The following is a 72,089-nucleotide window of genomic DNA, read 5'->3' as shown; positions in this document are numbered from 1 at the left end:
TTGTAAGAATTTGCATAAGCGCAAAATTCACCTAGGAACTAAGAACTCAAACACAAGCACAACTGTAGGCCAAAAAGAGAGAGTATGATCGGAATAACAATGTATTCAATAACTTGATTCACCCTAGAGTACACTAGGAGTGCCTGAATATAAAGGCCTTACGAGAGCTTCTAGAATGCATAAAAGTTAGCATCATGATGTGTCATACAACCAAGCACATGTCCACCAGATATAGATTATCCTTCATTAAGCACGGAAGTAAGTGCAGTGATGAGAGGATAAGCCTACAAGGGTGGGACACGCAAAATAGTGTTGTAGACACCATGTGCTCAAATAGAGTTGCGTACTCTTGTGTTGTCAACATGACAACTCACAAGGTGTGCAAACTCCTAAGTGTCTCATAAATAAAAATAATAAAATAATGCAAAATAATTAAATAATGCATTAACCTAAGTAAACTTAAGTAAGTGTAAATAGTAAAGAACGTATTTACACCAACACCCCCCCTTAAGTGCAACTTAGGGGAATGCCCTTAAGCTTAGGAAACTAGGATGGAGATGCATAATGGGTCCCAGTTACTAGGCCATGTAAGGTACCCATGTACATAATGAAATGCAATCTCCCATAAAGCAGGGAAAGAGGGAAAACCTCATGGGAAAAACCCTCCCCCAAAAAGAGAGATAAGTAAGGATGTATCGATGGATGGAGTAATCAAGACCCCCCCATTACGACATACATCCAGTATATACAAAAGAGAATAAGAGAAGGAAGAGAGACAAAATAGGCTCCCCCCCAAAGGAAGAATGCCAACAAGTGAAAGCTGCTCTGAGGAAGAAGCTAGTCCAAGAATGCAAAATAGTGTTCCTCCCCTTAGGAAGAAACAAAGGAAAAGGTACACTCCTAAAGATGTGTGCTAGCCCTGAAACCTACTCAAGTATCCATGTACTGATGTTGAAGTTCACCCCTTTCACCTGTGCTGAAAAGAATGAATGCAGATCTGACAAGGATGTCTGCTGAACCTGTTCCACTGAACCATCTGTCTCCTCAACTGACAAAGAGCCCTCCACTAATTGTTGTTCATAAGGATCCACAATCATGCCAACCTGGGCAGATTGATCATGCAAAGAATGGACATGAGGGTCGGAGTGAGCCCTCGCAACAACTATAGAAGTATCATCATCAATGAGAAGATGTAAGTCCTCAAGTCTGTCTCCCAAGTCAAGTGAAGTTGGAGCTGGAAGACGAGATGCACCATGCTGTGTTGGACCTTTCACTATGGCAATATAAGCACGTGGACTGGACTGATGTGACCTTTCACTACAACTGTCGATAGAATTACCCCACGTGTCTAAACCTATTGAAGCACTATCACTAGTGTCACTATTAGTTTCCACTATGTAAGATGTGCGGAGAGGATTAGAGGATAAGCTCGAAGAACTTTCCTCAAAGTGTACATCCTTCTCCAAAAAAGTCTCATGTGTCTCTGGATCCATAAGTCTGTAAGCCTTCACATTGTCTTCATAATCGATAAAGGTACAAGGCCTAGGTGTCGGTGCCTTGCAACTCCTGGAAGATCTGTTTGCCCGTGCAGGACAACCGAAGACTCTAAGGTGACTCACAACTAGTTTTCTGCCGCACCATGCCTCAAAAGGAGTCTTTCCATCTAAGGCTGGATGAGGAGACCTATTAAGAATGTGAGTAGCACTGCTAATGGCTTCAACTTCTAATGTAGGATCAAGAGACTTAGCCTTTATCATGCAACTTGCCATGGTCTTGAGAGTCCTAATCCTCATAGCTGCAACATCTGTCTTGTGCGGACTGAATGCTGGTGAGTTCTGAAGATCAATCCCCTCAATTTTGCAAAAGTTCTTAAGTCTTCTGTCAACATATCTGTTCTCATTGTCCACTCTTAATACCTTGATGGCTTTCCTTGACTTGTGTCAACATGAGTCTTGAAGGCTTGAAGCTTGTGAACTACTTCATTCTTGTGATGAAGGAAAAAGACCCAAGTGAATCTTGAATAGTCATCAACAAATGTGAGTATGTAACGGCCTTGGTTGACTGAAGTCACTACAAATGGTCCTACTAATACCATGTGAACTAGCTGAAGAACAACTGGAGCTTGAGAAGAATTCCCTTTATCATACTTCTCCTTGAGATGCATATCCACTGAACAAGATGAACACTCCCCCTTAGAAAAGTTGATGTTAGGTAGACCTTTGACCATGTGGTTTGAGAAAAGTTGCTAAAGAGAGCGAAATTCAAGGTGACCAAAACGCTCATGCCATAAGTTGTTTGGAGTAGAGTGAGTTAACAATGCTTGAGAAGGACTCTTAGGCACAAAGTGGGAGAAGGAATAAAGCCTCCTGTCATCATTGACTTTCCTAACTGCTACCAATGAATCATCTTTTAGACTGTGCACCATCACTGAATCGGGAAGGAACTCAACCTTATGACCATCTCCAAGGTGAGTGATTTGGTAAACTGATAGGAGATTAGAGCTTAGATTTGGAACATAGAGAACATCTTTGAATTCCCCATCTTCCATCTCTACATGTCCTTTCCCTTCAACTTCTATTTTTGCATCATCTCCCACGAAGATGTGTGGTACCTTTGACTGCTTCAATGAAGAAAAGTCTTCCCTTGAAGAACCCATATGGTAAGAGGCACCTGAGTCAAGTATCCATTCCGAAGAAGAACTTGTGTTGGCCATAAGTTCTTGACCTTTACCCTTTGAAGACTTAGGAGTAGAATCCTTGGAAGTACCTGGCACTTGAATCTTGTTCTTCTTGAGTAGATTTTCTAACACATTGATTCTTTTTGTCTTGCAATGATGCTCGTCATGATTTGGATTTTTACAGTATGCACAAAAGAGTTTGTCCTTCTTGTCATTACTTCCCTTCTTGTTTGAAGAAGAACCGCCTTGTTGAGAGGAGTCATGTTGTGTCTCAGATTGTGTTTTCTGCTTCCACTGCTTCTTCTTGTTGTTGTTTTTTCCCCCTTGACTAGATGTATGATCATCACGAGCTACTAAGGCTTTGGTCTTAAATGACTTGAGAAGTCCAAAATCCACCAAGTGAGATTGTTCAACAATCAACATGTCTGCAAATCCATCAAAGGAAGGTTTCTGGTAAGCAGATCCCATGGTCAACTTGTGAGTATGAAAACTCGAAACAAAGTTAGCATACTCAGAAGGTAGCTTCTTCAGGATGTGATGTATCAACCTTTCATCCTTCATGGGATTTCCACAATCTTTAAGAAGTGTCCTATACTCATTGACTTTGATGATATAATCCTGAATTGTGTCATAATTCTTAGGATCTAAGAGAAGTAGATCATCTTCAATCTGAAATCCCTTTTCTTCATCCACTTTACCATACAACTGTTCAAGTTTATCCCAAACTTCCTTAGATTCTGAACATTTTTTAATGTGAAAGAGAAGATGCCCATGTACACAACTCCTAATTACACCTAAAGCCTATCGGTCTTGATTTGTCCGATCAATGAGTTCTTTAGCATCAGTAGGTTTGGTAATTGTACCATCTACATAAAGACTAAATCCTTTTTCTATTAATCTACTCCATGCAATATCTTTCCATGTAGAATAGTTGTGTGAAGTTAAAAGAGGACATTTAAAACCCATGATGTAGAAATGAAACAGCACAAAATAGAGACACAAGAACACAGTACACACCCCCCCTTTTCACTCAATCAAAAGACCCCCCAAAAGAGATGCTTTGGCATTTTATAAGTAGTGCGTTTACAATGGGCCACTTGTCAAAATGAACAAAGTGGACTTTCTAATTTTGCTTTTACAACTGCCTTATGAGGTTGAATTCTGTCACTTAAGCACTGTAGCTCAGATTTACAACGATTCTGAAAAAAATCAAAGCTTTCCAATGCCAAAGAAGGCCTAATTTTGAAAGTGAGAAATTTGTCTATACAATCTTAGAATTTGACTTCAGATCTAGAAAGTAGACAAAAAAAATGCACTTTCAAAAAAAATAGAACCTAAAAAGGTGACCAGATGTGCCCATACGGAGCTCCTAAAGTTGCAAAACGCAAGATTATGCAGGTATAGTCGCCAAAAAATGCAAATTCTGCAAAATCTATGCACCAAAACCAGAAAAAAACACCACCACTGGAAAATTCAAGAAATTTTACCTAATTTCAAAAAAAATTGCACCTGAATCGGAGTCCGAATGTCCAAGTTAGGAGCTCGCAAAGTCAGGCTGCCAAACTAAAAAGCAATCTGGAGAGGGGTCTGGAAGGAAAACTACGAAGCTATATTTGATGGTCAAAATGCTGTCAACGCAGTTTTTAAACATCCTGGAATGACGTCTAGACGCGCGTCAAATTTAAACAGGGGTTCTGCTGATGTCAGCAAAAAATCAACTCCCAAGCTGACGTGTCAGTTGAGTCACCGTTCGTACTGTACGGACAGATGACATGGAAAATTCCATACGCTGACGTGGCAAACAGGCCGGTTGTCCACGAGTGATGTGGCAATACCAGTCAGAGCTACGTGTCAGTTACAGTTGGGCAGTGATGGGGCTGTCCACCATGGCAAATTGTGGGCGTATTAGATAGTGCCACGTGTGGCAGTGTAAATCGCTACACAGAATATCGTGTGGCGTCTTTACATTGGGCGGAGTTAATCTGCGGGCGGGAGACTTGATCTCCACCGAAAACTGTTGAAATAATGTCGGAGGGTGGAAGTCAGCGGCAGGAGCAGAAAATGACCGCCGAAAATTGCAGACGCCGAGGAGAATTCACTGCGGGCGCTGGGATCTTCAAGTGTTGTCGAAGTTTTGAACGCAAGCTCCAGATTTTGGGATATTTATTAATCCCACATTGATGTCGTTGCAGAGTCTACGGACTTTAAAAACAAGGGGTCGCAAACTACAAAGCGAATTAGAATGGCCGCTGCTGTTGAGCTTGCCGGGTGGAGGTTGCTTCGGCCGGTCGGAAAAGCTGTCAAAAAATTGTGCAGTATGTCCTCTGATGCGCAGTATGGCCGATTTGAGGATGATATGCCTAGCATAGGGATTTAGTCCAGATTTAATAAAAAAAACCTACGATTAATAAATAAACCTCCAAATTGGCAGATCTGGGGTGTGACTGCCCAGGGCTGCTAAAAGAATTTCTCTGACTGTGCCTGAAGGGCAAAAAAAATCTACAAAATATATGACGAAAATTAAATACATGAAAAATGCAGATTCAAAAATAAATTCATAAATCTGCAAAAGACCATACCCATACCTCAAATCGAGGCCTCCGGGGTTCGATTTGCAAAAAACATTTGCCTCACTGTTGACTATGGGCCAAGGTAGGCGTGCTTATAGTCGATTTTCACCAGTTTAGCGTTTCGGACGCAATGGCGAGGTCAGATCTGATGCTAGATGCTCCCAATTTTTGCAACACTCTGGATTTAGGCTGAGGTGAAGAAGCAAGCAAGAGGTCTCGAACGGCTATGTGATGAGAAAGTCTCCAAGTTGCTCTGATGCCATGTAAGAATTTTCATAAGGGAAAAATTCACCCAGGAACTAAGAACTCAAACACAAGCACAACTGTAGACCAAAAAGAGAGAGTATGATCAGAGTAACAATGTATTCAATAACTTGATTCACCCTAGAGTACACTAGGAGTGCCTGAATATAAAGGCCTCAGGAGAGCTTCTAGAATGCATAAAAGTTAGCATCATGATGTGTCATACAACCAAGCACATGTCCACCAGATATGGATTATCCTCCATTAAGCACGGAAGTAAGTGCAGTGATGAGAGGATAAGCCTACAAGGATGGGACACACAAAACAGTGTTGTAGACACCATGTGCTCAAATAGAGTTGCGTACTCCTGTGTTGTCAACATGACAACTCACAAGGCGTGCAAACTCCTAAGTGTCTCATAAATAAAAATAATAAAATAATGCAAAATAATTAAATAATGCATTAACCTAAGTAAACTTAAGTAAGTGTAAATAGTAAAGTACGTATTTACACCAACAATGTTGAGAGGTAAAACATGAATACTAAAACTGAATTCAATATCTCCTGCAAAAAGAAAAACCAAGAATATTGAGAGTACAAAAGAAGTACAAACAACTATAATGGCAGATGTCATCGACACATCATGAGGCTAATGTCGTGGAAGGAACACTCACTTAACAAAGCAAGATGGAGAATATGGCTAACATGAAACCCCCCAAGGCACTTTATAATGTAGTGGAAGTACAACAAAACACAAAGATGTGCAAGATCCTGAAATGTGATAGAGGCACTTTATCTCAGTGCGTTTGCGAAAATACTACAAAAGGATGTCAACAAAGATCAAAAGAGACATAAGGTTGATACAAGAGATAGTACAACCTATAGAAAATCATTTGAAGCAACGAAATCGATCCGCAGACCTGAAACAACCAAGATATCCACAACAATGCAAAATAGAAAAAAACTGAATGGGATGTGCCTAGAGCAGAATCTGGAAAACAGAATGTCTCAAGATATGTCTCCCAGAGTGAAAAATAAAACCTCTTACCTTGACTATATAAACTAGCAACCAAACAACATCAAAAGTCAAAATAAACTGCACCATCATGACAGGCTCAAAATCATCTTTCTGACAATATCTCATTTGCAAAAAAAAGAGTCTGAATGGGCAAGTTATAGCCAAAAACCACAAGTAGGTCAAAAAAGAGTCGGAAGGGCAAAATAAAAAATCACCACCTCGAGAAGTGTGCTCGCTAGCACCAAAAATTACCCTGGAAAGCATGACAATTCATACCAAAAATTGTCTTAGGAAACATGTAGATTTTGTACCAAAATCACATCAGGATGTGTGTCGATCTATACCAAAATTGCATCGAGAAACGTGTTAGTTCCATACCAAAAATTGTCTCAATTTTCGTGCAAAAATCTTGATTTTGTACTTGAAAACCTCATATTTTGTGCCAAAAAACCCTCAATTCTCATGCCAAAAAAATCTTAGTTTCTATGTCGAAAAATCTTTAAATCACCTTCTCAAGAAACATGCTCAATTCGAGAGCAATGTATTTTTGCCTCAAATTCTAACTATGTCCAAATTGGACAAATTTTATATAAAAATAGGGGTTTTTGGGCACTTTGAGCCCAACAACGAGGTCCATTTGGGCTCAAAGTACACCGAAAATATGTGACCCCTCAAACCCAATACAAAAACCTCTGAAAATTGAAATCGTCTGAAAGAAAAACCATAGATCTAAAAGCCAAGCCAAACCTCTCATAAATAGAACATGGGCATGAAGATCTAGAACTTTGATACCATGTTGAAGTTAATGAAAGATCAACCCCACAACTCCCAAGAATCACCTACATGCAAACACCTGTCAGAGAAAGAAAGAAGTAAAAGCTATGGAGGTTGAAATTCTTAGATCTATAGATCAGACATTCTTGATGAGCAAAAAGAGAGATTGATATAATTAAAAATGAAATAATAAATTACAAAGAGATCAATCCTCATAAAAGGAGATCAAAACCCTAACAGGTAACTAACCTAGGTTGCAAGATAATAATTGATAAAAGAATAATTATTATATGCCCAAAGTTTAGCTTGGGTAGAACTAGAGATAATAAATGACTTAATAATTGAATCCATATGATTTAATTAATAAAAAATACTTTATTACTCTAACATTTTCATTGTTACAATAGAAGCTTTTGGAAGAGGTATAAAAAGGCCTAAGCAAGAAAGAAAATTAAAGGTATAAAAGTTACTAAGGGAGTCCATAATATTACACATCAACAATTTGTGGATGATACAATTCTTTTAAGGGAAAGCACACTGGAAGGAGCTCAAAAATTTAAAATAATAATAAATAATTACATGGAAGCTTCAAGATAAAAGGCTAATACTAATAAATCATAAATCTTTTTCATCAACACAAAAGAAGAATTAGAAAGAGATATATGTAGGATTATGGGCTATAGAAAATGTACTTTTCTATGTAAATATCTTGGTACTTATTTTGAAAAAGGATTAAGAGAAGGTAAATCCTACGACACGATCCTAGAAAAAGTGGATAAAGTTGTGGGAAGTTGGAAAGACCAATGGTTATCTAAAGTAGGAAAAGTAACTATGATTAAAGTGGTTCTTACAACTAGACTCACTTATCATAGGTCATGTCTACCCTTGTCTAAAGGTGTTAAAAGAAAACTAGATACAAAACTTTATAAAAATGATAACGAACTAGAGATAAGGAAAAACATATTTTAATTAAATGAGAAAATATTTGTAAACCTAAAGAGTTTGGTGCTCTAGGAATTAAAAACTTAAACTGGCAAAATGAGGCTCTAGGAGCAAAACTTATTTGGAGAATGTTCAAAGAACACAATACTAAGTGGGCTAACATTTTATATCATAAATATCCAAACAGTAATAATTCGTTATTTTTGTTCAGAACTATTAATCCACCTAAGGGTTTTAAAATTTAGAATTTTATGTTGAATTGTCAATCTTTAATATTTAAAAAAAATGATTTGGGATATAGGCGTAGGGCAGGATGCCTTATTTTGGGAAGACTCATGGGATGGTTTCCTAGCTCAAGATACTGAAAATTTACCTATCAACATTAAAAATACTCTGACCAATCAATGGGGCAAGTATGTGAGTGACTATAAAATTAAAATTAATGATAGACACTATAAAGGATGGCAATGGAAATCTTTAAATAAAACATCTTTTTCATAAATAAGGAAAAAAATATTTTTAAACAATTCCTAAGTAATTGACAACCTAACCATAAGGATAGGGAAGATAAACTTTTATGGGGAGCCTCAAAGGATGGAAACTATAGTCAAATCAAGATATGAGAAGATCATAAATTTGCATCGATGGGATAAGATTGATATCCCTCTCAATTTATGTTGGGATTCACTATGCTTACCAAAAGCAAATATCTTCTTGTTGACGGTTTTGCAAATAGAATTGTAACAACACATAGATTTACTAAAATGGGATACGAAGGTCCTTCTAAGTGTCCTCTTTGTGAAAGGATTCGGAAATGTCAGAACATTTACTCTATGCTTGTCCTTTGGCCAGAACTTTTTGATATTGATTATGTAAGAAATTAAATTGGCAATCTACTCTCCAAAAATATGTTAGATTTTTTTTTAAATGGCCCAAACAAGGCAGCTCCAAGATTTATAGTATCTTATGGAAAATTCCCCTATCCATTCTTGTGTGAGAAAATTGGAATGAAAATTGAGTCCAACAAACTTGAAGCTTGTATTATTGTAGAATCTTTTGTAATCAAAAGATGAGAATTGAGTCCAACAAACTTGAAGTTTGTATTATTGAGGTTGCTAATAATAACCTTAAAAATTCCTTTAAAGAAGAAGGGTTTTTTCTGAATGAGATGCAGAAATGCGAAAAAAAAACATTTAATCTCATTAGCCCTCATTTGATTTATCCCAAAGTAAAGAAATTAGATAGAATCAATTGCAAATGGGAACACCACCCTTTTAAATTTCAATGGAGCATACAAGGGTAATCATTGTTTACCTAGCTTAGGTTGTACTATTTATTTTGATAAAGGAGGACACCTATCTAAAAGGGTCAAACCTTTGGGTATTATTTCTAACAACCTAGCAAAATTAGAGGCCTTTGATTGAAGGGTTATTATTATGTAGCGATTTAGATATTAAAAACTTAGTTATTGAAGGAGATTGACAAATCATTTTAAATTCATTAAGGAAAAGAGTCAAACCTTTGGGTATTATTGAAGGAATAGAAGAATCTTTTGTAATCAAAAGATGAAAATTGAGTCCAACAAACTTGAAGCTTGTATTATTGAGGTTGCTAATAATAACCTTAAAAATTCCTTTAAAGAAGGAGGTTTTTTTTCTGAATGAGATGCAGAAATGCAAAAAAAAAGCATTTAATCTCATTAACCCTCATTTGATTTATCCCAAAGTAAAGAAATTAGATAGAATAAATTGCAAATGGGAACACCACCCTTTTAAATTTCAATGGAGCATACAAGGGTAATCATCGTTTACCTAGCTTAGGTTGTGCTATTTATTTTGATAAAGGAGGACACCTATCTAAAAGGGTCAAACCTTTGGGCATTATTTCTAACAACCTAGCAAAATTAGAGGCCTTCGATTGAAGGGTTATTATCATGGAGCGATTTAGATATTAAAAACTTAGTTATTGAAGGAGATTGGCAAATAATTTTAAATTCATTAAAGAAAAGGGAAACTCCAAATTGAAATCTAAATTCTAAACTTGAATATGCCTTTGCTATAGTTGATGATTTTGAAAATATCATTACAAAACATGTATATAGTGAAGGCAACAAAGATGTGGATGGTTTAGCTAATAAAGGAGCTGATTGTGAAAACCTTCACATTAAATTAGCTAATAACAGATAATTTAATTTAGATTCCCGATTAAATCATAACAACATAGTAAAACATGAGTTTTTGTTTATTTTTTAATTAAGATTTCGCATCATAAGTTAATAACGTTGTGATTATGATGAATGTTTATATATTTCTCAGTATTGATTTAACTTATTTTTGTATCTAACAATTTGCAAGAAATAAGGACATCGATAGAGCATTATCTTAAAAATAAGAACCAAAAGCAAATGATTTTGAAAACATAATTACAAAACATATATATTAGGAAGGCAACAAAGAAGCGGAAGGTTTAGCGAACAAAGAAGCTGACGGTAAAAACCTTTCAAGTTAAATTAGCTAATAACAGATAATTTAATCTAGATTCCTGTCTAAAAGATAATGACATGATAAAACATGAGTTTATGTTTACTTTTTAATTAAGATTTTACTTAATAAGTTAATAGCGTTGTGATTATGATGAATGTTTGTCTATTTTTCAATATTGATTAACTTATATTTTTGTATCTAACAATTTGACCTTAGTCATTTGAAGTTGCACGAAATATTTAGGGACAAAGATAGAGCATTATCTTCAGGATAAGAACCAAAATCAAATGATTATAGTATCACAAAAGAACAATTAAGTTACTTCAGTTCTATGTTGTATCATTTACCTTAAAAAAATAAAATTAAAAATAAGAAACCTTTGTCATAAAAATAGTGTTAGTTATATTCCATACTGTTCAATGTCATGAAAATTACAGCAAAGAACTAGAAGAAACAAAAAAGGAATTCCTCCAGAGTTAATTGGCAACTAAAGATTAGTGCAGGACTGTCACTGTATTTTATCTATTTTTTAACAGAAAACCATGCAAAGTTGCGAGCAGCTTAGGAAAAGAGACCAGTCAGAAAAATTAAAGCAAATCAATGACTAGTAACAATAGTGAAGAAAATTGATTCCACATCACAATATCCACTACAATTTCACTCGTGAATGTTTCTAATTGATACTTTCATTTGTGAATGTTTCCTATGGACATTCTCACTTGTGAATGCTTCCCGCTAGTTCTACTTCTAATCCTAATCATAAGGATGCACTTTCACTTGAAGCGGTATAATCTTAAATGCATTGATGCTCATTCAAGGTTTAATTCGTCCCAGAAAAATTGGGAGCACAAAACATAATTTCATGACCAAAGTACCATAAAAAATTAGCTTCAAATAATATCAATTTGTCAGCTCTAAATTAGTTAGCCAATAATGCAACTCAAACAGTACCAAATTTTAGTGGACTGTGATATGAAAAAGTTATGGAATCCAGCATATAAATGCAGCCTAACACCAGTACATCAGTGCCAAACAACCAAACTTTTTGTTTTGGCATCAACCTCAAACAAACAAACAAACTACCATCATCTCCTTGTCAAATTAATAGAATTTTTCACCCACAATTAGCAAAAATGCTCAGACAACCCCGTGGAGTTTGATGAGAAGGACGAATAAGGAAAACTGCAGTTTTGAGACATGATGTTTAGGTTCAAGGCCCATATATCCATGATACACCACATAAAAGGGATGGTATATTTATGGTGTATACATGCAGACTTTTTAAATCAAATATAATATACTTCCTTATCCCTTCTCAAGTCTCTAACACAGTTTAATATACATATTTACATTACATTCAAAACTCAATAAATAATGACAATACAATTACCCAAACAAGAAACTACCCAGGGTTAGAGTTGCCAATGTATAGCACTGCTGGGAATGAAGGTGAATTCTATTGTGCATACTCTGGATTAAATGCCAGAGCCTCTCTATATATCAATTCTCTCATCTGTTCCTCTGTGAGATTATTATACTCAGATTCAAAGCTGAATGGCATAGAGCAAGCTGGCTCATCACTCACATCATGCAAAGTTGCCAGGTATGGATGAGCGAGGGCATCTTCCACTGTACCAAAATCAGCATCACTAATTAGTTCACCAAATGGATGTAGAAAACACCGTAGTATTAAAATAAACAAAAATCAATTTAACACAAAAAAAACAAAGCAGAAAATATATGCAATAAGTTAACTGACTAAAAGCATGCAAGCAAAAAACAACTTCACATTAACTTATTTTTAAAATTCGGTTTGCATTCGCAGGTTGAAAACAACTTTACATTAGCTTATTTTTTAAATATCATTTGCATTAGCAGGTTGGAAAATAGTTGTGTATGTGTCAGTTTATCAGTTATCCCAAGACATAATCTAATATAGATCAAGGGTTATTTGTACATAATTTTGGTACCAATTAAGGTGAATTTCAAATAGGTGCTTGATATAAAATTAAACCAATTCAAAGGAACCAAAAAGTCACAAGTTTATAGGCCTTGCAGACAAATTATTTGTACTAAAATTCATAATAATAGTCACTAATATACTGCATTTTAGTTACAAATGGCATGACATGAATTGCCATAAGCCAAATAGGCATCACACGGCAACAATGTTTTCGCATCCTGAAATCACATTTTTTAGGTCCCAGAGATGCATATCTTTCTTATATTAACTGATGTGACGGGAATGTCCCACTACCCAAACTAGGCATTTCTTTATAGATCATATAGAGTTACAGGCAACTAAGACATCGTGGATGAAGTAAAAATGTTGTCCTTAAAGCACTTTATGATGGATTTCATATCTATTCCCACTGAGATGTCAAATCTGGGATATAAATTGTCTACTAATAATCAAACAACCAGATGTAAACAAAAGTAAGCATCGTTCAATACATTTAACAATTGTTCTTTGGAAAACCAAATAAATGAGCTAAGAAAAGAATGTAAAACAAGATCTATGTTGTGTACCTGTGATCCTCTGAGTTGGATCAAATGTCAGCATTTTTTCACAAAGATCAATTGCTGAAGGATGCATATGGGGAAATTTTTCAGCAAACGACTGCCTTGGATATTGATGCATTTGCCGAATAAATCTCCTGGCATTGTCACTCCGAACAAACCCAAGATCAGCCTCAGTCGGTGTACCGATCAACTGTAAAAACACAATTTCTTTCTTAGAGAACTGATTATATTTATTTATTATCATAGCCTTATCTTTTACGCCCTATGAGTTTGTTCTCCACATGTTTGCTTCTCCAAACACAGAATCTGAAATAGCAAATTAACAAAATATTCAAGCTTAATTACATCTCAAACACACAGAACCATCACAACTTGGCTGTGGAATTATCATTTTCAACATGAATATAAGAAACCATATCGCTTACCTCTGTTAACAAACGAAGCTGATGCACATGATCCCTTCCTGGAAATAATGGTGTCCTATTCATTAATTCCATAAAAATACAACCTACAGACCACACATCAATTGCTGCAGTGTAATCGGATGAATTTAGTAGCAGTTCTGGTGCTCTATACCATCTTGTAACAACATATTCTGTCATAAAATCAGTTTCAGATGTAATGCGAGCAAGACCGAAATCACATATCTTTAGATCACAGTTTGCATTCAGAAGAAGATTGCTGGGCTTCAAATCCCTATGAAGTACATTTGCAGAATGAATGTATTTTAGTCCTCGCAAAATCTGATACAGGAAGTACTGCAGCAATAAACATAAATGTCAGTGCCTAATCTGCAATACATGGGACTACCCTTATCAACCACAGATACATAACAAATTTGATTTGACCAACAGATACGAAATTGTGTGCTTCCCAATCCATTTTATATATGAGAAAACTACAGCACTCAAGTATTCAGCAGTAACAACTGGACCCACAAATCTTAAACAGTAATTTATCATCAATATACATCAAACCAAATTATATTATCTTAAACTACAAGAATGTCCTTTGAAGGCCAAACATGTGACGGACAGAATTAAGCGTTCTAATACTTAATTTATTTATTAAAGAACCATAGCCCTCAAGAAATCAATTGAAGGCAAAGTGGTGAAGGGTTTAAGTTCCTAGAGGCTGCAATCTGCGTACAAAGCAGATCATGAAAACCTGTATATTGAAAGCCACTGAGCTTCTGTCAGTGGCTGGATTTAGCTCAGGATACTTTGCTTATACACAGCACCTTTCTGCAAGCCTACACACCTACACAAGTATTTCTACAATAAAAAATACTTTCTAGAGTTTGTACAACATTATTCTTTAGATTGCATTCCCTTCTGTGTGCATTTATACCATTCATAATTCAAATAGAATCTCCTAGACTAATTGAATTTGTAGCATTACGCTGAGAGTGGATATTATAAAAGGATCACGACTTAATATTGGACACCCTCATCAAAAATTAATGTTTTTGAGTGCTGTGAGCCTACAGGTGTATATAATTCCTTGCTTTCTTTGTATTTTGAGAAAACAATAGAAATTTGAACATGAACACTCTGCATCTTGCATTTGGACATAAAAAATCAAACCAAATCATATAGCAATTGATCATTTCCTGGTTCTCCAATTCACTTGAAGAATTTAAAATTTAGATACACACCTGGCAATGCTCCTCTGACAAAGCTTGATTGGACCGGATAATTTGATGGAGATCAGTATCCATCAGTTCATATGCAATGTATACATCATCAAAAGATTCTCTCTGTGGAGGAGGTATTATATCTCTTATGGCAATTACCTGCCATCCACAAATCATATGTGTGTTAGTCCATCCATATAGAAGTCAATCAGAAACTATAGCATCAAAAAACATACAAATTATGCCCGACAACAAAAACAAGAAGCACAACATAATGTATCCCAAGAAAAGTCTTATCAAGAAGATTCCTCATCCACAGGCCAGTCATGATGCAAGTATTAATCTTGTCTTGTCCAAGTCGATCAATTTTTATGAATGATGAACATTTGCACAATCATAAATTGATAAACATTTGCACAATCATATTGCAAGGCATTGTAAACTTGACTATCCTTTTCAAATCAATATGGCTAACATAGTTGCCATGCAAGGGTTACAAGCGGACCGGTCTCTTCCTCTATACACATCACCAGGATGCATAGCATACTTACCTACATTTTACTAGAAACTTCCAATGTGACAATAGATTTATTAGAAACATTTTTTCTAAAGAGATCCAACATGATACTAAATATCCACCATACAGTTCAGAATTTTGGTTTCAAAGCTAGCACTAAATGTTGTGATCCTAAACTAATTGAACTGCTAAAATTAGGCTGATAATGCTATAAACAGATTTTTCTAAACTGGTGCTAGCATTCTAATCTGTATCTGTTGTGATCTTATAATAGAAATTTGGAACTACTGGAAAAATGAATCACAAGATAGAGAAGATAAATCTTAAGTTTCAATAAAACTGCCAAAACTAGACTGATATTGCTCTGGTTTTGCATGAGCATGGTCCATTAAAGTCTCTCCTTTAAGTAAATTTTATGGGAATTGGCCAATCAAGGATAGGTCAAATGTTACCTATATGTGCCTTAACTCCCTAGGCTAATTTTATGCCTGGAATACACAAGCTCACACTTTGCAAAGTCGCATTTTGATTCCTTGCAAGTAATGAATGTCAGCTTACGAATTCTTAAAAAGATTTTAAGTTATTCAAATGGTCCTTCAGAATTGTTTTGCTTCAGATAAGGAAATCGTTATTAAAACAAGACAATCTTTCTCGAATGGCACTCGAAGAATTGGTTCATTGTACCTTGGACTGTAACTGGATATTACATGGCCATGATGACTTCTACATAATCTTTTTAAATGGTCATGTTCAGTGGCCTTCCCTATGATAATGATATATCAAATCAATCTTTGTGACATGTCTTGCATAGCTCAGCTGTCGGTCATATACTCTGTAATGAGGAAAGTTTCTTCGCAATTATTTGTAACTAGAAGTGAAATTAATCTTTGTAAACATTGTTGCTTCCCATAGCTCGGCTGTAGGCCATCTATGCATGTAATGAGGAATTTTTCTTGATGAAATTTTATTTAACTCCCCATGATCAACACACATATAGAAGAAACCATCTTTCTTTTTAATTAAAACTAAATGAGAGGGAAAAGGATTTTGCTGGGTATTGTATGCCCTGTACATAATAACTATTCAATTAGTTTCTTAATCTCATCATTGAATAGCTTTGGATACCTGTAAGGGTGAACAATAGTTGGTTTGCAATCTAGTTCCAACTTGATAATGTGATTTCTAGTCTCCCAATATTACTCTGGAGGCATGTCCTCGAAAACATACAGTAAAACTCAACCAGCTGCTACACTTCCATCTATTTATCTAGACTTTGTGCTTACATTTTCCTAAGCAATCCTTCCTTAGAATCACATGTAATATATAAGTCACCATTTCCAAGTTGTTTGCATGTTTTATAAGTTGAATACAATTATTGTGTAGTTGTTGGAAACCCCCCTAACAATACTAAGCTGCAGTTTTCCTTCAAACTTAGTATACAACTTATCAACATTTATCTGATAATCACCCAAGCTTTTAAAGCATTGCACTCATGTGACATCAGCCTTTGCTAGAGTCGCTGTATAAAAATCAAAAACTTGTCATGCCTTTCATCAATTTCTTGTACTCTATCAGGCTATTGATGGTCACTGACACCTAAAATTATAATAATGGCATCCCCTTCAAACCTGTAAATGTCATCAATTTTGCATCTATGAAATTATGAGTGCGGGATTGATAAAAGCCACCACAGTTATTCCCTTAAATTATGACTCTTACAGTTCAATATTTAGTGATACTAATCAAGGAAAAAAGTAAAATTCTGAGCACTCCAGGCTGATCTGCGTCCACCATGTGGATGTTTCTTCTACTCTGTCAGTTGCTCGTGATCAATTTCAGCTACCTTCATATTTGCTTCATCCACAGTTTTGAGGGTAGTTCCTACCATTAATTCACTCCCAACAACCTCCAGCTGTGCTTCTCCCTGCTAGATGGCTTTCTCTAGAATGGCAAGCTTCAAAGGCTTGTAATTAACCCTGACAGAATCTTTTAATCCATCAATATCCATTGCTACTGCCCTTATAGAGACATGTACTCTGCCAACAGGCTGGCTTGGTGGAATTAACATGAAAATTATACCTATATCCCTTGTTAGCTAATATTTTCAATAACCAAGAATTAATCTTCTTGAGTATATGCCTCAAAGTTATGATAAGACAATGTAACAAATTGGTCAGGTGTGGTTATTCCTGATTGATTGCATTCATTATACTCTTCTTGTTCTTGCTCAACTATCAAGGTGTATGTGCAGCAAACTGGATTTTGCTCAAAGCCCTCAGTAGAATCTAGCCAGAAGGAATCACATAGCTCCCTTATCCAAGACCTTGGTCTATTCTTTTCACTGACCCCATCAAATTTAGGACTAAACATTCCCTCAAGTAACTTATGACTTTATATGACTTCTTTTTTGCTCTCTTGAATATTATGATTTCTTCAATGAGTTCATCTTTGAGCAAAAGGATTTCAGTTTTCAGCATGCCAGTTAGTCTCTCTCATCAGATCTTCTAGTCCCCTATGCCATTTCCATCTCCTCTTTCCCTCCTTACCATGAGCACAATCAACATATGAAAAACCCAGCTCATCACATGGACAGTGTAATTCATCTCTACAATGGAGTTTGAAAGGCTACTTCTACAGATAAATGTATTAACTCACATTATTGTCCATGCAATGGCCAGATAAGTTCATTATTCATGTTAACAGTTATCCCCACGAGGCCAATAAAGCAGCTTTGGTATCACTACCATGATTCCAAGCTGATCAATGCTTACACTACTTTGATATTGCTATAAAAATAAATCAATGCTTAATTCTAGCAAATCTGAAACTGCTAGATAGAGAAACTAATATAAAAGCTTCAGTAAAATAGACCTTTAACTACAACAAACTCGCTCAAATTTGTAGCTGTTGAGAAAATTAAAAAACTGAACAATTCTTCAAAGCATTAGTAAGCAAAGAAAGCTGTGACCTTCAAAGGGATGAAATTTGTATCAAATATAAGAGAACATTCTTGTGGTTCGGATGCCAACTTGGCTCAGATCTAAGACTAAGAATATTGCTTGTGCCAAACACACTCATTGGACCTTTAGAGGAGATCTGCTTTGACAAACATATCATTTTTACAGGCTATGAGCCTTCTTTATGAGTTATCCCCTTTAAATTGTTTAACTTTCCATTTTGTGAATGCAAGGTAACTTCACATTATGTTTATAGCTACTTTTGTAGTTTTAGGTGACTTCTGTTTCCCTGACCAATTAAAAGAGACATCTTATGAACCAAAATCTAAATGCACCTCCAACGTACAATTCTTAATGTTGAATCTTTTTATCACTTCAACCATTCCTTGACAAAAGTCTGAACATTTTGCTTTGGTGACAAATAGCATTCCATACATGGCAATTCAAGCATTTGTCTACTTAAACATGTTAGGTCCCCATAGAGTACAGAATCTCAAATGACACTTCATAGTCCTTTGGATGATGATCATGATAGATATCCTTACCAATGACATCATACAAATTATTACTCCTCATTATTACTTATATCTTCATTCTCAAGCTTCGAGTTTGGATTTATTCATGGGTAGGCATGTCGGTTGTATTTGATCCCTATTTTGATTTTGTATAGCATTTCCCATCCAAGGAACAAAATGCATATAAATTAGGTGGAAAATGCCATATTTGTGTGTAAACACAGTACTAAATTAATGATAGCTAGTTGGACAAATACTGAGATATAGTGCTTTGCTAAGACCAAACTATGATCATTGTGAAAAGAACACTAACTAAATAATACTCTTGCTTGTACTTCTCATCCCAAAAACTAGTGTCGGAAATCTTGATTACACCTATTATTCTATAGAGCTAAGTATGCTAAAGATGTATAACACTGGAGACAATGATAAATATCAAAGAAATTTATATGTGATTATTGAATAATATTAAGCTCAAGGTACAATATTATAACTCAACAGAAGCCAGACTTCCCTGGTGGAGACAAAAGCAATCACCAAACACCTCAATTGCAAAATTATTTACAAACATTGGGGCAATGGAAGATAACAGGCTAGTGAGGATCCCAAAGGGCACCATGAGCATTCAGCAGGTTCAATGCCACAACAGAGAATGCCCAAGAAGTACATGAGAACCGAACAGCCCCTACCCAAAATACTAGGAATGAAAACCAAAGAACCCCACCTAGAAAAGTAGTTAAGACAACAGAACTGTCAAGGCCACAGTCTTTTGCAATGAAAGCTAGAAATTTATGGCTTGGGAATGTAATGGAATTTTATTGACGAGGCATCTAGGAAGCTGCCACCAAATGGATTATAATAGCCAGCCATTATGTGCCCATAAGATGATAGGCTGCCTCCTAGTCTTTGAAAGAGTCAACGTGATTTACAAAATTGCCATGCAAGTGCAAGAACATCCCTGGTAGAATTAATTAGTTCTGCATACTAAAGATCATTTTTCTTGTATCATGGATGAGGCAATAAGCTGTTGTCGTGTGTCCAAAGGACTATTTTGTTAAAAAGGAAAAAATTGGCTGGTACTGGTTTTTCAGGCAAAACATATTTTGAAAGACTATTTTTCAGCACCATGTTATGCAGTCTCGTGGGGAAAAGACTACATTCACTTTGAAGAACATTTGAAGTTTGTTATGAATACCTTAGTGTGTAATAATATAGCAACATAGCAGTCAGTCGTGATATAGTGAGCAACTTACACTGGCCTGCCATACTATAAGTGCCAAGACCAAGGTCCATGTGTGCCATGGGGTGTTAAACACAAGTGAGGAAGATGGTTAGTGCACAACCATAATTTTTGTATCAACAGTTGAAACTAAGAACCTAAAAGCAGCACAAACTCTGCAAGTTATCTCCTTACTTGAGGACTCTACACTAGGTAGTACAGATATTGCTATCAGGATTCAACTATGCAGCTTTTTGAGTCAAACTCATTGACCCCTGTTTTATGAGTAGTGGTTCTCGTAAACCCATATGTCATGAGAATGAATGGAACACTTAGCACTCATTGCATATAGGTGATGCTCACAAAATAGGTGATGCTCATAGAAGTGAAGCACCAAGACTTCTCGGGAGGTCCCATTGCATACATGCATCTAGATAAGCAAAGTGGGTTTAACCATGGAGTAAACTCTGTAGTTAAGTGCTCTCAAGCTGGAGTAATACTTGGATGGGCGACCTCCCATTGAGTCTTGGTGCTTCACCTCTGTGAGCATCACCTAGATGCAATGAGTGCTAAGTGTGCCATTCATTCTCATGAGAGATGGGTTCATGTGAACCACTACTCACGAAACAAAGCTTAATGAGTTTGACTCCAAAAACTACACAATTGAATCCTCATAGCAATATCACACTACACTAGTTTCAAACATGATAAGCAGCTCAAAGTGTGCAAGATCAATCTCTCTTGAACAACAAAATAACACTCACAATCACGTAACTTAAATTAGCAAAACGTCTGAAAGCAACCTGTCTCTTTTATTGAAAGCAATTCGATTTACATCTAAGCTCAAAGTCTTAGAGTGTACAACAAATTGGCAAAGTTTAATTGTATTGTCCAAAGATATTTTACAATGAGCCCTCATGTATTTATCAGTGTTACCTGGGGATGTGTCCCCAGTATTTTTTCATTTATCGTCATCCCGAAAATATCCCAAGGACTTTGACTTTGACCTCTAGAACAAATTTGACTTTGGCTCTCAAAGTAACACAAATTTGGCATATGAATGCTGCTAATTCTTATATTTTAAGGTTCTATTATGTGTAAGTGCATGCTTTATCCAAGCTTTCGTATGATTATTTTAAATTTCTCTATATATTTTAATTTTTCCAATTATTATATAGTCGTCCCCAAAATTGAAAAAAAAATTGTCATCCCGAAAACTTGTCCCCTGTCGTACCCATTGCGAAGACTTAGGGTAACATTGGTATTTATAGAAGAGAGATTGTAAGGAAAAGATGGGAGAGATCTAACTACTTATTGACTTATTCAATGTTACAGTCCCATGTAATGTCATTACATGTACGTTACAACTCTTATTACATCAACCTCTGTTAAAGAGTTGTTCATTTTATGTCAAGATGACCCATGAAGTCTTCAGATTCTTGGTACAAGGAAGAGCGCATTTGTGAATGACAACTTGCATCCTTGATGGTTCTCATGTCCTCATCAATATACTCCAACCTTATCTTCTCACTTAGGGTGATACTAGTTCTTTGGTAAACTTCTCTCTATAAAGATGAGATGAGAAGGGCAAAGCATGAATAAGAGCATATGTAATACACTGCAACGATCAATTTTGCAAGTTTCTGTGTTGGACGATAACTGAACACGACAAACAAGACAATAGACCAAATCTAGACTTAAAACAAAAAGAAACAAAAGTGGAGAAAAAAAGATTTGAAAAGACCAAAACTGCAATTTTGGAGTTTTGGGGACAAATTGCATGAGGGAACAATATGGTCGCAAAGTCTAAGGATTTGTGTAATAAAAAAAACCTATTACAAGGGCAAAACTCAAGATCTCAAGTGTTATCAAAGTTTTTAGTTCTGATTGCACATTACATTGCATAAAGGAAGGTACTCGCAATCGAGACTAAAAGTCCCGACTGCATTTGGGTGTGCATGTTACAATTTGTAATGCAATGAGTAATCAGGGTTAAAACCTCCAATTGCACTTAGAAGAGTATGCAGTCAGGTTAAGAATTTTCAATTGCATTTGTGTGTTTATATTATTGTAAATGCATGTGCAATGTAATGTGTTGTCGAGGTTAAAAACCCCAACTCCCCAATGATATCTATGCATTTTAGGTGCAACCGCAGATTTAAACCTACAATTGCATTTACAATTGCATCTGAAATGGTATGCATTCAGGGTTAAAAACCCCGACAACATATGTATGTGCATATGCAATTAGTGCCCCGATTGCATTATGAAGTGCAAATGTAAATGCAATTGGAACAAATGTCCTGAAATGCAAGTGCAGTGAGGGAAAAAGGTCCCGAAATGCATGTATAGTGAAGGGAAAAGCTCTGAAATGCATGTGCAATGAGGGAAAAAAAGGTCTGAAATGCATGTGTGGTGAGGGGAAAACATTCAACACATGCAGTGGAAGAAAAAGTTCCAAAAGTGCAAGAGGTTTGTAGAATAAAACTTAAGACAATGAAAACGAATGAAATGAATGGAAGGGATTATGACCATACATAACTTGATGACAAAAATCGTTGATAATACATGACTCAGAACCTTGATCAGAATCCAATGGTTCTCTCTCTATTTTTGACCTTACGAAAATCAAGGACAACAAATCTTAGAATTATATGCAATGCAGAATTTGGATTCCTTTCGATTCACAAAAAGACAAACGAAATTGTAAAATTCAAAAGATGAACCACTCCTCCCTCATGACTTGGGGAGTTTCTCTACAAATGGATCAAGCAAGTTATAACATGAGAAAAAAAAGGAAAAGGCACTAGTGAGATTGAAGACTCATGTAAACAAAGTACATTGAAGACCAAGAGGTCAAGTACACTAACTTTGTTATGGAACTGCACTTTGAATAGTATAAAAATTTCAGTTTGTTTCTTCTAACTTGTTGCTGACAGTATATATTTTCTTCAGAATTGATAAGGTGGAGATTTTGATATGTGAATTTTACCTCCAAATTCTGTCTGTGTGCGCCCGAATGGGATGAGGGCAGTGGTAATTCAGACAGGATATCAAAAGGCAAGAAGCCTAAGATACTATGTCTGCATATACATGATGTGAGTAAAATTTACCAAAATATGAAAAGCATTGACCCATTGACTGGAATTTGTAATGTGTGAAAAGAAAAGTATGACAGCTTCAGTTTGGGCAATTAACTTTTTGACTGCTGAGCTGGCTTTTACAACCCCACAGAAGGCTGTGTTCGAGTTTTCCTGGGCTTTTTAGGCATCACATAATATTCATCCTCTTCTTGGAAAAGTATAATATGTCACAGCCATTCTTTAGTAGTAAGTAACATAAAATGGTACAGCTGAATAATCATTTGATATTTTTAATTTGTATATCCAGTGTTAATTTTGTAAGCTACAGGAGATATTTAGCTGGGCCGACCTAGCCAAGAAACTCAACTATCATCACATATATAAGAAAACTTGTTCCTCTCATCAAAGAAGCAATTGAAGAAAAATTAGACTACTACAGTAGAGCAGTAATTCGATCTTCAAAAGCACTTTGGTCTTCAGCTTTAGTATTACTATTTGTATTTCATCTAAAGGAGAAGAGATTTCTCAATTGTATTCTGAATTTGTTCATTTGAAAAATATATATAGAAGAGATATATTTGGATAGATTGTTCTCCCTCAAGTAGGAGGGCTTTCCCAGGATAATTTTGTGCATCCATTGCTGTATCTCTTATCTTTGCTTTGTCTCATTTCTGATCATAAAACCAACCTGGTATCAGAGCAGGCTTAAGAAAAGATCTGGTCAGATTTGAGTAAGAGATCAAGGCAACTCGCTAAGATAGTTTCTCAATAATTCAAAATAATGATCTTCTGAGAAGCTGGAGTTGTTATCGACCTTGATATGCTGGCACGACACCTCACTGAAGACTGGGTTGGAAACCATCAGAAGTTCACAGGACTGTTTAGCCGCAAGAGACATAGCAAGTAAGAATGGAGGTGGGGTTTAGTACAGAGTACCGGCAGCTATTTAATGGTGCAATGGTATCAAGTGCAGGAGTCAAGAATTTGCTGTTGTTAAAACATAACCAACTGCCATTAATGTGCATTTCCTGTCATCTCATTATCAACTAAAGTTCTCGAACAATTAAGAAGTACAAGTCACCTTTGATTGGACATAAGCATCTTTGGAGTTAAAATACTGAGTTGTATCAGCCTCTGAGAAATAATATATATAGCAACATAGAGAGGGCACGTTGGTGAATAAGATCTCTGTCCGCTTTAATCTGTCGACACTAGCATTCATCACAATACACACACACACACACACACACACACACATACACACGCGTTGGTTTGAAGCTGAGCAGTAAACAGTCAATCTGCAGCTGGGCGCAAGCCGGAGAGGTGACAAAGGAGTTTGATTTAATTTTATCATCCTAATTTATTAAAGACGGTTGAACTGGAATTTTTTTTTCTTGTTGAGGCTAAGGAAGCCACAGATACTACTATGGTAGAACACGTCCACGAAGCATAGTGATGAAGCCATTTTCTGTAGTCAATTTCCAGCTTCATATCAAAGTTAATATTGTGAGCACAACTTGTTTAACTGGTAAAGAAATCTGTTCTTGAGCTAAGATTATGTGGGGGAGTACACCTCCAAAGTATTTTATAACTTCTAAATCAAGGCCGGTATTAAGAGGGAGGTTTGTGTTCCTCACAATCCTCAGCAAAATGTTGTTGCCAAAAAGTACAGATCTATAGTCAAGGCAGCCAAGGCAAGGATTCATGTTCAAGGCCTACAGAATTTATATTCTAGGTCAGAAACAGATTGCGAACAGCAGGGAAATTACCTTCAAAAGATCCTACTCCGAGAATGAGGAACAAGAGACTTCTCAGGTTATGGACATATCTCCTGATGATAACTCCAACATTCAGAGAGAGTTTGATGTACCATTCGAGTTCAATGACCTATTTGATCGGAGATCCTAAAGAACCAATTGATGTACCTAGAAATTTTGTTGTAGGTTAGAGAAGGCCTCTTTGGGCTCATAGTATATGCAGGTGGTAGAAAAATTTGCAGCTCCTCGAGGTACTTTTAGAGAAAGCAAGAGACCACACAAGTTTCCAACTCTGTATGGAGAGATGCAATGAAAGAAGAATATCAATCAATCATTAAAAAGTATGTATGGGATGTTGTTCCTACAACTGAAGGAAAAACTGGAGCATCTTCCAAATGGCTCTACAAAGTCAAGCATGCAACTGATGGTAGATTTGTGGCAAGAGGATTCCCTCCAAAGGAAGGAATAGACAATGAGAAAACATTTGCTCCCATTACACGGAACACTTCTATTAGATCGCTCATTACTATTGCATCTGCTAAAGGCTGAAAGTTAGATCAAATGGACATAAACACTGCAATTCTTAATGGTATGCTTGAAGAAGAAGTTTACATCAAGCAGCCAGATGATCTTGTGATTCATGGAAAGGAGTCTCGTGTATGAAAATTAAAGAAGGCTTTGTACAGCCTTAAACAAACACCTCTCACATGGTATGAAAGGATTGATAGATATTTGATGAGCTTAGGATCTAAGAAAGATGCAGACTCCAACATCTACTTCAAGATTGTTGAAGGTAAGGCTGTTATGTTAATACTTCATGTTGATGATTTATTCCTCACTGGAAAAGAAAAACTTGTTGTCCAATGCAAGAAAGAATTAGCTTCTAAGCTTGAAATGAAAGATCTTGGTCTTATGCATTACTTCCTATGACTGGAGATATGGAAAAGTTCTAATGAGATTATTCTAAGTCAGGGAAAATACACTATAGACATCTTGAAGAGATTTGAGATGATGGACTGCAAGTCCATGTCAACACCAATGGAAATTAATTTGAAGAAGTTAACTGACTCTGCAACTCTTTCAGATTTTGTAGACCCCACCATGTATTGGATCACTGATGTATCTAGTCAACACAAGACAGTAATTGCTCTTAGTCAATTCATGTGTGAACCACGACGAGTACATCTAGTTGCTGCAAAGCATATACTGAGGTATTTGTGTGGTACAAATTGATATGGTTTGAGATATGCATCTTGTGAAGATCTGATACTACGGGGCTATTTGATTCTGATTGAGCCAGAAGTGCAGCTAGCAAAAAGAGTACCCCTGGTTGATTTTTCAATCTGGAATCAGCCATGATTTCTTGGTGTGGCAAGAAACAAACTTCTATAGCTCTAAGCACCATAGAAGCAGAGTAAATTGCATTATTACAGTATGCAGTGCAGCTTGAGAAGCAGCGTGACTTCATAAGCTCCTTGTAGGATTGTTCGGTCATTCACTGGAGCTGCCTATAATTCATTGTGACAATCAAAGTTGTATAGAGCTCTCAAAAAATCTTGTATTTCCTGATAGATCAAAACATATGGAGATCGAATAGCATTACATCCAAGACATGGTGCAGAGGAAAGAAATTTGACTCGAGTGCATTTGCATTGATGAGCAAACAGCTGAGATTCTCACCAAGGCTCTATTCAGAATATCACATTGAGAGACTCCATGACAAAATGTTTCCTTCCACAAATGGGTGCAGTCATTGTAAACATCACATTGAGTGACTCCGTGATGAACTCTTTGACATCTCTGAGACTGAGATGCATTCCCCATAAATGGGAGTAACCATTATGAATGTCTTTTTGACAAACTCCATGACAATATGTTTCCTTCCACAAACAGGTGCAGCCATTATGGACATCACATTCAGGGACTCCATGATGAACTCTTTGACATCTCTGAGACTGAGATGTGTTCTCTATATATTGAGTAGCCATTAAGGATGTCATGTTGAAAGATTCCATGACTTCCACAAATGGTTGCAGCCATTGTGGACATCACGTTGAGTGACTCCGTGATGAACTCTTTGAGATCTTTAAGACTAAGATGTGTTATCCATACAGTAGCCATTGTAGTCGTGTTAAGAGACTATTCAACCTCTTTTATGATGCTTTATGGAATTTCTCCCAAGTAATATCTTAAAAATTTTAAAATATCATTTTTGCTCCATAAAGTGACTACTTTAATATTTTATTTTTACTTTTCTGACACTTCAGTCACTTCAAATTTCACCTTATATATAATTTATACATATATATATATATATAATTTTTGAACTTTTTCTTTTTTGACAACTTAGCATTTATTATTTGATTATTAAATTATTTTCCACACATAGCTAAAGTTGCAAAAGCAACAAAAATGGCCTGAAGGTGAATTCTGAATATGCCAACATACTTTGAAACTGAGTGGAGATCAATCTTAATAAAACTTCAAGCGGCTGAATTCCATTCTAAAAAGGTTGGCATTCTCCAAGTACATTTGAGCTATCAAAGATATTGGAATTATAATTTATGAGGACATTACAGGCTTGTGTCAAAACCACTTACAATCCAATAATATACGTCAATGCCACTATGATTTGTGCTAGTTTATATTTGTGACACCTGTTGGAATTTGCCTAGCAAAAATAACCAAAAGGTAGAAGGCAATGCATATTTGACAAATGATTTGGTAAAATATTGGATAATAGATTAACAAAGAAATCATTGTTCTTATAGAGTTTACAAGCAAGATGTCTGTAAAAAGAAACATGCAAATAATAGAAAGAGTCTATGATACAAGATGTTCATAGTATCTAGAAGTGACCATTAAAATAGAAATTGAATTTCTTAGGAGATATTATTTTAAAACCCTCCCTTGATGATCAACTTATCCGACACTGAGCTACCCCTTGAATTTGACAAACTTATCTGGAAGTAGGGACTTGGTGAGAATATCAGCAGTCTGGTCAGTTGTAGGAACAAACTGCAAATCCACAAATCCATCTTTAACCAGTTGATAGATAAAATGACAATGAATGCCAATATGCTTAGTGTGCTCATGGAAGACTAGAATTTTGGCAAGTTTGAGGACCCCTTGATTTTCACAAAAGGGGGTGAAGGGCCTGCCAGAGGCATGTGGATGTTGGAAAGCTTTCGATGAAGCCAAATTGCTTCACAACCTGCTTTGACTGCTCCCCTATATTTATCTTTTGTCGAGTTAAGAGATACAACCTACTACTTCTTATTAGTCCAAGTAATAGCACTTGTGTCCAAACTAAAGGGATACCTGAGAGTAGACTTTTTGTCATCAACTGAGTCTCCCCAATTCGAGTCTGTGTAACTGATAAGTAACTGAGTGACCATAAGGATACCAAAATCAGGATTGCCCTTGACATAGCGCATGATGCACTTTGTTGCAGCCCAATGATCTGAAGTGGGAGTTGTTATGAAGCAAGAAATGTAACTCATTGCAAAGCTAAGATCAGGTCAATGGGCGATGCGATGTATCAAACTGCCCACCAGTTCTTTTAATGCATTATTCACTCTCAAGAGACCTAGATTTGGCTAATAACTTGAGACCGAACTTCATAGGTGTAGATGCAGGTTTAAATTCATACATTCTAAATTTGTACAGCAGAGCCCATGAATACTTAGACAGAGAGATGAAGATTTCATGTGACTACTTCCAAACCTCGACACCTAAGTAGTAATGGAGTTCAAGGTTGGTCATGTCAAAATACTGACACAGAATCTGTTCAATTGCCTAAATCAATGATTAGAAACTACCTGTGATACTCAAATCATCAACATATATAACTAGAATGATGATATCACTATTAGTATTCTTGACATGCATATTTGAGGCAGAGGGACTCCTCTGGAAACCCTGATCTGTGAGATACTTATCAATTTTCATGTACCATGCCCAAGGAGCCTGTTTGAGGCCATAGAGTGCTTTTACAAATTTGAGAACCTAGTGTTCTTTGTTGGCAACCTTGATCCAGGAGGTTGTCTCATATACATTTTTTCCTAAAACTCGCCATTCAAGAACGCACTCCTGATTTTCATTTGATGGACCTTCTAGTCACAATAAGTCGTTATGGCAAGGACTAATCTGACGGCACTCATCTTTGGAATGGGAGCAAAAGGTCTCTTCATAGTCAATTTCTTCTCGCCTAGAGAAGCCTTTGGCAACAAGACAACCATTATATTTATCTAGAGTACAATCAACTTTGTATTTGACTATGTAGACCCATTTGCAATCAATGAGTTACTTTCCACAAGGAAGATTACACTGAACCCAATTGCTATTTTCCAATAGGCTATGATGCTCAGTATGCATAGCTTCTTCCTACTCAAGTATTACTTTTACTTTGTGTATGTTTGAAGTTCATCCACACTGCAAATGTTGGCAAGGAGAGCAAAATTACCGAGTTAGAAGGTTTGCTCTTTTTCCAAGCAGTTCTACCCTTGATGAGCCAATCATCAAGAGAAATGTTGATCATCTTTGCTCACCATTCAGGTCGAAGAGTAGATGTGCTAACATCTGAAGCAAGAACAAAAGCAAACGGACTGAGCCGAAGTCCTCCCATCAGGGAGACCTAGTGGGAAACAGATATCCAAGTATTGAGCTTGGAGAATTGGTCCTCTAAATTCATAACTAGAGAAGAAAGCTGAAATGGCCCTCATCACTCATCGAAGACCACATTGCGACTAAAATGAGATGATTGGTCTCAATATCAACCGAGTGGTAGGCTTTGTGATTATCACTATAGCCAATTAGTATGAGTTCCTAACTCTTGGCATCTAACTTGGTGCATTTAGCATTAGGGATCCAAACCAATGCAGTGGAGCCAAAAACTTTGAGATGACTCATTATGGGCTTACGGCTGGTCATCCAAAGTTTGCTTCTTGACAGCCGTTCTAAGAGAGCCATTGAGAAGATACACAACAATATGGGCAGCTTCAGCCCAAAAAAAATTGGAACTTGTTAGTGTTCAAGCATAGACTAGGCCATTTGGTGATCATGCAATTTCAACACTCAACGACACAATTTGTTGAGGGGTGTAGGGTGTTGTTAATTGGCGCTTTATGCCAATGTTGATCATAAAAATGGGAGAGCACAGAGGAACAAAACTCAACCCCACTATCGGTTCTAATGGTAATAATATGTTGACCAGATTCTTTTTCTACAAATGATTTGAATTTTTGTAATACAACAAACACCTCTATTTTTTTTCAAAGGAAATACACCCACATTTTACAACTAAAATCATCAACAAAAAGTAAAAATACTTGGACCCAATAACAGAAGGAGAAGCCATGGCTCTACAACCATCAACATGGACGTTGTAATACCTTAGAAGCTCTCTAGGAGTCACCATATGAAAAAGGAGTGTGATGTTGCTTCTCAGCCTATTATGCTCTACAAATTCCAAGATTTTGGGTCTAAATTTGCGGTAGTCCAATGACAAAAGCTTATCGAATAAGCTAAGAAAGATAGTGCACATTCAAGTGCCCATACCATTGATGCCAAAGTATACTAATAGAGGAGCGATGGGCTGCCATAGCAAGCTCCTAAGAATCCCCAGAGTCAACAAGATTTAAAAGACAGTGATCGTCAAACACCATTGACTACTATGAATTGAGTTTCCCAATCAATGATATTGAACTGATGTGAACTAAAGGTTACATCAAGCAGGGGAGAATGTCTCAAAATTTGATTGACGAAGAGAAGATTATGCCCCATGCCTAGAACATAGTACACATCTAGTAAAGTCAGTTTCTTTCCTCTAGACTGAATCTAGAAATTGCATCTTTTGGCAACAATGTACTCTTCTCCTCCAAAAATAATTAAATCTGAGAATGGTTAGAAATCTGTGAACCACTCCTAGCTATGAGTGAAATGACAAGAGGCACCAGAATCAATGCACTAGGCAAACGATTTTACATGATTGCAAGTCTTTTAGCCATGATTTACCAATATTAAAGAGGTTGTGGTCGAAGTACAATATGGAACATATACTTTCTCTGCAAAATTAACAAGTGAGAATCATATATGGTATGTATTGCCATACAATGTCATTTCTTCTTGGATGAACTAGAACAAGCTTTCTTACACAAAGGGGTACCAAAAGATATAATAGAAGAACAAGAAGATGATGAAGAATGTCATATCCCTTTTCCAATCAATCTAAATCCATACATATTAAGTCTAAATTTGTGTTTTCCTTGTTTTCGTTAGTAGTGTGTTTTCCCTTCCTGAGTATGTCTTTTATTCCAACTCTGCTCTTCCCTTATTTTTGACGTATTTTAGGACTTTCCTTATCAAAATAACAATGCTCAACTCCTAATGCCTCATCCTATAGTTTGCGTCTTTTGATATGGCAAATCCCCAATCCCTGATGTTTTTGCCTATGTTTTCCATTCACCTCCTACCCTCCTAGCACACATCTTATTGTTTCTAGTAGTCTATTTGTGTGCCATAATTTTCAAAGTGGAATCTTACCTCCCACTATTTAAATTTGAAGTTAAAAGTGTTCATGCTCATTGGCCTGTCATATTTGTGGACGATATAAAAGAGTGAATGATTTCTTTCGAGATCACCATCTATACTCAAACAAAATTCTTGTCAAATCCGTCTTGAGCACTTTGTTCAAATGTGGGAATTCTAGGACAACAATTTTCCTTGTTTCAAAAAGTGACCTTATAAGAAGCTTGCATTTGAACCTCAATGGACCTAGACTCTAGCCGCATTGTATTGATCAGAATTGGTGGTGTTGTTGGTGTGAACAGCTACTATTGCAGAATCAGTTGAATGTAATAAAATCATTATTGTAACTTGTTCATCATAATAAGGAAATCAGGTGAAATGTTGCCATTATTGATTATAATCTAATGAATTTTTTCATATATGGTTTAAGATCTGATTAAACAACGTGATTGATAGTGTTGTTATCCAACTAGTAAGTATTTCCGGAAGGTTAAGAATTAGATTTGCATTACTGCTTTGGCCTAGGGCATCACAAAGATGGAAAAAAGGAGGAAAAGAGGACGACGGAGAGAAGATGAAAGATATAAGAATATGAACTTTAGCTCTAAGGAAGGAAAATTAAATCCTTCATTTCATTGATGTATTCAAAAGACAAAAATTTGTAAACTTTTATAGCAAGTATGACCGTCAACATGGAAATAACCAAGAAACTGCAAGTACACACAAACCACATCAAGGACAACCAAATAGAAAATAAGGCTATTCAAATTTTTTTTTTTAAAGCTATCCATGGATGAACATGCTTTGCATTTAAAATTTTATGTTGTTCGATATTGCTTTTGGTTATCCTCGTTTAGATTATTTGGATACGATCAATATTACTCTACAAAATGAGTGCACGAAACTTTGGTATAGGAGGAAAAATGTAGCACTGCAAAGTATTACACATAATAAAGGCTAAGGGAAGCCAAGGAAGAGCAAGTTCAAGAAGCTATTAAATAATTCAACAAAGAATCGAAGGACCGACAAGAGGGGCCAAATATGAAGAAAAGAGAGACAAGGATGTTCCCCTATAATAGTCAACAAAGCAACTGGCAACAAAGGATGAAGAATCAAAGAGGGTTCTAGAAATGGCAAAGAGTTCAATATATAGGCAACCATATCATAGTGAGAAGCAAAAATCATAGAGACATGAAGCTACACAGAATCAACAAGCCAACAAAGCAACTAGCAACAAAGGATGAAGAATCAAAGAGGGTTCTAGAAATGGCAAAGAGTTCAATATATAGGCAACCATATCATAGTGAGAAGCAAAAACAAAGAGATGTGAAGCTACATAGAATCAACAAGCCAATCACTATGGACATGGAATCAAGGGAACAATTACAACAATCATTGGCATCGTAGAAGCATCAAATGGGTGCAATGAAATGTGGTTCAAGGATGCTATCTAGGTACTATCAAGCTAATAGTACAATGAAGATCACCTATGGATGGTTGGATGATAGGGTACGGCATCATATTTGTAATGCCTCGCAACATTCTGAATATTTGGCTTCATTTCATGTTTCAAGGAATAAACATTTCGAGGGATGACATGCTATGTACCCAAGAAAATGACATCATAATGTAGTTAGGTAAGTGGAGATGTTGACATGTAATACACATCCCTTATGTTAGTTATAGTCATGCAGGCAACTTGTTTAATTAATTATATTAGACAATAAGTATTTACCCCTCCATTATCACATTAGGTCTAATTGAAGGGGTGACTACCATTATAAGGATATGTGAAAATATAATATGTATTTGTAATCACTTGAAGATTACCATGGCGTAGCTTCTTCCATGAGGAGAATTATCTAGTATTATTGTACTTGAGCAGTTTATTCTATTCTACATATATTGAATGCTATAGCATCTTATCCCGTCATCATCTCTTGTGCTTTGTGTAATCTAGCTAAATGAAGTGATTAGTAGACTATAGACACTTTCCCCTACAATTGTCTTCTCTTACATTTCTTCTCTTTTTTTTTCTTGTTTTAATGATCTACCATTCAACACAAATCTACCACAAGGGGATCACAATGTCAAATGGGCAATCATGCCTTCACGCATTTAGCTACCTCTAGTGAGTAGGTAAGTCATTAGATAGAATCAAGAGGTTGCTAACAATGCCACTCTACTCTCTCATACCACTTTTCTATCATGTACATCTATCTTACCTTCAAGTTTACAAGAAGGTGAGATGTATTTGATGTCTAGGTATAAGCTTGCTAACAATGCCACTCTACTCTCTCGTACCACTTTTCTATCATGTACATCTATCTTTCCCATACCTTCAAGTTTACAAGAAGGTGAGGTGTATTTGATGGCTTGGTATATAGAAAAAAATACTCTTCCATATCATCCCTTTAATATATTAAGTACTTGGGTATTGGCAATTTGGGTGTACTGAAAAGAAAGAGTTACAAGTTTTGAGCAATAAGGATTTCTATTAAACGTGGTAAGCAACAAAACATATGAAAGGCTAAATTCCAATGTTTATTTCAGATTTGGTCATCATACTACATTGAAGACAAGGGCATATGGCACATCAATCTATGGTAACACCAAGGTAAAAGGCAATTTATGTTTGAATAATGTCAATGAAGGCACACACTCCTTCAAATAGCACTTGGTGAAGGAAAAATGCATGACACAACTACTTGCCTAACATATCTTGCAAATATCACATATGGAGCATTTTATTATGGCAAGGGTAAAAAGGCAAGAATAAGGAAGGTAGCTTCTATTCTTTATAAATGCTATAAGCTATATGTTAGATGAGGTAGCTAGTAGACAAAAGTCTGAGTGAATCACAAAAAACATATCTGTAGCTCACAACCCAAACATAGGTGGAGAGGAACCATTATTTATTGCTTTGCACCCAAGACTACACCAAGATCATTAACCACTTTCAAGAGTACAAGATGTAGTTAAAATATATAGGAATGAGTGAAGAGTGGGATTGTGAATTTATAGTTCCACTCTAGCCATTGTTCCATGTTGCTAGGGGTCTATATCAAAAGGTATGGTGGATGATATTGTAGATGCAAGTCGTGGATGTAAAGCCCTATCGTATGGGACATTGAGAGTTGATATGCTTAGTAATGCAATATAGGATATTAAGGATCCTCTTAACAAACATTAATTAGAGTGGACAAAGATTGGATTCACCATAATGTTGGATGGGTGGATGGCTGAGTCAAACTATCATTAACTTCCTTCTCTTGCGATATTCGCACAACTCCTTTGAAATCCATGGATGTGCCCAAAAGGATCAAATGTACAATTGCACTATTCAAGTCATTTGATGAGGTAATTGTGGATGTAGAGCCACCAAATCTGGTATAGTTTATTATTAAAAATGCCGCAACTTGTGTTGCTACAAAGAGACTCTTGATGAACAAATATCCCACTATATTTTTAGTGTGCAACGTAGTACTTGTAGCTAACCCTATAGGACATTTGAATATGGGCTAAGATGGCATTGCAAAAGGCTCACATTGTGTCCCAATTCATCTACAATCACATGAAGGTGTTGGTTCTAATGTGGACCTTCATAGAGGACAAGGACTTATCAACTAAGGGATAAAGGATTTTCTACACTTCCTTACATTGCAAACTCTTTGCAAAAAAAAATGAATTTGAAGCCCGATGTTTATTTCAATGAGTGGGTGGAATTTGGCTTTACAATCAAATGTATGAACAACATAATATAATTTTTCTCCAAATATTTCAGATGCAACTAGGTAGATTGTCAAATTTTCAAAGCCTCTAATAAAAAAATTGAGGCTACTCGATAGGGAGAAATTCCCCATAAGCTTGTTTGTAAGAAGTTGACGAGGAATAACATGGTAAGTACAAAGGGCAAATCCATGCCATTATGAGGCATAATTAATAAGAGATGGAATAGATAGATACATCTCTGCCTCCATGTCACTGGATACTATATCAATCCACAATTGCTCTATAGCTGCTCATTCAAAAATAATGAAGTTGAGGTCACACAAGGCCTACTCATGTGCAAGCAAGAAATGTTTCCTAACCCAAAAATAGAAAAATATAGGAAAGCTAAAAAAAATTCAAACAGAGATTTTCCTCAAGTATGGATGATTTGCAAGGTAAGAAACATGTAAACTAGGTAGGCTCAATAAACTTTTAGGGCAATTTTTATGGCTGAGAAGCCAAATATACTCAATGGATGGCAGCACACATTTTGCATCAACCATGTAAATTATTTGCTTGTGTTTGTGTGTTCTCGAACACATACATTTCAAAAAACACAACTATCAAAAACAACAATAAATCAATGACTGCATGCTCATTCACCACAACCTCTACCCAAATTATAATGATGGCTTAAAATTTAGAGATCTGTAATACTTGCAATCATAACTGTAAATTGTAATCATTGTTTTTCCATAGTAACACAAAATGTGTCCCCCCGCCACCCCCCCTTTTTGCCCCACACCTTAGGGAGAGGGACGCACCACAGACTTGGGGACTCCGGCCCCCTGTCCCCACCGATGCCACCAGATTCTGCTGAGGATGGAGGACATTTCAGTATTGACTATTTGTTGATTCAACTATTTATGTCCACTGTTCAATGTTCCAACTCAATACAATGTTCAAGTATTTTACTCTTTCACATCTTTGAATCTTATATTGCAATACATCTTTTCATAGCTAGCATTTTAAGTACTACATGTATAGTATATACAACCCCCCCCTATCCCCCACCTCCACCAAATTAAGGCTCCTCTATCTCCCCATCCCGGAAACTTGTGCCCCCATTTCGCCGTCTCCTTGTCCCCCATGGCAATGCAACTATGGTTTTTTTCGCTTTCAAATTTCCATTTAAGAAAAAGCTAGGTACTGTTGAAAAAGACCAGCCAATTGACCTCAAAAAAGAATAATTGAGATTCTAAGTTGATTGCAAATGATGGTGTCCCTAATATGTTACATGATTTCCTAAAGCAATGCAACTATGATAGCGATGTTGCTGAACCACTTAGAAGAGGCTCTTAATCAAGTGCATTGTCATCAACACCTGCCACCCTCTAGTGTAGCTCTCCTTGTAGCAACAAAAGTCATCGGCTGCATCTAATCATTAGGAACTTCGTACTTAGCTAGTAAGTTGACTTTGTCAAAAGTAGATTATAACTGAAAGTTTGAAAACTATTAGTATTTATTATTATTCATGTGCTATGAAGTGTGCATTGTTCAAACGCATGTGTTTTCAGCAATACCAACAACAATAACAAAAGCCTATGTTCCACAATTCATGGTCTTAAGTCTAAACTCCCAAAAAAAATTGTTCTATGTATCTCTATGCAATTGAAATGCCTTTTAATTTAAAAACAGAGTATTTGCTCCTTATTTGCCTTCTTCTTTTTTTCAAATTTACCCATTTAAATCTCAACTTTTTGTAAAATCTTCTACTTCTGATTTGTTGTTTTATTTCTTACCAGATTTTTGCAGTTATGGAATACAGCGAATGAATGTATTATATAGTGTATGAATGTATGCACATACATATACACATATAAATAGAAATCTGCAGACATAACCATGACTGTGTATGTGTATATATGTGTTGTGTGAATATGTACATGTATACACGTCTTTATGTGTATGCATATACATGTATACATATGTATATAAAAAAATTTCAGTGTTTATTTCATACTTAATTCCCATGATGTCTATGTCTATGTTTGACATGTTATAGCATATGTTTCATATTGCTGGCATTAAGATCCTACTACAGTCAGTCCACTGTCCAAACTTTGAGTGCCGTCAAACACCAGCAGGTGATATGCAATAGTAGCCCAAAGCAGGAAATTCTTGTGGCCCAGATGTTGCCCCTAATCGCATGCAGGATCAATCCCCACCCTGTGATTGGTTAAACCTGAATAGTTTCACCTCTAAATAGCACAAGGGTGTTTCCTACGTAAATGAGTAGCTGGGATAATAATTGATAATCTTTGATCTTAAACTATTTCTTTTAGAAACACACAATACCGAAAAGAGTCACCATGCATGATTTCAAAAGGTACAACCACAATGCTCTGATTTGAGTGGATTCCCAACAAACAGAAAAATGAACCATCAGCTGCAATAATTGGTTAAGTTCTCACACAAAATCAGTCAATAAAATTGACCTAAAACCTAATGACAAGAGAATAACAAAAAATGAAACATTGTAATATGTGCTCTTTGGGAGGAGAAAGTACATTTTCATGATCCATATGTCGACACAACTTGATTTCTCGAAGAGTTCGCTTTGCATCAATGCGATTGTCAAAGGCATTAGAAATCTTCTTGATGGCAACATGCTCATTTGTCTCTGAATTCATTGCAGAGCTACATAAACAAACCAATATGGAGACAAATAATTAGTTATTTCCATCACAAAAAGGAATTAACATTTCATTTGAAGGCTAAGTTAATTTGTTTAGAGAGCTACAACCATCTCCTACATCCACAAACATATTGCTAACAACACACACATTAACTATAAATAAATAGTAAACAGACCTGAGTATTTAAGAAAATGATTACATTCAAAGTAGAGGAAGAAATAAACAACTGACTAATTCAGACCAAATAACACATAACTAAAGTATAATTTAAGGTGCAGTTTAGACAATCTCCAACTCCAACTCTAACAAGTGAGTAAAAATAAATAAAACTAACGGTTTAATTTCATGCAGATACATTGCAGAAATAATATATAGGTAAGCCTAAACATAAATAATTTCAAAGTACAAGAAGAAAGAAATAAATGACAAATTCAGAGAAAATTATACATAACTAAGCCTAAGTTAAAAAAGTATTTAATATTAATGGTCATTTAAATATTTAGTCTTCCAGGCAAATTTTACTTTTCTAGTTAGTTTCTAGATAATATGCAAACTTTCCTGTTTTCAGTTTCTAATAAAGTTTCCATTTCATTTTCAGTTATTCTCTATAAAAAGAGATGCCGTCACCATATTGTAATTAATCTTTTATGATATACATTTGCCTAACATGGTATCAGAGCTTAGACAGTTTTTAGTGATTTTTTAATAAAAAACATAGCTTTTACCTGGAAATATTTTCCAGAAGCTTTATTTGTTTTTTAATGAAAATTTGTGGTTTCTTTTAGGAAAACCATTTGCAAATTTTTAAGGTTTTCCTGGTCTACAAATTCAAGGGTTTCTTTGCTTGCTGTTTGTTGGTGTTTTTCGTTGAAAGCAACCCATGCAGCTAGGGTTTTGACCTCCTTTTTCTCTGCAAAGGTGTTGTAGACTGGTTTTGAGTGTCATTTTTTAAATTTTGAGCACTGTTTCTGCATTTTTCTACTGCTCACATGCTTTTTTCTCAGACCTGCAAGGAATTTTTTGGTTTTATACGATTTCTCGATCAAAATTGTAAGATTCCTTGTGGGATTTTATGTGAAGACATTCCGATAAAACTTAGATTTCCTGCTTTTCACAAACTCCTATTTTTTGGGTTTTTCTGATTAAGTTATTTTTTGCAGATGTGCAATGGTGCAGTAGGTTCTTGTTTCAGATAGGGTTTTGAAGATTCTTTTTTATGACTTTTGTATAAAAATCAAGGGTTTGTAGGTTTGCAAAAGGGTTTTTGCCATTTTTCACAAAAAACAAAGTTTTGTGCTTGGTGCAAATTTGTCTTGGGATTTGTGCCAGCTCTTTGTTGGAAGATTTTTTTACTGATTTTTGTAAAGCACAAGTTTGCCTCTTTCTTTGTGCATAGGAAAACAGGAGGGATGGCTTTGTTGACCAACATCATCTTGGAGGGAAATCAGTGGTTCAATGGCAGAGATTATAATACCTAGAAGCAAAGGATGCTTTCGATTTTGAGTACCAATGCTTGGCCATCTTATCTTGGGTAACTCTACTCGTCTTACAATAGTGGGCAAAGACCAGAACAAGTTTCATGAACATAACTGAGAAGCCGTTATGTTTCTCAAGTTATCTGTCACCGATAGCGGTTATATGGACGCACTCAAAAAGTCTCCATGAAACATTGGATAAAAGTTCAGCTTTCTTTTTGAAGAATATGTTGTTTTCTCTTGTAATGGATGAGAAGATGTCTCTACAGAAGCATCTTAAAAAGATTAAGGATATTCACAACCAGCTCAATGATATTAGTCATAGGATGGAAGCAAAGGACATGGTAGTAATAACGCTAAAGAGTCCACCATGGTCCTGCGAACACTCTGTTGAAATGCTCAACATTGCCTCTACTAATAGTGACTTGAAATTTGATTGGTTGTGTATAAGCTATTGCTAAGATGTCAATTTGGGTTTAGTTCCAAGTTTGGGTACGAACGACTGGTTTGCCGATACGTAGAATTTTGAAAAGGGTTTGGGTTTGTTAGTACAATAGCATGTGTGTGTGTATCACAATTAGCATACAAATAAACTACTCGGTGACTTTTGTAGAGAAAAACTCGAAGGTTAAGGAGGGCGAGTATTTAGTAAAAACTCGTGAGTTTTTGAAAAATAAAACTCTTGCCCTCGTTTTTTTCAACGTCTAAAAGCAAAAAATGTCATTTTTGAAGTTCATTTCTTATTTGTAGGAGGATTTAGTCATTTTTGAAGCTCAGGGGCAAAAGGATTTATACAAATATAACATTTAAGTATCAGAAATTCTTATACATTAAGTTATATATCTATAAATGTTGTCAGGATGTTTGAGATAGGTTTCAACCTCATAGGAATTAAAAAAAAAATTCCAGAGTCGAGGGTTTTCAAAAAATTCCAGGCTTAGCCAAATTTCAAGATTCAACAAGGCTTCAGCAGTGTTATCTCCCACTACCTATCCTAGCTATTTGAGGTCAAATTGAAGCTGGAACAAGGACTTTCTAATGATTCTAACTCATTTTCTCACAAATCACTTGGTTTCAATTCTATATTCTTGAGTCTAAATAGACTTAACTCAAGCCAAGACAAACATTACTTTCGGGCAAGCCAAAATCATTCAAACTCACTCTCAAACTATTTTGCTATGATATACTTCTTGTTTTTTAGATACTATTTAATACAATGTATTTACTTCTAGCTTTATAGAAACTAACTACAATGATGCATTTACTTCTAGTTTTATAGAAACTATTTACTATTTTGCTTCCCCCCATTAGCATTCCACTTGACAATGCGATTTTGCATTTATATATATCTAAACTCCGCATGTTTCTTTTGTGTTTTCATTAATTAACTCATTGGATGCATCTTCTCATTGAATTTTACAAAAACAATGTATTTTTAATTGAATTAAGTTGTTTTTTAGGTTCACGAGTTTTTCATCTATGATATATATATATATATATATATATATATATATATATATATATATATATATATATATATATATATATATATATATATAGAGAGAGAGAGAGAGAGAGAGAAAGAGAGAGAATGTCACATAGTATCATAAAAATATTTAGACACCATATCATGAATCATGATCATAGCATCATAGCATCATACTAACATATACTCAAGTTCAATCACAATGCCTCAAAAGATTGAAATGTCAAGTGATAAATCATAACATCAAGTATCATTGTTTCAAGGTCATCTAATGGATTAAAACTTTAATAATATTCTTCTTCTTCTTAATCATCTTCTTCTTCTTCTACATTAGCGTCAGTTGACTCACAAACAAAGCTAAGGCCAATGGGATCAGTTGCACCTTGTAACATTATTTGTGTCAAAATCTTCAAATTTTAACAAGTGCAAGTTGAGAAGTGGAAGCCGACATAAGCCTTTAGAATCCACTTTTTAATGTTGTGGATGTTGTCATATAGAGTCTAATAAGACTTGGAGGTTAATTTTCCCCACTTTTATCAACGCAATTTCCCCCTTGATTCTTCAATAGGGATTTGGGGGCACAAAGATGGTGAAAAAGGACTTCTATTATTATACAAAGGCACTAGGAGTTATTTTCCTATTTGTTGACATACTCTGACCCTAACAGTAGATGTCAAAAAATACTTAAATTTGCACAAAAGAACTTGGTCACTAACTTTGATCGTTAGAGGGACCAAGTTTATTGGTGGCTCCATTTTTTCACCCTAGCCCTCCTGGGTCCAAATTGGGTATGTTATAGTTCGAACCAACCCCCCAAGGGCCGAACCCTATACAAACCCATAAGCAGACCAAACCAAAACCATGGAACAATTTGTACCTGTGGCTAGTCTATAAGGGCCCTTAGGAGCAAATTGGACATCCTACAGCTATTGCAACAAGACAGGTGGAGGCAGTAGTTTGGTAGTACAAGTGACATGGTCAGTGCAGAACAAGCATTTTCTACCACAGATAAAGGCGTGTCCACTCAGCAAAAAGGAAAACACAAATATGCGAAGGGTTCCAAGAAGAAGATCACATGTCACTATTGTGGGAAGCTTGGTCATATATAGAGGTTCTGCAAACAACGGTTGGCTGGTCAGAAAACGAACCAAGGTGAGTCTCAACAGCAAGCTCATGTGGCAGTCTAAGGAGAATAAAAAATCAACCTTCTATGCAATTTGATTTGGAAGTTTTATGTTTGGGTAGTTAGTAGAATTACCACTAAGGGAGGGTAATGAAGTATTTAATATTAACAGTCACCTACATATTTTAGATATTTGGTCTTTTAGTCAAGTTTTAGTTTTTCAGTCAGTTTCTAAATAATATGGAAACTTTCTTGTTACTAGCTTTTAATAAAGTTTTCATTTCATTTTCAGTTATTCTTTATATATGGAGACTTTGTCTCCATATTGTTATTAATCTCTTATGAATAAGCATTTCCATAACATAAGTATAATTTATATGCAGATAAATCAATCTCAGAAGCCAGACTGCAAAATCTTCAACTCAAGAAAGTGAAAAAAATAAATAACTCTAGTAATTCAATTTCACACCACATATAGAAGTGACATTATCAAATAATTTATTTATAACCCAAATAATTTGAAAACAAAATAAACAAGTCTAAGAATCATGGATATCATTATTACCTTTAGGTTTTGATTCAGGATGCTCAAAATCTTGACTTTGGTTAAGGCTCTCAAGCTAGCTAGCTTCCTCACTTTCCTAGTGAATGGGCTTTAGGTAGACTACCAAGTAGTTATCAGTCCATAACGAAAGGGAAGACACAACTGACTACAAGCTAGAGCCTCTCTTAATGGCAACCAAAAGACTATAAAATACTTTCACCTGAATCAACTTCAAGATTGCTTTAGGGAGGTGAATAGAACATCGGACTTGATAGAAAATGCAAAGATCTCCACATGGATGTTTATCTTCCCTTTCATGCTCTGCTAAGCTGAGAGAACTCAGCTACATCACCTTCTTTTAGATAATAGTCTAGGTAGTTGGGTAGGACTAACAAATGATCATTAAACCATTTATATGTGTGTATCCCCAACAAATAAGCACAAGCTAAAAGCTCATTTTGTCTTATGTTGACCCATCTTTTCAAGATCACCCATTATAGGGAAATAGCACCAATTGACAATTAGTTGTCTCTAGTTGTCAAATTTTTTGGTTTCAAGGTCGAGAATATCAATTATAAGTAGAAAATGAGACAACCTTTCACCTCAAGATCAACTATTTTGAAGCAATAGCAACAATTCAACCTCAGTCATATGTAGTTGTCAAGTTATATGGTTTCGAGGTAGACAATGGCAATGACAAGCAGGAAACAAGACAAGAAATGGAAAATCCATTCCAATGATCTGCTCTTTTGCAAGGAGTTGAAGATATCTTTTCAATGGTGGGAAAATCAAAGTCTCAATCCATTATAGGTAGCCTAATGAAAAGCAATGGTAAGAGTCCAAGTATCAAACAATTTTGTAGTGTTCTTTTTAGTCTACTTGGTAATACCTCAAACAAGGATAATTTTATTTTGGTTTAGGGCATCCCATCGATGTGAGGTTCTCTTGTAAACACAATGAATTGATAACAATCTTGGCGGAAGAACATAGTAAAAGCTCCTAGCCTAAGGTTACTGCAACTAGCTTTTAAGCATCAAATAGTCAATTGAAGAAACTAAGAAACAATTATATGGCTTTCATGAATTTAACATAGCAAAGAGAGTGGAAGCAAACAAGAATGGCTAACATATCTTGATTAGCACAAGGATTTCTACAAATGCAATGATCCATCAAAGCTTTGCCTCCTCAGTGGCTCAAAGAGGATGTGGCGAACTCTTTTCCCAAGTAGACATCTCAAGTAGATATTCTCAAGCTCCTCCACTGGCCCTTGAAGCTCTTATCAAACCTGAGGAGAATGGAGTTAAATAAGGACCCAGTTTGAAGAGTGCATCATGTGTTCTTTGTCATGACAATATGCTACAATGGAAAGTGATGAAGTAAACAGCTACTTGTAAGTCTAAAAGGTAAGAGACTCCTAAGGATCAAAATGGGAGCTCCAAGTTCCAAGGATGGGCTAAGATCATGGCGGGCAGAGAAATGGTGTTGGCTAAGGGCACAAGTGTTGCAAAGGTAGGCATTCTTTGGAGTGCAATGGCCGCCAAAATGGAGACAACTTTAGGTGGCTATCAGGTGGTGAATGTTATTAGATATAAACCTTTTTATTTTTTTCTCTCTTCCATAGATTTATTTCTATTTCTAATGGACACTCCTCTTCTATGTTTCCATATTGTCTCTCTATTCAATATGGAAACTTTCTCTTTCTATTTATCTCTTTGGAATGTTTTTATTTCTCTCTTTGTCCACTATAGAAACATTTTTTGTTTACTTTTAAAATAGATCATTTATGATCTTTGTTAAATAAAACATTCATTAGTTTACTATTAATAATATGATATCAGAGATATTTTTTCAAAAATTTATTATTTCAATACTAAAATTTCCCCCAAGTTATTTTTTCAAATAGGTTTTGAAAATCTTTAATTTCTTCATCAAATTTTAGACTCGTAAGACTTTTTAAATCCTTTGCCTAGCTACGTTCAATTTTTTTTTGCAAGCGTTCTTTTTCTCCATCACAGACTCCTCTCTCTTTAAATCATGTGGCTCCCTCCTGCAAGCTGCATGTTTTTTTTTTTTTGCTTTGGCACTTATTTTTGTTGTATTTACAAACGAAAAAAACCTCCTTCCAAGCAATCGTTTTTTGATGATTTTTGGGTGATACATCTATGTTGATCTTCTCTTCAACACGATTTCTTTCTAGTTGTTCTTGCTCCTTGCAACTACAAAAGAGTCTTCCTGCATTCTCTAGTCTTTGCTCGACATTGTGTACATGTAAGATTGTGTTTACCCTCTTTCACCCCCATTTTTTGTTGTAGAGAACCTTTTTGACAGTTTTTACTCTCCTGCTTTTTTTATTTGTCCATGGCCACCTAGGGTTTCTACACATTTTGGCTAGGGTTTTCACCCTTCATTCCAAATCAAAAAATTATTTACTTGCAAATTCCTTGAGGGATTTCATAAGCTCAACTGGGTCGGTCTCTATTTTTTCTAGGTGCATCATTTTTTGTGCCTCAATTTTTGAGCCAGCATATTCTGAATCTGATATCAAGTTCTTTCTAGGTTTTTGAGCTAATTTTTGGGTGTCGTTTCATTTTTTGGGGGTCTTTTGTCAATCTGCCTCAAAGATCATGCCTTCTCAAATATTCACATTTTTTGATGCCATGGCATATCTCACCAATCTTCTATTAGAAGGCAATCAGCAATTCAATAGAAACTGCAAACCTGGAAGCAGAGAGAATGGCGATCTTCATGTATCGTCAACTAGAGGCAGTTGTTCTGGCTACCGAGACTCGTCCTACCATAGGCAATGCTCCTTAAGGGAAGTTTGATGAATGAAACCATGAAGTTGTTATGCTCATTAAGCTTTCAATTATGATGGATCAGCTGCCTCAAGTGTTGTCCAACAAGACAACTGCAAAGACCTCGACTACACTTAAGGATCTCCATGAGGCATCAGACAAAAAAAAAGCTTTCTTTATGAAGAATCAACTATTCACTATTATTATGGATGGGCACATATCCTTACAGGAACATCTTCTACAGATTAAGGACGTCCAAAATCAGCTTGAGGCCATTGGTCATATAATGGAGGAAGAGGATATGGTAGTCATTATAGTGAAAAGTCTACCACAATCTTATGAGCACTTTATTGAGATGGTCAGTATTATGACAACTAATGTTGACCTCAAATTTTCAGATTTGTGCACCAAATTTCTGCAGCAGGACCATTGGAAACAACAGTTTGGTAACAGTGCTCCTTCATCCTCCTTTGAACAAGCATTTACAGCCCAATCCTTTCACAAGGATAAAGGCCCATCTCATTCATCAGCTCAATCTCGGGATAGCTCCAAGAAGAAGCAAATTCAGATCAACTATTACCACAAATTTGGTCACGTGATCTGAGATTTCAGGACTCGCATTGCTTCTAAACAGCGGAAGCAGGGAGGGTCACAGCCGCAGGCCAATATTACAAAACATATTGAGCTCATTAAACAGCCTGAGACTGCCTTTTACACCTTCAAAGGATTCCCTTGCTGACTTTTTTAAGTTAGATTGACCATTAAGGGAAGGTATTAGAGTTAAATCTCTCTATTTTTGTTTCTCTCTTTCATAGTTTTATTTTTATTCATAATGGTCAGTCCTCTTCAATGTTTTCATATTCTATCTTTGTTCAATAAGGAAAGTTTCTCTTTCTCTCTCTTAAGAATGTTTCTAGTTCTCTCTTTATTTGTTATAGAAACATTCTTATATATACTTGTATATATAGATCATTTATGATCTTTTTTTAATATCACATTCATTATTTTACCATAATAAATGTGAATCATCACATTACATATGTGAAGTTGGCAACTAAAAAACTAAGTACAACAAATGGTGGCATTAAATGAGTAATTGGTCAAAGACTTGATACAAAATTGTACATAAAGATGCAAAATTGTACAATAAATGGAAATCATCACATGAGGTATGTCAAGTTGGCAAATGAAAACTAAGTACAACAAATGGTGGCATTAGATGTAGAAATGGTCGAAGGCCTGATACAAAATTGTAGATGACCATATGGACTTAAATAAGGACCAAATTGGAGAGTGCACCATGTCTTCTTTGTACATGACAGCATGCTAGAATGGAAATTGATGAAATGAACAGCTACTTGAAAGCCTAAAAGGTTAGAAACTCCTAATGATCCAAATGGGAGCTCCTAGTTTCAAGGGTGACAAGTAGAGAGGTCGATGGGAAGGTATCATCACAGGCATAGAAATAGTGTTGGCTAAGGGCACAGGTGTTGTAGAGGTAAGCATTCTTTAGGATGCAATGGCCACCAACATAGAGACAACTTTAGGTGGCTATCTGATAGTGAATGTGAATCGTCACATTAGGTATGTGGAATTGGCAACTGAAAACAAAGTACAGAAAATGGTGGTATTAAATAAGGAATTGGTTGAAAGCCAAAACTAGGATGGGGAACTCTAGTTATTTAGGATACCAATACATGAGTGTCAATCTGACCAAGGTCCTTGACTCTCAAGGTTTATTCTTTTATGTTGTCCGATATGATCATGGGAATCTAATCAAATGCTACAAACTTGATTTTACCTAATAAGCTCACACAAGTGCTTTTTGCATGGCAGCTTTAGCTACATGTCTGAGCTCCATACCCATTAAAAACACTCCTTACCAATGTTACTCGGGGATGCCTCCCCGGTATATTTTCAGCCATCCCCGTCCCGGAAACATCTCAGAGACTTGGGGACACCTAGGGGACTTGGACTTTGACTTCTAGAACAAATTAGACTTTGGCTCTCAAAGTAACACAAATTTGGCATATGAATTCTGCTGATTCTTATATTTCAAGGTTCTATTATGTATAAGTACAAGCTTTATCCGTGTTTTCATATAAATATTTTAAATTTATGTATATATTTAAATTTTCCCTATTGTTATATACCCGTCCCCATTTGCCGTCCCCAAAATTGGCAAAAAAATTTGCCTTCCGGAAAACTTGGGGGAACGTAGCTCTTTACCTATAGTGTACTTGTCCCAAGGCATACACTGGGCAGTATTTTATATACTGGTGTGCTGCGTATAGGGTAAAAAAATTAGGTGAGAGTTCCCAATAAAATCCCTCATTTATATTTCAAAAATAGAAGTGATATTCTTGCTATAAATTAAATAGAGCACTTTTGTCTAGCACTCACATAACGCTACATGAAAATTTTATCATCTCCACTTAAAATTAGATAACATTTGCAAGTTAAAAGTTTGCATACCTACAGAACATAGATCTTTACCTATAGTGTACTCATCCCTTTAAGGCATACACTGGGCAGTATTTTATATACTGGTGTGCTGCGTATAGAGTAAACTAATTAGGTGAGGGTGCCCAATAAAATCCCTCATTTATATTTCACAAATAGAAGTGATATTCTTGCTATAAATCAAATAGAACACTTTTGTCTAGTACTCCCATGACGCTACATGATGCAGGAGCATCTTGCATCCAAAATAAAGGGGAGACATGTTGAATGTAAAATTTTAAATTTTAAATTTTAAAAAATTAAAAAAAAAAGTGGAGGAGAGAGAAAGTGACGAAAATTAGAGGAGAAATAATAAAAAATTAAAAAAGGGAAAAAGGAGAAAAGAAAGGAAAAGAGAATTTTTATTTTCGAGGTGCATAGGTGGCATAATAGAAATAAATTAAAAAATAAATGGTTGTCATTCCATTTATCGAGGTGTGTGGGTAGAATTCTAGAAAGTTATGAATATTGTAGAAAGTTATGGAAGTTGTAGAAAGTTGTGGAGGAATTCTAGAAGGTTGTGGATAAGTCATGTATTGGGTGGTAAGTGCCTATTTAAGCAAAGCATATGAGCATTTCTAATCAAGTTGGAGAAGTAGAAGCTAGAAGGCGTGAAGACTTCAAGGTGTGAAAGCTCTAAAGGTGTAGCTCTTAAAGTAGAATTCTTGGTGAAGCTCTTGGTGTGAAGACTCTTATTTGGGATTTCTCTTATGTTGAAGAATTTGTAAACTTCTTTTTGAAGAAGTCATATCTATGATATCATCTTGTGGGTGTTGTAAGGATTTTCAAGTATAATAAAATTGCTTGTGAAGATTTATTTTTTATTTTTTTGGTCTCCATATTGTGGCATTCTTGATTGTGAGTAGGTAAGGGTGGTGTGGCCCTCTATCACTACATTAAAATTTTATCATCTCACTTAAAATTATTTAACATTTGCAAGTTAAAAGTTTGCATACCTACTGGGAGGCCCAATATGCACACATTCAGTTTAAGTTAAGCATATAAATAACTAAAATATATAAGCTACGAACACTCTTATTGAAAGAAAAGCAATAAAAAAGCTAACAAATTTAGCAAGAAAAATGAGCTCAGACAGTTTCTTTAGAAAGGTCTGAAATGCCTGCCATATGATATTTAGCTGTAGCTTCGTAGCAATCATTATCTACAAAATCAAATCTAGAATGATAAAGTTTATATCATATTCACATCTCTCAACGTGATCTTATTTTATTTAGCTAATTCAGACTAAACAATGAACACAAATCAGAAAAATGATAATAAACCTCAAAATTCACAAAAAGAAAAATAAGCCCAGAAAACAAAAAAAAATTGCATGAAGCTGGAGAATAACAGTAAAAAGAGACAATCTCACACCTTATCTACAATTGGTATATTAAATTACTTGATAATTCAAACAATAGTGAAAGAAATGACTCTTGAATTCAGGGAATGGTATACAGTTAGCATAGTGTTGCAATTAAAGTAGCTAAACTTGCTAAAAAAACAAACTTAGAAGAGATAATAGGTTAAAAGTCGTAGAGCATTGGGTTGAAACCATATACTTACAGAAACTCTAGATAATGATAGCAATATGAGAACATAGATGAGGGATCACACACAACATGAAACTGATATCCATCTAATCCAGAGCTAGAATAATTCCTTAAGAGAGGTAAACAGTGTATAATTCTCCTTAGGAAATAAGCAAACTCCACATTACATACCATACTTTTCCCACCACTACAAGGATAATCCTCTCTGTGTATATTTAGACTCCTCACTAATAATATAATAAGAGATAAACTGCCCAACCCAACATAAGCTGACTTGTGAACATAATAAATTACACAAGCTATCCAATACAGATAGCAAAGGGGCTGTTTAATACATTGGCATCTCCATCAACCTATATACATTATATTATCATCCAACCATCCAGAATACGTATCTGATTGATATTCACCATCTATCAATATCCTCTCTCTTTTATTACACCAATTTGAGATCATTTGCCAATGCAATAACTCCTGTGTTATTTCCCGAATAACAAATGCTTCTTTGATGCCTAGGATTCCTATATTTCTCCTCTAATTCCATGTAGATTCATGGTAATTGTTTCTCTAATTCCATGTATGGCCATAGTCATTACTTCCATTCCATGTATATTGCTAGTGACTGTTCCTTTGGTTCCCTATGTGTTCATAAGTGGTGTTACATCCCCTATTTTGTTGATTTTGAAAATTATGTTTAGCCATTGATATTTCAAGATTATTTGAAATGGTTGGTTAAATTAGTTACTCATCCTTGAATTTATATGAATGGAAATATTGACTAGTCGTTATGTATGAATTGAAAATGGTTAATTAATATTGTTATTAGATATGATAACTAAATTGCATTTGAATGATGTGGTAATATGCTTTCACCATGTTATTTCTTTTTGCAAGAGTACGGAGAAGGGGGGGGAGGGAGGGAAAGCATTGGCAGAGATGGAATGGGACACGAACGCACCAACCTGTCACCAAGTTAACAAGTATGAGTCTAAACTACCTTGGTCAGGGGAAAGCGGGCTGGGAAAAACTAGACAATGTCAACTGTCCACCATACTAGGTCAGTAAATGCACATACATGTTTATATTTCACCTAAACAAATAAAAGAGAGTAACATTGTTACCTTTGTATTCCACTCGAAGAATCTGCTTCATTTGTTGGCAAATTATGCCCTAGTATAGATAATATCCATGGTACCTAAGTATAATAGTACGCAATCATTATACGTACATACGTATGTATGAGGATAACTTGGAGTAACACGTGTATACATGTACTTTAATACATCTGTGCGTACATGTGTACTCAATTTTATTATTTATCGCAAATGTATATGTGTGTGTAGCATTAAATATTATGTATAATAGGTTGGGTGTAGGCAAATTGCTAAGGATTTAAAAAATCTCATATTCAAGCGGCATCTTGTATTCTTTTAATCTTTCGGCCACCTTTGCTATTTATATTTTGTCAAGAATTTCAAGTTCATGCTCACCACCTTGCATATCTTTCATGCACGTAACTCCTCCTTGATCGAGTTCAAGACTTGTGTAATCAAACATTATTCTATACAGTGGAAAATTGCAGCCATTTAGGGGCTTGCCCTTTCTTCTTGTTTGCAAATTCTTGTCATTCCGTTATAGTTCTTATCAAGGAAGCTTAGTCCTGCAAGAAGTGTTGAACAGCAGCCATTAAAGTCTGATATTGAAGCTTGTGACTAGGAGCAGTCAAAACATCTCTTTCATGTTGTGACGTGGCTCTGTCAGGTTGTAATTATTAATCCTTCCATGCCATTATTGTCATTCAATGTTAATCTAAATGTATGCATTAGTTCTTCATTTTAATGGTCTAATCGAACATGAAAGATCATATCAGAGTTCAAAACTTATATGTACAGATATGCCAACATGAGATGAGTCGTCAGCTTAAATTGTTTATAATTTCCTTTCTTCTATTTCGATTTATAGTGTGATAATGGGCAAATAGATCATGTGGGATCGCAAATGCTTCGTGTTACAGCGGCATTCTTCCATATGTCACTGAGAGCATGGAGGTATACTATGTTGGATATGAAGAAGACTTACCATTTTGATTTGAAGAATTATTTAAGAAAAATCTTGAAAGAATTGTTGATTTTCTCTTGCATCTTTCAACCAGCCTAATGTACGCTGGAGAATTACACCAAGAATTATCAAGGATGACCATGTAAGGCAGAGATGTGTGGTGTAATCTATGTAACATGGTTTGAAGTTTGAGCAATTCTCTGTAATCTATGTAACATAGATTTATATCAGAATCAAATTAGAAAATTTGTAAACTGAAAAACGGTAATCTTGTTAGCTCATGGTGGGGAGTTTGGAGAATGTCTTGTTTGTCAAGTCAAACGGTGGGTGATTGGGCACACGGTGTCCATATAAAACCCTAGCCAAGGTAAGTTTTTAGTGGCTAATAATGCTGCTAGGATCACTAGATGTCAAGAAAACTCACAGTCATATGGATAGACTATTAGGAGGGTTCCACAGTCTAGATGGCTGTGTAGTTGACACTCTAACACTAGGATGCTCAGGTAGTAGGACAAGATGGTGTATGCGTGCCTTATCCCATGCAGGGTAGGGTCATTCTCTATTGGGAATGAGTGGAGGATACACTAGGTCCATGGTTGGGTCGTTAAGCCTCTGATAATGCTTTTCCTCTTCACGAATGCCAAGACTTGCACAAGACAGAATGGGTCTGCGTTCTGAGCCTAATATGATTCGATCTTATTGGGTATTTGCATTTCTTTTAATGTTTTATTTCAAATTCAGCTATATATATATATATATACACTCTTTTCAGTTGTATCAAGTGACAGTTAAATGTTTCAATTAGATAATGTTCACTTTAAAATCTTTACGTGTAAATTATTTGTTTCAATTGTAATAAAATAAAGCAAATAAATCTTCAGTTGGTAGTTAACGCATTTCATGTAAAAATCAGTTAATTTGTTATAACCATTAATCTCATGCATGTGAATTATGTAGATGGTATATTTTGATTAATAAAATAAAGGAAATTAAGGATTAGGAAAATTGGATGTTACAGTTGGTACTTATTTGATGCACAGTACTACGCCTCTTACTTGTTGCCTCTCACTAGGATGGGAATGTCTTTACAATGCACCATTTCTCTTCTAATCTTAGAAGCTTTTTTGATACATATGCTTCTTCAATGTGTTTTCCACTTATTCTTTTGGCTCTTGAATGGAAATGCTCCTTCATCTTGTTCCTTTTTTTCTAATTCTGCTATGCATTCTTCTTTAGATTCCTTAACTTGCTACTTTGACTTTGCTTCGGTCCACATCATGTATGATATCGTACAAGATTTATTTATATGCACTATATGTCATCATCTATGCCAACTTATACATATTAATATATCCCCACGTACTTAACAGAACGCCTCTTCAAAGTGGGCGCAGAGAGTACATTGTCTTCAAATATCTCCAAAATAAGATTAAAAAACATTTTTCCATAATTACATATATTTGCTTTAAAGATTTATAGAATTGACTATTGACAAAAAACCATTAAAAACTCAAGCAAAAACCCAACAATCAGGAATACCTAGATCACCCTACAATTCAAGGCAAATTAGACATAGATTACCATCCAAGAAAAACAAAGAAAAAATAATCTCACAACAATATGATCTCCGGCAAGTCAAAAATAACACAATAAATATAATCTGACCCCAGTCCATTGATGTTATTTGAATACCAGCTTATAGCTATCACTGGACAGGGACTAGCTACCTAAAGAGTCCAGAAAAGAAGAACCAGATGACCCTAAGGTTAGGGAAAAATGTATAATTTGACAATGGCTGTAAGACTGCTGGGAAAGTTAAAAATTAAGCCCACAATTCAGACAAGATAGATAATAAGTAAATAAAACCTAAAGCCAAGGAAAACAAAAATGAGTAACATCGCATTAACTACATCTCTAGCAATTTATGAGGAAACAATATAATCTGGGCCAATACATTAATTTCATTTGAAAATCAGCAAACAGCTATCTATCATTGAACAGGGAGTAACCATCTGAAAATTTCTGGAAAGCAGCAGTAAACAACCCTAAAATTAAGGGAAAATGTATAATTTGACTATGGCTGAAAGATTGCTAGGAAAATAGAAAGTAAAACCCAAAATTCAGACAAAATAAATAAATACATTGAGATTATACTTCTGCAAAAGTATATTTGCCATAAAATTAAGAGAAAATCAACCCTAGAATTCGGACAAAAAGAAAAACAACTGTAATTAATCTAACTAAAACTTCCCATAATGCCACTAGCAAATAAAATGTTGCTCCAATTAAGAATTGATGCTTGAATTTCCACCCATTTTTGTATGGCTAATGTTGCATCCTTGTATATATTACCATATAAAACAAAATTCACCTAACAACTCTTTACATTTGACAAAACTGTTAGTCCACAAAGAGGTTGATGAAAATTATTTAAGAAAAGCAGAACCATTTATTTTCATTATTTACTTCTGTTTTCTGTCGTAAGTTTGTAATGTGTGATATTCACCGTAAGTTAGGAGACAACCAATAATAAACTTCAAATCTCGGAATACTCTAATTAAAGACAGTAAAAATGCTAGAAAAGTGAAAAAAAGACTAATAAGAACTTGAAGAACACGTCCGGTCTAGCTGAGTGATTCACGTAATGAAGATCAGGTTGAAAACCAACTGGGTGTTCAAGCCAGCCATCAATATCTACCCTATAGGAGCAAGGTGATGCATGCGACAAATGGACCTAAAAGTCCATTATTTCTCACTTTCAGGCATTATTTCCACAATCTAGTTAAGCAAAACTAAACGAAGCCTGTAGACATGGAAATCCACAGTCTAATCTATTGGTGTTCTTGCATAGCGGATCAATTGAACTATCGACCCAGGGGATCTTAAATAATGTAATTAAAAGGCTGTACTCTTGAGAGAAGAATATTGACTGGACCCTTGAAGAAATAAATACACCTACAATTCAACGCCAACCCCACAAACACTCGGCCTCTAGCAAGCCAAAATAAGAACAATGATATCCAAAATTGATATACAGATTATAAATTTTAAGCTATAAGCTTAATATATTCTGCGAATCCAGAAAATCTTGAGCTAAAATTTCAAGGAAAACAGAAATAAAATTTCTGAATTCGGAAGAGAATGTTTGAATTTCTCCACAGTTAGACATATTCTATACACAGATTTTAAGTTAGAATACACACATCATATACAACCTAACATGTAAGAAAACCCCAAAATTCAGGGAATACATAAAAAACGCAAATACAACGATCTCGACCTAATCCAAAATCGTTAACTAAATGTCAGGATACAGTTTACTTAATTTGTGCATAAAAGACTAATAGACTTATTGGACAAGCTCCTCAGCTGAAATCAGGCAAGAGGGACAGGCGCGCGTTATTAAACAAGATAGAAACACATTTTACCAGAATTGCACGTATTTGCAGTCATAACCTACGATACATGTGACATTTACGTTGAATTGAGAAAAAATCAACAATAATCGCTAAAATTTATAGCTGAAATTTAAAAACCCTATAATTTCGCGCAAATAATGCATCATTAAACCACGAAATACTAGGGATAACAAAACAGAAATTAGCCACTAAAATTTCGCCCGTTGCACAGCAAAATTAGGACTAGCTTCGCAATCTCATCCTGATCCAAAATTATTACTTAGATTTCCGCATTCAAAATATATAAAAACAGTTTCTCACACAAAACTTGCGCTTGTGGTTGCTACTTCCAAAAGTTGAAGCTTTTTTGTACTAACCAGACAATCCCATAAGCTCCTTTCCCAATGGGAAGCAGAGGAGGTCTGTACTTGGCAGTCACTTCGAAAATGTTGCCGAATATATTGTACTGCATAAAGCGGCCGCCATGGCTGGGCACAGCGAGGATATTATCCATCGGATTGCTTGCAGGAGGCGGATGAGCATCAGACATTAGCGTATCTGTCGATTGGAATGCAGCTGCAGCTTCCATTTGATCCGATTAGTTAGCTCGTGAATCGACCAACACTGCCTGTTAACTAGTCAGCTACGTATCTAGAAAAGATTTGCGGAATGCAGTCTGGGATTCGAACCCTTGACCGGTGTGAATAGTTTCAGCTATTTTCTTCAGTACAGGGATGACAAACAATTTCAAGTTTAATGCGAAAGAGAAAAATAAAAAGTCAAATGACTTCCCCCTTCCCGTCTGCTCTACGCATTCACGCGGCTTTCTGTCAGTTTCTGTGACAGAAAAAACGGACGGCTAGGATCACCGATCTTTCGATCTTACGGCTTTTGATTTGCCGCGTGGTGAGCAATTCAACATGTGGACCGGATCGACGGCTGTGACCGGGCCGCCTACAAATCGTACGGCTGTCCGGTCCCTGTGGCCCGTTTGGCCTTTTTTAATCAAAGAAATCATCTCCACTGGTTGATCCCACGGCAGAGATCGCCTTGGGAGGAGATCGTGCGGCTGTGGCTGATTTTACCGACCCCGTCGGCGGACGGGCGGGGAGGGGAAATTGGTTTCGCGTTGGAGAGGGGCGGCGCCGACCGGCTGGGGATTGGATAAGTGGTTGTTGGACTGACACGTGTACGATGGGATCGGAGGACTTAAAAGGTCCGTCTTAGGCGCTTACGTGTAACGTAAAAGATTTTCGAGACGTTGTGGAATTTTGGGTGGGTCCCGCTCGAGCCAACTTTAAAGATGTCCCGTTGTCATGGCGCCCACTTGAATTTTATCCAGCAATTGTCGACGGCTCTCTGAAGAACTCATCTCTAATTCATAATGCTTCACTTTTTCCTACTAACAATGGGAACAAAATGAGGGTATTAATAATAATTAGATGGTTAATAACTATTATTTTTTATTTAGTTAAATTTGTAGTATTTTTTTTTTTTTAACTATAGTGTTGGATTTATATGACTATTTATTTATTTATATATGTATTTATCATTGATAGTTGTATATTTTAAATTTTAAATTATGGTGTTTGGTTTTTATATATATGGTGTTTGGTTTATACACCATACATATATATAAACCAAACACCATAAATTATTTTTTTTATTTTTTTTAACTACCGTGTTGGGTTTATATGACTATTTATATATGTATTTATCATTGATAGTTGTATATTTTAAATTTTAATTATGATGTTTGGTATATATATATATATATATATATATATACTCTTTCAGATGCTTTTGATAGATTTGGAATATTTTAATGGAGATAAACAATTATCTATTATCATTGTTATACATAACAGATGTTATATTATATTAAAGAAAAAAACTAGTGTAGAAGTATTTATCAACATAAAGATCCAACTTATATGACTATTAAGGTATGCATTTTTCACTTGTCTAAAAATATTTTGAAATGTTTTTTCATAAATTTACAATATGTTATGGACTTACCAATTTATGATGCTTCACTTTTTTCCATTATCATATGTTAAATAAATGAGAGTATTAGTAAGTGGATGATTGATAATTATTTTGTAATTTTGTAATTTTTATATTTACATTTTTTAAATTTAAGCATATGTATTTATTATTAATACTTATATATTTTAAATCTTAGGTATGGTTTTTGTTTTATATTATATATTAACATATGAAAGGAAAGTTTTTTATGATAGGTAATTTGTCAATATAGATCATTATTGTTGAAAGGCCTTTGGTCTATTGGTGAAGTTGAATGGCTCACAAACTAAGTGCAAGGCCTGACACCATAACTAATGAGGTTGGGATCATGTAGGTGCAAGTCGATTAAACTTATTATCTTGTAGTATTCAATTTGTAATAAATTTCTATTTTAAATTATTAATTTATAATTTATAATTTTTTTATTTATTCTCTAATAATATTAAATTTTATATGTTCATTTTTAGTAATTAATTTTTAATTTTAATCTTCTATAAAAATTATTTAGACTATTATTAATTATATTTAATATTATAATTCAACGAATTTTTTATTTTTTTTATCAATAAAAGGCCGAAGCCATATTAATTTGATTAATTAAAAAAAAATTACATTGTTTTTGTTCAAACAGGCAGTGGTAGAAAAGAATGGAGAAGAAAACATTCAGTCTTGCCCAAGACAAATTTCATATGAAATTAAAAACTTTAAAAGGGCATACCCCAGTCTTACAAATTTAATACAACTCTTAATTCATTTTTATGATTTGTATCATAGTATAACTTTTTAGTTTGATCTATCTATGTACAATTGTCCATGTCTCCCTTAGGGTCTGAGGTAGACAATCCCTCCTTTGCATCTTCTTTCTTTTGAAGTAGCGAGAAATGATTAGTCTTTATTTATTTACAAAAGTTATGTAGCCTCTTTCAGTTTGGGAGCCACGAAATGATATTTTAACTTTTGATTGCTTAGATCCTCCATGAAATCTGCATTCTAACAACCATTCCAAGCTCAAAAGTTCTTGTTAGTTTTAAAATAATCTATAAGCAACCTTATAATTAGGATTGAAGGATTTGAGCAATACAAATCCACAAAGCCCGAAGGATACCTGCATGCAAGAACCTATCACAAAGAAGAAAAAGCAAAGAAGAGGCAAGGGATTTGCTCAAATTAAAAGAATGAGAGATATTTACAAAAGATCAATCCTCTTAGAAGGAGATTGAAAAACCTAAAAGGGAAACCCTAAGAGGTAAATGACATTTAATAATTACTAATTAATTATTAAATGGAAATGTAAAGTGCATAAAGTGAAATCTCAAGAAGAGAATAAAGGTAATTTAAAAAATTAAACTAACATTTTACGCTAACACTCCCCCTTAAGATGAGCAACAATGCAACTACAAACAATGTAGAAAGAGCAAAGAAACTACAATGCAATGTTGAAAGAAAACTTGGGTCTCGACAACAAAGTCTGATGAGGTACCCAATCACAACCAAATCTTTATGAAATAGAGAAATAGAGAAAACCCATTAGGAAAAACCCTACTCCAAAAAGAGATAGCAAGAAAAGAAGGAAGGAATGACTCATCACTGAGATCCCCCAAGGACAACTTCCTTCACCCCAAGCATAGAACGTAGCTAAAGATACCATGGGGATACAAAATGTTTAGTGAAGATGTTTGCATCCTGCTCAGTAATGGGAATGTACTCCAAGTGCAAAGCGCCATCCTAAATCAGATGCCTGGTGAACTACATGTGAAGCTCAATGTGCTTGGTCTGCTGATGCTCAATTGTGTTGCACGAAATGTGTATAGCACTCTAATTGTCGCACCACAAAAAGGTGGGACTATTAGGAGGAAATCTAAACTCTATCTTCAACTGTCGAAGCCACAAAAACCTCTTGACTAGCTAGCACAATTGCCCTATACTCTGCCTCTGTGGGATGTGTAAGCAAGCTACTTCTTGCAAGACCATGTGATAGGACCATAACCATGACAGAAGACAAATCTAGAAGTAGACTTGTGATCATCAATATCACCAACCCAATCTGAGTTTGTGTAACAAACAATGTGAGGATCCCCTAATGTGTAGTGAATGCCATAACATGTAGAGCCCCAAATGTACCTCAAGACATGTTTGGAAGCTTATCAATGACTCTTATGTGGATCATGTGAGAATCGAGAGACAAGCCCAACTGTAAAGGACATATCAGGACGTGTGTGTGTATTAGGTACAACAAAGTACCCATAAGTTGTTTGTATAAAGTGGAATCCATTGTAGTAGTGGAAGTGGTAGATAAAACAACACCTGACTAAAAAGGTGTGGGAGTAGGCTTGCAATCAAGCATGTTGAATCTCTGAAGCATATCAAGAGAATACTTTTACTAGAGTATGGCTATCCCATCCGAAGACTAAACAACCTATAGGCCTAAAAAATAGTGCAAAAGTCCAAGGTATATCATCTCGAACTACTCTCTCAAGGCTTGTTGAGCACTCTATATCATGGAGGGTGAGCTACCTATAATGATGAGATCATCTACATAAAGCACAAGTATCAACGAGTCAACTCCATGATGTTGAATGTAAATTGCAGGATTGAAATGGCACCAAGTGAACTGAGAAGCAACCAAGAAGCAATCCATCTTCTCATACCAAGCCCAAGGGGCCTACTTGAGACTATAAAAAGACATTCGAAGCCTGCATACCAATGAAGAGCCCTACACAAAACCATGAAGTTGCTCCATATAGATCTCCTCATGAAGATTTCCATGCAAAAAGGAACTCTTGATGTCCATCTGAAAAATTATCCATCCCTATGAAGCTACAAGACAGAGTACAAGGCAAATAGAATTCATCTTGGCAACAGGAGAAAAGGTCTCAGAGTAATCAATACCCTCAACCTATGAAAAGCCCTTTGCAATAAGACGTGCCTTGTACTTGTCAATAGAACCATCTGCAACATACTTGGTACAATACACCCACTAGCATCGAACCAACTTTCTTCCTTCCGAAAGAGGGCAAAGATCTCATGCATGGTTCTTCATCAAAGAAGAGTACTCCTCATCCATAGCCCTATCACACTCTAAGTATCATGTCACCTACGAAAAACTCTGTGGATCATTTGAAATGGCATGACTAAGGAGGCTTATACCAAAAGTTTGAGCATGAGTATGATAAGAATATGTAGGATTACCTACCATAGGTCCTGGTGCATCAATAGTATCATGAGCCCACTCGGGCACTCGCAGAGCAAAAAGTGGAGGTGGTGAAGGGGAATCAATATTAAGATCTTCCTTAGAGGATGCATAATCTTGTGTAGGAGTAGAGGAAGTACTAGGTAGCGAGGGAGAAGGTGGTGATGGTGGCTCCATCTGAGGATAACGCTCATCAAACTAAACATCTCGTTGAAACAAGACATCTCTGGAATCAGGATCAAACAACCTTATGCCTTCATATCCTCATAGTAGCCAACAAATATGAGTGGTTGGCTCTTCTTCTCCATGGCTTTCCACTGAGCATTTGGAATAAATGCCCAAGCCTCATTACTAAAAATGTGAAAAGTAGAAACATTTGGCTTGACGTGAGTTCAAGCCTCCTCAGGAGTCATGTGTCGCAATGCCTTGTAAGGCATCCAATTCTAAATATAATTGGCACAATTGATAACCTCAGCCCAAAATGAAGAACTCATAGCTCAAGACTGTATCATACAATTGGCAATCTCCCATAATGTCTTGTTCTTTCTCTCTACAACTCCATTCTACTAAGGAGAATGGAGAACTATGAATTGATGTTGCAAACCATGCTTGGTGCAAAAATCTCTAAAAGACTAATTCACATATGCCCCTCATTGTCAGTGTGTATACACCTGACATAAAGACCAAATTGTTTCTCAACAAATGTCTTGAAGATTCGAAATGAATTAAAGACATCGGACTTGTACGTCAAAAAGTAGACCCATGTACGTTTAGAGAAATCACCTATGAAGGTAGGCACATATCGAGCACCTAAAAGGATGGAGTGGGGAATGACAGAAGATTATTGTGTATCAACTCCAATGGTGCCTTAGCACATGTGGATCCACCTGATAGAAATGGATCTTTATGATTTTTTTTGAGCGCACAACCTCGACAAACATCGTTAGTACAAGAGATCTGAGGTAGCCCAATCACTAGCTTTTGTGTACTTATCTGTTGTAGATATTTGTAGTTGACATTGCCAAAATGCTCATGCTAGAGTTTTCTCACTGTGTCAGCATGAGCAATGAGAGAAACACCTGTAGAATCGAAGCTCTCAAAGCCATCAAATCGATATAAGTGAGACTGAAGATCAACACTCCCAGTAGCAACAACCAAGTTAGGATCATGGAGATCTTGAATTACCGCATCATGTGGGGAGAACTCAATTGACTTTCAAAAGCTAGAATGACAAATCTAAAAGATAAACATGAGGTTCATAGAAATGGTGGGAACCAAGAGAACATCATGTAGTGAACCACCTTCTAAAGAGATAGTTCCTGAACTTGTGACTGCAAGTTGTGTAGAATCACCAACTACAATATGTATAGTAACACTCTAAGCAAGTGAGGTAACCAAATTAGGTGAGTGTGTCATATGGTGTGAAGCCCATGAATGAAGAATCCAAGTAGTTATAGAAGACAATGCTCATGCAAAAAGAGCATGTCCTTTCCCTGAAGGAGGAGGTGGTGGCTTTAGAGAATCAATCTTGTGTTGTTGCATGGCCTCTTCTAAAGGCTCTATATATATATATATATATATATATATATATATATATATATATATATATATATATATATATATATATATATATACACACACACACACACACACACTTTAAGATGCTTTTATAGATTTGAATATTGATGTTATAAATAATAGATGTTATATTATATTAAAGAAAAAAATTAGTGTAGAAGTATTTATCAATATAGAGATCCAACTTATATGACTATTAAGGTATGCATTTTTCACTTGTCTAAAAATATTTTGAAATATTTTTTCATAAATTTACAATATGTTATGGACTTCCCAATTTATGATGCTTTCACTTTTTTCCATTATCATATGTTAAATAAATGAGCGTATTACTAATTGGATGATTGATAATTATTTTGTAATTTTGCAATTTTTATATTTACATTTTTTAAATTTTAAGCATATGTATTTATTATTAATATTTATATATTTTAAATCTTAGGTATGGTTTTTGGTTTATATTATCTATTAACATGTGAAAGGAAAGTTTTTTATGATAGGTAATTTGTCAATATAGATCATTATTGTTGAAAGACCTTTGGTCTATTGGTGAAGTTGAATGGCTCACAAACTAAGTGCAAGGCCCGACACCGTAACTAATGAGGTTGGGATCATGTAGGTGCAAGTAAATTAAACTTATTATCTTCTAGTATTCAATTTGTAATAAAATTCTATTTTAAATTATTAATTAATAATTTATAATAATAATAATAAATTCTCTAACAATATTAAATTTCATATGTTCATTTTTAGTAATTAATTTTTAATTTTAATCTTTTACAAAAATTATTTATACTATTATTAATTATATTTAATATTATAATTCAACTAATTTTTCTATTTTTTATCGGTAGAAGGCTGAGGCCATATTATTTTTATTAATAATAATAAAATTACATTGTCTTCATTCAAACAAGACTGGTAGGAAAGGACAGAGAAGAAAACCTTCAGTCTTGCCTGAGACAAATGTCATATAAAATTAAAAACTTAAAAAGGGCATACCGCAATTTTACAAATTTAATACAACTCTTATTCATTTTTATGGATTTGTATCATAGTATAACTTTTTAGTTTGATCTATCTATGTGCAGTTGTCCATATCTCCCCTATGGTCTGAGGTAGACAATCCCTCCTTTGCATCTTCTTTCTTTTGAAGTAGGGAGAAATAATTAGTCTCTATTTATTTACGAAGGCTATGTAGCCTCTTTCAGTTTGGGAGCCACGAAATGATATTTTAACTTTTGATTGCTTAGATCCTCCATGAAATTTGCATTCTAACAATCATTCCAAGCTCAAAAGTTCTTGTTAGTTTTAAAATAATATATAAGCAACCTTATCATTAGGATTGAAGGATTTGAGCAATACAAATCCACAAAGCCCGAAGAATACTTGCATGCAAGAATCTGTCACAGAGAAGAAAAAGCAAAGAAGAGGCAAGGGTTTTGCTCAAACTAAAAGAATGAGAGATATTTATAAAAGATCAATCCTTATAGAAGGAAATAAAAAAATCTAAAAGGGAAACCCTAAGAGGTAAATGACATTTAATGATTACTAATTAATTACTAAATGGAAATGCAAAGTGCATAAAGTGAAATCTTAAGAAAGGAATAAAGGTAATTTAATAAATTAAATTAAATTAACATTTTACTCTAACACCCCCCCTTAAGATGAGCAATGATGCAACTACAAACAATGCAAAAGAGTAAAGAAACTACAATGCAATGTTGAAAGAAAACTTGGGTCCCAACAACAAGGTCAGATGAGGTACCCAATCACAAGCAAATCTCTATGAAAAAGAGAAATATAGAAAACCCAGTGGGGAAAACGCTACTCCAAAAAGAGATAGCAAGAAAAGAAGGAAGGAATGACTCATCACTGAGATCCCCCAAGGACAACTTTCTTCACCCCAAGCATAAAATGCAACTAAAGATACCGCAAGGATGCAAAATGTTTAGTGAATATTTTTGCAACCTACTTAGCAGTGGGAATGTACTTTAAGGGAAAAGTGCCTTCCTAAATCAGATGCCTAATGAACTACATGTAAAGCTCAATGTGCTTGGTTCGTTGATGCTCAATTGGGTTGCGAGAAATGTGCATAGCACTCTAATTGTCACACCACAAAAAGGTGGGACTATTAGGAGGAAATCCAGACTCTGTCTTCAACTGTCAAAGCCACAAAACCTCTTAACTAGATAGCACAATTGACCTGTACTCTGCCTCTGTAGGATGCGTGAGCAGGTTACTTCTTGCAAGACCATGTGATAGGACCAAAACCAAGACAAAAGACAAATCTAGAAGTAGACTTGTGATCATCAATATCACCAGCCCAATCTGAGTCTATGTAACCAACAATGTGAGGATCCCCTGATGTGTAGTGAATGCCATAACATGTAGTGCCCAGAATATACCTCAAGATATGTTTGGAAGCTTTCCAATGACTCTCATGTGGATCATGTGAGAATTGAGAGACAAGTATGACTGCAAAGGACATATTAGGATGTGTGTGTGTGTGTTAGGTACAACAAACTACCCACAAATTGTCTATATAAAGTGCAATCCATTGTAGGAGTAGTGCAAGTGGTAGATAAAACAACACCTGATTAAAAAGGTGTGGGAGTAGGCTTGCAATCAAGCATGTTGAATCTCTGAAGCATATCAAGAGAATACTTTTGCTGGAGTATGACTATCCCATCCGAAGACTGAAGAACCTGTAGGCCCAAAAAATAGTGCAGAAGTCAAAGGTATATCATCTCAAACTGCTCTCTCAAGGCTTGTTGACCACTCTATATCATGGAGGGTGAGCAACCCACAATGATGAGATCATCTACATAAAGCACAAGTATCAACAAGTCAACCTCATGATGTTGAATGTAAATTGTAGGATTAGAATGGCACCAAGTGAATTGAGAAGCAAGCAAGAAGGAATCCATCTTCTCATACCAAGCCCAAGGGGCCTATTTGAAACTATATAAAGACCTTTGAAGCTTGCATACCAATGAAGAGTCCTACACAAAACCATGAGGATGCTCCATGTAGATCTCCTCATGAAGATCTCCATGCAAAAAGGAACCCTTCATCTCCATCTAAAAAATTGTCCATCCCTGTAAAGTTGCAAGAGAGAGTACAAGGCGAATAGAATTCATCTTGACAATAGGAGAAAAGGTCTTAGAGTAATCAATACCCTCAACCTATGTAAAGCCCTTTGCAATAAGACGTGCCTTGTACTTGTCAATAGAACCATCTGCAACATACTTGGTATGGTACACCCACTAGCACTAAACCAACTTTCTTCCTTTCAAAAGAGGGAAAAGATCCCATGTGTGGTTCTTCATCAAAGAACATTACTCCTCATCCATAGCCTTGTCACACTCTATGTATCATGTCACCTATGAGAAAATATGTGGATCATTTGAAATGGCATGACTGAGGAGGCTTGTACCAAAAGTCTAAGCATGAGTGTGACGAGAATCTGTAGGACTACCTACCATAGGTCCTAGTGCATCAATAGTATCACGAGCCCACTTGGGCACATGCAAAACAATAGGTGGAGGTGGTGAAGGGGGATCAATATTAAGATCTTCCTTAGAGGATGCATAATCCTATGGAGGAGTAGAGGAAGTACTAGGTAGTGAGGGAGAAGGTGGTGATGGTGGCTCCATCTAAGGATAACGCTCATCAAACTAAACATCTCATTGAAACAAGACATCTCTAGAATCAGGATCAAACAACCTGTATGCCTTCACATCCTCATAGTAGCCAATAAATATGAGTGGTTGACTCTTCTTCTCCATGGCTTTCTACTGAGCATCTGGAATAAATGTCCAAGCCTCACTGCTAAAAATGTGAAAAGTAGAAACATGTGGCTTGACATGAGTCCAAGCCTCCTCAGGAGTCATGTGTTGCAATGTCTTGTGAGGCATCCAATTATGAATATAATTGGCATAATTGATAGCCTCAACCTAAAATGAAGAACTCATAGCTCAAGATTGTATCATACAATTGGCCATCTCCCATAATGTCTTGTTCTTTCTCTCTGCAACCCTATTCTACTGAGGGGAATGGAGAATTGTGAATTGGTGATGCAAATCATGCTTAGTACAAAAATCTCTAAAAGACTAATTCACATATTCCCCCCCCATTGTTAGTGCATATACACCTGACATAAAGACCAAATTACTACTCAACAAATGTCTTAAAGATTCAAAATGAATCAAAGACATCAGACTTGTACTTCAAAAAGTACACACATGTACATCTAGAGAAATCATCTATGAAGGTAAGCACATATCAAGCACCTGAAAGGATAGAGTGGGGAATGACAAAAGATCATTGTGTATCAACTCCAATGGTGCTTTAGTACGTGTGGATCTACCTGACATAAATGGATCTTTGTGATGTTTTCCAAGTGCACAATCTCGACAAACACCATCTGTACAAGAGATCTGAGGTAGCCCAATCAGTAGCTTTTGTGTACTTATCTATTGTAGATATTTGTAGTTGACATGGCCAAAATGCTCATGCTAGAGTTTTCTCATTGTGTGAGCATGAGAAATGAGAGAAATACCTATAGAATTGAAGCTCTCAAAGCCATCAAACTAATATAAGTGGCACTAACGATCAACACTCCCACTAGCAACAACCAAGTTAAGATCATGGAGATCTTGAATAACTACATCATATAGGGAGAACTCAACTGTATTTCTAGAGCCAGAATGACCAATCTAAAAGATAGATAGGAGGTTCATAGAAATGGTGAGAACCAAGAGAACATCATGTAGTGAACCACCTTCTAAAGAGATAGTTCCTGAACCTATGACTGAAAGTTGTGTAGAATCACCAACTGCAATATGTGTAGTAACACTCTAAGCAAGTGAGGTAACCAAATTAGGTGAATGTATCATATGGTGTGAAGCCCCTAAATGAAGAATCAAAGTAGCTATAGAAGACAATGCTCGTGTAGAAAGAACATGTCCTTTCCCTGAAGGAGGAGGTGGTGGCTTCGAAGAAGCAATCATGTGTTGTTGCATGGCCTCCTTTAAAGCCTCAAGATGTTTCCAACACCTGGAAACTAGATGTCCTTCCTTACCACAAAAACTACAAGGATAACCTATGTACTTCTTAGTCTTGGAGGAAGACTCACCAGACTTAGAAGATTTACCCTTCAAAGAGGGTTTCCGAGCATCTAATTTAGGAGTAGAATTGGAGGAACTCTCACTGCCTGTTGAATTTGTCTTGTGCTTTAGTTTTTGCTTCAACTTCCCTGTAGATGTATGAGCAACCAATACATGTGTCTTTAAGTCGATGATAGTATCCAACTACTTAAGCTTGGACTACTCTCTAGTTAAGCAATCACAAAAGACCTCAAAAGTGGGCATAAATAATATGGGACCCAAGGCATCCATAGTGGAATGGAAGGTAGAAGAGAAAATCTAAAAGTTTCCTTTAAGCTTTGATAGAATCAGATAGATGCACTCCTTATCTCTCTTCTCTTTTTTGCATCCATGTAACAAAGTTCTTTGTTGTTTGAACCTTATAAGAAAGTAGTCAATGGAGGGGAAAGCATCAGGTACAAGAGAAGTAAGTGTTGCCTCAATTTGAAGTGCTCTAAACACATGGATGGTGCCAAACAAGTCATTAAACTTGGCCCACATTTCTTGAAGAGTGGAACACTCATCAAGATGAAACTATAAGTTGTCTGAAACACTTAAAGAAATTAGACCCATAGCTTCATCATTCTTATTCCTGTGCTACAATTCTAAGGTTGACTTGGAAATACTGGCTACATTATATCTAAACAAGACCACAAACCCTTGGAATGGAGAAGTCACTACATATTAGACTTCCATGTGTGATAGTTGTGTGGATTTAGAAATACTAGACAAGAAGAGGTCTTGGCCATTGTTTTAAGAAGGGGTTTTAAATTTTTCTGATTTGTTGATATTATAATAGAAAGTAATAAAAAAAATCCACTACAATGCAAAAAACTGAACCCTAGCTTGCAAAAGGAATATGTATACAAGAAAAGAGCAAAAAAACTTCAGATGTGTATAAAAAATACCTAGTATAAAATATTGGTGAAATGTTAGAGATTCTGGAAATTTCTCAAGAAGAGATTTATGGTGCTTTTCTGGATTGAAATATAGAGTTATAATGAAGAAGCTATGATCCCCTGAAGATGGAAGACATCATCAAACTTCAAATGCAAAAATAGGTTCCAAATTGGGAAAAAAATCCAAAAAATACCTATACTATTGTCTTCGTCTCTGAATCATCTTTATAGCACTTCTTTTGGATCGAAAAAAGATCCCCATATGCTCAAGTTATAGCCAAAAAACTAATAGGGCCCCCATATGGCAAAATGTTTTTGATAAATTTTCAAAAAATATTGGAGGGGGCTTAAACAAAGCACCCCCGATCCCCACATGACCATGAGTTGGGCTAGGAGGAGCAAAGGTGGCCCTATGGCAGTTCTTAGGTAGAGGAGAGGTGGCAACGGTTCGGTAGCTGAGCGGTGGTGGCTCGATCAGTGGAGTAGGAGTAGTCGATGGAGAGAGGGCCACAGTGGTTAGGGTGATCGTTTGTGGTCACCACGGTAGTTTTCAGGACTACTAGCAATTTTGATAACTGCTATGGTTATTTTCAAATCGTCTACAATCCAAAACATTGTAAAATGCAATTTTTAATTTATTTTTATGATTTTGTGTCACATTTTGTGTGCTAGAGGTCGTACAATCCTGGTATGCAAAACAAAAATTGCCTCCCAGGTCAACGTTGCCCAAATTTGTGAAACTTTATATGAAAATGGGGGTTTTGATGCCTTCTAAATCCAACTATGAGTTCTGTTTGGCCTCAAAGTGCGTAGAAAATTAGAAAGCCCCCTGTTTTCATAGAAAAAACCTAAAAAATGTCAGATTATTCTTGTCAAACCCTCGTTCTTCTTTTTCTCCAAATATTGAACAAGCTACAACAAATCTGGCTCTAATACTGTGAAGGATTTGAGCAATATAGATCCACAACACCTGAAGAATACTTGCATGCAAGACCCTATCACTAAGAAGAAAAAGCAAAGAAGAGGCAAGGGTTTTGCTCTGAGAATATGCAAATTATATTATCAGACTAAAAGAATGAGAGATATTTACAAAAGATCAATCCTCATAGAAGGAGATCGAAAAACCTAAAAGAGAAACACTAAGAGGTAAATGGCATTTAATAATTACTAATTAATTATTTAATGGAAATGCAAAGTGCATAAAGTGAAATCTTGAGAAGGGAGTAAATGTAATTTAATAGATAAAATCAAATTAAATTTTTACTCTAACAAGGATATCAAGTTTTTAAACAATCTATATTTGGTTTAATAATAGAATTAGCTAGGTTTATATTTGTTTCCTTAGTTCAAGATCTAGTTTAATCATGTAGTTTAAAGTTTTAGAAGATTGGTGTTAAGGATAAGAAAAGGAAGAATATAAATGAAGAAGGGGTAAAATAGGTTTAAAGGCATGCATTAGTTCTATCCTATTACTTGAGAATACATCCTAAGAGTGGACATGTCCATTGTTTGTTTTTGGGAAGACTAGTTAAAAGATTGTAGTGCTAGCAACTTTCTTATAATTTTAGTGTTTGGTTGATGTTAATTTTCTTGAATTAAAGTGTTGATTTTTTGGAATTGTGTCAACCTATATGTCCTATTATAATGGACCAATTGGTGTATATTTGATTGATATTTATATTAGGGATTTTCTATACTACACTATTTAATTTCCTTCCAAATTTAGAGTGATGTTATTAGTAAGGCCTAATATTGAGGAGCGGGGGAGGGTGTCTGAGTTCATCTAAGTTTTATAGCTCTAAGGGTAGATGTAATAAGAAAAGGTAGAGATTGAATAAGGTTACAAACAAGATGTCTTATTAACTGCTATATCTTAATTTATTGACTCAAGTCTAATTATGAGATCAAGCCTTTATAGATTCTAGGTTGGATGTTGAAATTCTTGATATATGATGTGCCCACTGAGAGATATCATTTGTTTGTTGAGAGTGGTCTCCATAACTTCCAATCAACCTTTGATTTATTAGGAGCTATCCCAAAATCATTGGCTTTAATTCTCATTATTTCTTGACCTTTTTTTATTTTGAGAGGATTCTTCATGTTATTGATGAGTTGGTAGTCAAGATTATTCTTGTTATCAAAGTTCTTGATTCGGTTACCAGAATTAGCTACTCAAAACATTTGAAGATGGATTCAAATTATGATATTTCATTGTGGATTACATTGACTAACTTATTCTCTTAGCATTACATGAAATGATCTAGCAGATTAAGGTAGTTAAATCTAAAGAAAAAAGGGGAAGGACAATGTCAGTTATCATACTAATCTTTCAAAGTAAAGTTGCCCAATTAAACAGAGTTGATTTGAGAGGTGTCTAAAGGAAAATTTGAATCATGTTATTGACAAGATTACCTTTTTTAGGATTTGTTCCAGAGATCTGAGTGACATAAATTGTACTTCAATTTTCTTAAGTTGAAAGCCAATTAAAATAGTATTCTATTAAGGTCAAGTATGTTGAGGTTTAGTAACAGTCTTTTTGGAACACTAAAATGATCCTTTCCCCGGTGATCGTAGTAGAGATTCCTTGAATTCTATGTTTTTATGATGCCAAAACAATCAACGGGGGATGGTGTTATTAAGAGGCTTCAAACATTGCTTCCTTGGAGTAGACCGGTTAGGTCTATTACCAACTCATATAAACTAAAATTTAGATTGTAGTAGGTATAGATCAATAAGGGAAAGTATTAGAGGAGTAATTAGAAGAGGGAACAATGTATACTCTCTCCTTGTATAAGCTTAGAGAATATTAAAGTCTTAGAGCTCTACTAAATCTTATTATCTTAGATTTATACAATAGCTCCAAGATGTCAATGATCTAAAGAATAAACTAATGTTAGTGATGATGAGATGGACGATGGTTGAGTGAAGATGTAGAGAAGGGTAAAGGTGGTTTAGCCTTATAAGTTATACTAGGTCTTGAACTTGTTGGTAATTGAGGTCAGAGATTCATGTCCTAGAAAGGATGCTAAACTAGAGTTTATTGAAAATTTTAAAGTCTTCACCGTCCACTCCTTTTTTAGCTAACTGATTTGCCTCCTAATTCCCCTCATAAAAGATATGTTGAATCCTAACTTCTAGAAACTTATCTAAGATTGGTAATAGGCTTTCAGGTTTATAATTGATTTTCAAGTTTGGGCTGCTCCTTTTTCTAATATAATTTAAAATAATCTGGGAGTCTCCTTAAATAATAATATTTTGGGTGCCTAATTATTTTCTTAGGTTTAGACCTTCCATTAGAGCTGCCAATTATGCAAGGTTGTTTAAGGCAATTCTAAGTGGTTTAGCTAGTTTGACCGTCCAGTTTCCTTTATCCGAATGAATTATGCACCTAATTCCTACCTTATCATGATTGCCTTTGGATGCTCCATCAAAGTTAAACACTATGATTTGGTTTTAATTTTTGACCTTATTCCATTTTCCTAATTACTTGCTTAGGTTTAGACCTTCCATTAGAGCTACCAATTCTGCAAGCTTGTTTGAGGTAATTCTATGTGATTTAGCTCGTTTGACCATCCAATTTCCTTTATCTAAATGAATTATGCACCCAATTCCTACCTTATCACGATTGCTTTTGGATGCTCCATCAAAGTTTAATAGTAGTAGATTTGGTGTTAATTTTTGACCTTATGCCATTTTTCATTTGATTCTAACTTTTTTTTGTTAAGCTCCTGATTTGGTCAAAAAAATTGACCAACATGAGTTTGTTTGGTCAAAATTTTGACCAACATGGACTATAAACAAAAAAACAAAAAGTGTGCGGGAGAATGGATTTTTACTACATCTATTCACTCGCGGGCATGGGAAGAGGGATCGAGCTACAAGTGCATCACCAATTGCTCTGGTAAGTCATCGACCCCATGCCATTTCAAACACAAGTGAATGCAAAAGGATGTAGGATTTTGAATGTGAGTGATCTAAGCACAAAGAAATTGAGCTCATTTTTGTTTTTAGTAATGGTAGAAAACAAGTAAATGCAAAAGGAGGTTATCTGGTCTCTTGTTGTTGTTACTACTAGATATGCTATTGCCATAGGATATGAAACTGGATATGCTTTTGTCATAGGTGTCCTTGCCTCTACTTTCGCACTGATAGGTGATAGGCGATTGCTTGGCTATTTGTGGTGAATGAACATCGACCATTACTTCCACCTATGCTTTTGTCTACTACTCAGATGCTTCCTTTTCTTCATGATATTGATCTTTATCACCTTAGAGTAGTAGGGTTAGGGGAATGCACCATACCTATATTGTGTTCCCTATTTTTTTCTAGGAAAGCTCTTAAAATATGGGGGGATAGTAGGGACAATAATCTGTTTGGGGGCCCTTACCCTTACCCTTACAATAATCTATTCGAAGGCCTGCCCTTACAATAATATGTTTGGGGCCCCTTACCCTTACC

At 35.5% G+C, this 72,089-nt stretch overlaps 1 protein-coding gene across 1 annotated transcript; it reads right to left on the bottom strand.

The window, feature by feature from the left end:
• Nucleotides 1-11,680: 11,680 nt before the first annotated feature.
• Nucleotides 11,681-55,514, bottom strand: LOC149570285 (mitogen-activated protein kinase homolog MMK1-like). Its single transcript, XM_089822918.1, has 6 exons — nucleotides 55,164-55,514; nucleotides 37,724-37,853; nucleotides 14,888-15,025; nucleotides 13,656-13,988; nucleotides 13,237-13,420; nucleotides 11,681-12,336 (listed from the first exon to the last, which is right to left on the bottom strand). The coding sequence occupies exons 1-6, from the start codon at nucleotides 55,373-55,375 to the stop codon at nucleotides 12,164-12,166; spliced, it is 1,170 nt and encodes a 389-aa protein (XP_089679044.1). The 5' UTR covers nucleotides 55,376-55,514; the 3' UTR covers nucleotides 11,681-12,163.
• Between the last annotated feature and the right edge of the window lie 16,575 nt (nucleotides 55,515-72,089).

The sequence above is a fragment of the Cupressus sempervirens genome, chromosome 3 (genome assembly GCF_028749045.1).
Source record: "Cupressus sempervirens isolate cs-2001-9-10 chromosome 3, ASM2874904v1, whole genome shotgun sequence".
Lineage (NCBI taxonomy): Eukaryota > Viridiplantae > Streptophyta > Pinopsida > Cupressales > Cupressaceae > Cupressus > Cupressus sempervirens.
This window is presented reverse-complemented; position numbering and strand designations above follow the sequence as displayed.

Coding starts and splice junctions, on each gene's coding strand:
- LOC149570285 (XM_089822918.1), bottom strand. CDS start 55,375: ATGGAAGCTGCAGCTGCATTCCAATCGACAGATACGCTAATGTCTGAT. Junction 37,854..55,163: donor GGAGCTTATGGGATTGTCTG/GTTAGTACAAAA, acceptor TTGTTTATGTAG/CTCTGCAATGAATTCAGAGA. Junction 15,026..37,723: donor GACATATGGATCATGAAAAT/GTACTTTCTCCT, acceptor TGTGGATGGCAG/GTAATTGCCATAAGAGATAT.